At 46.7% G+C, this 71,810-nt stretch overlaps 1 protein-coding gene across 1 annotated transcript; it reads left to right on the forward strand.

The window, feature by feature from the left end:
- Positions 1-10,625: 10,625 nt before the first annotated feature.
- On the forward strand, positions 10,626-32,993 carry SPARC (secreted protein acidic and cysteine rich). Its single transcript, XM_055429543.2, has 10 exons — positions 10,626-10,776; positions 20,933-21,002; positions 21,859-21,921; positions 22,511-22,598; positions 23,975-24,096; positions 25,885-26,005; positions 27,754-27,887; positions 28,933-29,081; positions 31,177-31,325; positions 31,783-32,993. Exons 2-10 carry the CDS (start codon positions 20,946-20,948, stop codon positions 31,809-31,811), a joined length of 912 nt encoding a protein of 303 aa, XP_055285518.2. The 5' UTR covers positions 10,626-10,776; positions 20,933-20,945; the 3' UTR covers positions 31,812-32,993.
- Positions 32,994-71,810: the final 38,817 nt, after the last annotated feature.

Here is a 71,810-nt window from a genome sequence, read left to right on the forward strand (position 1 = left end):
CAATTGTGCAGTAGGTAGTTTGAGCATTCTTTGGCATTGCATTTCTTTTGGATTGGAATGAAAACTGACCTTTTCCAGTCCTGTGGCCACTGCTGGGATTTCCAAATTTGCTGGCATATTGAGTGTAACACTTTCACGGCGTGATCTTTCAGGATTTGAAATAGCTCAACAGGAATTCCATTACCTCCACTAGCTTTATTCATAGTGATGCTTCCTAAGGCCCACTTGACTTCACATTCTAGGATGTGTGGCTCTAGATGAGTGATCACACCATCTTGATTATCTGGGTCGTGAAGATCTTTTTTGTATAGTTCTTCTGTGTATCCTTGCCACCTCTTCTTAATAACTTCTGCTTCTGTTAGGTCCATACCATTTCTGTCCTTTATTGAGCCCATCTTAGCATGAAATGTTCCCTTGATATCTCTAATTTTCTTGAAGAGATCTCTAGTCTTTCCCATTCTATTGTTTTCCTCTATTTCTTTGCATTGATCACTGAGGAAGGCTTTCTTATCTCTCCTTGCTGTTCTTTGGAACTCTGCATTCCAATGGGTATATCTTTCCTTTTCTCCTTTGCTTTTCACTTCCCTTCTTTTCACAGCTATTTGTAAGGCCTCCTCAGACAGCCATTTTGCTTTTTTGCATTTCTTTTTCTTGGGGGTGGTCTTGACTCCTGTCTCCTGTACAATGTCACGAACCTCCATCCATAGTTCATCAGGCACTCTGTCTATCAGATCTAGTCCCTTAAATCTATTTCTCATTTCCACTGTATAGTCATAAGGGATTTGAAAAAGAAAGGGTTCAGATAAAAAAAAAGGAAGATGGGAAATGAGAAGATGGAGAAGAGGGAGAGATTAGCAGAGAGAAGGAAGCACAAGGCTAGGTCTCTTTAAAGTTTTCATAACCAGAAAGTAAGACATTGATCTTTCTCCCAGAAGGATACAGAAGAGGGACCTTCGGGAAGGGTGAACCAGCCCCAGCTCCCATCAAAAAAGCTGCCAGACTGGTGGCTGATAAGAGATACTTCCAGCAGATGGATTATTTTTGAAGGAGAAAACATTTAAAAAGGGGGTAAGTGATCTGAGAGCCTCTGGGTGGGGCATGTTCTCTCCACGTTGACCAAGGGCCCCCACCAGATCCAGCACATTGCCTAGAGGAACTTCTCACACCTGTCACCTGCCTGCCCCCAAAGATGATGACCCTGTCTCCCTGGTAACCCTGGTTTCTCCTCCAGGGATGTACCAGACAGGTGGATGGAGCCCTTTCCTCATGGCTGCCTACCTGGGGTGAGGAGACTTCAAGCTTCTGGGGAGTGGGTCTGACATTGTCCGGGGCTCACACTTGGCTCATGGAGCTCTTCCCTTTCCCACGGGGCCAGGTACAGCTTGTGAGTTTGTGATACTCTGTGTCTTGGGACAGATTGCTCTCTCTCTCTTTGCTCATTATTTTCTTCACTGGTAAAGCCAATGGACTAAAAATAAACTCGTGCATGTCAATTTTTTTCTTAAGTAATGAAATCTTAGGCAAAAGTCTGATATGTCAGACAGGTAAAAGTCGTTCTGCTCTAGGTAACCTATAAGGACCTGCTGTGTAGCACAGGAACTCTACTCTAATGGCCTATATGGGAAAAGAATCTAAAAAAAAAGACATATGTTTATACACAACTGATTCACTTTGCTGTACACCTAAAACTAACCCAACACTGTAAATCAGCTATACTCCAATAATTTTTTTTTTTTAATGTAGCTCTGCTCTGGTTGAAGGCAGAGATGGACTGGGAATCTGGAGATCTGCCCCTTTGGCTTTCTTTATGTCTCCTTAAGGCTGCTCTATGAAACTCCCATAGAAGCTTGTGTGAACGTCACTGGTGTGGCAAGTCTCAAAGATTCATTACAAGAAGCTGCTGTCTGAGAACTGAAGCCAGGACTGGGGAGAGATGACCTACTGGATCAGCCCCAGAAGAGAGTGAGTCTGCCAGGCAATGGTGGGGGAAAAGAGACTTGGAGACAGAGGTAAGGGGTTAATTGGTAATTGGTTAATCCAGATCTCCCTTCTGTGTCCCCGTCTCCTGAGACCCAGAAAAGAAGGATGGAGGCTCTAGGCTGTCCCCCAGGTCAGCTGAGTCACAGCACCGGTTGCCACGTCGCTGGACTGGCGGGGCTGTCATTACCCCTGGGTCCACAGCTGCTAAAACAGAAGAGAGGCTTGGTTTGCGGGCCACGTCAGGGAACACGTAAGATCTGCCACGTTGCTGGACTGGGTTATTGGGCTTTCCCCCTCCTTCAGAAAACATTTCCAGGCATGTGGGGTTTCAGGAGAAAATTGGTGCCTGCGTGTGAGTGTTCCCTGGACCCAGACCAGCAGCAGGAGTGTTACAGAGCCAGGGATAGGAGAGGCAGAACTAATCCATCCTCGAGCTCCTCCAACCCCACCCAGGGCTACGGGGAGAGAGCTCAGTCCGGAGGGAGCCTGGCATCCTCAGTCATGGATACAGGACCTCAAAGAAAGAGTAAAAGTCTATCTACTCTGTACACGAACCTTTGACATTTAGAGGGAATTTGTCTACATTTCTGGGCTTCCCTGGTGGCTCAGATGGTAAAGAATCCACCTACAATGCTGGCGGATAAAACCTAGGTTTGATCCCTGGGTCGGGAAGATCCCGTGGAGAAGGAAATGGCCACCCACTCCAGTATTTTGCCTGGAGAATCCCATGGACAGAGGAGCCTGGTGGACCATAAGGGTCACAGAGTTGGACACGACTGAGCAACTTGATGATGACCTGTCTATATCTCTAGCAGGAGGCCTTTCCTCAGCGTGCTTTGATAGAGCACTATGCCAAAGAATTCATGAGCTTGGGTCAAGTCCCGGGTCTACCATTCACTGGCCTCATGACCCAGAACAAGTTACTTCACCTTCCTGGACACAGACATTGAATCCAACAGACGTCCCTCAAAGGCATTTTCATGGAAACTGAGTTCTGTGGGACACATTCAAAAGAGGTACACATAAAGTTTTTCCCTGGTCGGGGAAATAAGATCCTGAATGCCACATGGCACAGCCCAAACAAACAGACAAAAAAAAAAAAGATTTCTTTCCTGCAGAACTTTTCAGATGCTTTAACACTGTCTTGTGCCTCAGAAATAGCCATGAGGAAGGTGGCTGATGCCACACTTCCCAAACTCACTTGAACCCAGGGTCCCCCTTTTTATCTGAGGACTAATAGTATGTGGACATGCTTTGGGAAATTTTTAATGCTCTAATGATAAGATACTCACATTTCTTGATAGGGCAGGATATGAAACAGTGAGCCAAACACATTACATATATAATTTCATTTAATCCTAATAAGATCCTCATAAAGGCAGGGCGCTGGGAAGGGGGTGGATTGTACCATTACATTTGAAAAAACTGAGGTTGGAGCTGAAATACTATGCCCCAAGTTTTATTGTTTTGTTTTTTTTTTTCCTTAATTTTTGGCTGTACCTCGCAGTCTGCAGGATCTTAAATTCCCTGACCAGGGCTTGAACCTTAGCCCCCTGCAGTAGAAATGCAGAGTCTTAACCACTAGACCACCAGAGGAGTCCCTGCCCAGAATTTTAGAGTTAAGTCACTTGCCACAGGATCCAGGCCCAGAGATCTGACTCCAAAATTGGGCCTTTCAACTTTGCTCTTGTTAACTCACTCTCTGAGACCTACTCTCTCTTGAATCTAACACTGACTTTGTACTCAGGAGGGTCAGATATATAATCATGCTTATTTAATAAGACAAGAAAATCGAGGTGCAGAGAAAAGATAGGCCACTCAAGGATAGACTACAAGCAGGACCGCCGCAGGGTCCTATTAAGGGCAGAACCTAACTGCAGCTCAAACACTGTTCATTGGTGGGGGGTGGTGGTTTGTGTCAACTCGAAGAAATGCAGCCAACACATGGTGAATGCTTTGCCACCTCAGTGGAGAAGGAGATGCCTCGGTAAGCTCTCCCTTGACCCCACGTAGAGGCAACTGGTTAGTAGAAAGAGCCTCGGGCCAGTTTGGAGTGGTCATTTCAGCTTCACCTGGGCCATCTGGGTGACCATGAGCAGAACATTCTGTCTGCTCAAGCCCTGAATGTGCTGAGTGAATCCTTACTTTTCTACCTGAGGGACTGACTGTGCTGCTCCCTAAGATATGGGAATAAAAGCCCTTTATGAGCCATAGAGAGCTGAGGGAGAATGTGAATTTGCTGGTGGGAGTGTTGAGAGCACAGTGGGTGCTGACATGGAATTCCATCCTCCTCTCCTTTTGGCCTTGCCCTGATCATCAGCCACTCTGCCCAGGGGACCAATGACCAGAAAACAATGGGCTCTTTGTGCCCTTCAGCCAATGGGAGGGCCAGCCTGGGGAAAGATACAGTAACAGGAAGACAGGCTGAGTCAGTCTCCCTGTGCCCGGGCTGTCTTAGTTCGGCAGCCTTGACCTTCAGCCAGATGCACAAATGGTGCGTGTCAGAGTTTTGATACATAATCTTAAGTCCAAAGGGATCAGGTGGCCCAGTCCCTGCCTGCAGAGACTTGGGGCAGCCATAGTTGGCCTCCGCTTGGGCCTGGAGACGAGGGCACTAAGCCTAGCTTTCTATACTGTGACCTTGGGCTCTACAATCCTCCATTTCCCCAGCCATACAAGGAGGAGTAGGCCTGGATAGAGCTGAAGGGCCCTATCAGCTTTAAACTTTGAAAGGCTAACAAAGATTCAGCCTGAGCTCAAAGGATGGGTGGGCTTGGGGCAGATGGGGGAAGGGAGGGAGCCTCACCAAGAACATGGCACAGGCAGGGTTGTGATTAGGGAAGTGTCAGAGAGCTGGGGTCTGGAGTTAAGCTACTTACGTAGATTCCTAGCTTTACAACAGTGGGACTTTGAGCAAGCTATTTAATTCTCTGAACCTTTCTTTCCTCATCTTTGGAATGGGAACGGTAATTGCACCTCCCTGCTTGCGAGCTAAGTCACTTCAGTCGTTTCTGACTCTTTGCAAGCCCATAGACTATAGTCTTCCAGGATCCTCTGTCCATGAGATTCTCCAGGTAAGAATACTGGAGTGGGTTGTATTTTCCTCCTCCAGGGGATCTTCCCAACCAGGGACTGAACCCGAGTCTTCTGCATCTTCTACATTGGCAGGTGGGTTCTTTACCGCTAATGCCACCTGGGAGGCAATTGTACCTCCCTATGGTAGACAAAATAATGCCCCCCCCCCCAGGAAGTCCATGTTCTTATTCCTGTAACTATAAATATGGCCAAAGGGACCAACTTTGCAGGTGAAGTTAGGCTTTGGAGATGGGAATATTATCCTAGATTATCTGGGTAGGCCCAATGTAATCACAAGAGTCTCTATAAGAGGGAGGTGAGAGGGTCAAAGTCAGAAAAAGGAGATGCAACACTGGAAACAGAGGTTGGAAAGATGTGCTTGGAGGACGGAGAACAGGCCACAGGCCAAGCAAGGCGGCTGGCCTCTAGAAGCTGAAAAAGGCAAGGACACAGATTCTCCCCTCAGGCCTTCAGAAGGAACACAGCGCTGCCAAGGCCCTGATTTTAGGACCTCTGATCTCCAGAAACATAAAGTCATAAATGTGTGTTTTAAGTCACCAAGTTTGTGATAATTTATTATAGCAATAATGGAAAACTAATATCCTAGCTAAGTGTGTATATTAAGTGAAGTTTAAAAGAGATAATGAACATAAGCATTTTGCCCAGTGTCTGTTGAGAAATATTAGAAATTGTCATCTCTCTTTCTAGTTTACTCATAATTGTTCCAAGGGGACCCCCAGGCCCTCAAGTTTCCACACACAAAACTTATTAATTTTTTTTTTTTTTACTTGCAAGGCCCACTCAGGATTTACGGCCTTGGAGATCTGAACCACTGAGATCCTGACACTGCTTCTGATGTGAGGCCTGAGGGGCTGTTTCTTGGCACTGCTTCTATTTACTTAACTTTCTGCTTGGTTGCCTTCCTTCTTGCTAGAAGTCAGATTGACAGAGTCTCCCCGTCTGTTTCCAGAGCTCGGGCCGCTTGCTTCCTCTCTAGGTAGTCCTGCACGTACGTGGGAACACTGGTGGCCCACCTGGCCCCAGTTCAGCTCCCAGAGATGGTCCATCATGTGGTTCAGGTGACAGAAGCTCTGCAGTTATGAGCAGAAGGACGAGCAGATTCTCAGGGAGCCTGAGATTCGGTGTCTGAGCCATGGCTCAGGAGATCTGGTTTTGAGTCCCATCTCCACTGAGTGACTGGGGCCTCAGTTTCTCTGTATCTACAAGCTAGGTTCTAATTCCCCATTTCCCTGATTCCTTCACAGGATGGCTGTGGCATTCACTGAGAAAGGAGATGAAGAACAGGGATGAAGCAGAGGAAGGGGATGGAGAGGAAGATGAGGAAGGCCGGGAGGAGAAGGGAAATCTCTGAGCTGCGATTTCAGCCACATTTTCAGTCACTTGAAGAAGTCAGGGTCTTGGCACTTATTCTCCCCTTGCCTGGAACACTCCTCCCCCAGCCGTTCTCGCTGACTCATCATTCATTTTTTCCTCCAAATTGACCTCCTGCAAAGGCCTACCCTGACCACCCTATCATTAAATAATTCTCCCATTACCTTCTCCAGTCATCCTGTTTAGTTCATTCATAGAATTGATCACAACCTGAAACTTCATTTATCACCTGCCTTTAGCTGTTAGAATGTAAAAGGCATGAAGACAGCCTTTGCCCTACTTATGGATACAGCCTCTGTGGAGTGGACTCCATGATGAGTGATGGAGTCAGCTGATGTTCTGGGAGGCATGGGAGCCTGGACACCGTGCACTTGTGGGCACTGCCCAGGACTTCTAAAGCTGTGCTGGGTGCTATGTCAAGAAGGGCAGGATCAAGGGAGCAGGGGTGGTACCAGCACAGCTGGTGAGAGGCTGGACGGGGTGATGGGCAGCTGGTAGGGACTCCAAGAAGCTGACTTCTCATTCTGCAAGCTGAAAAACTAATCCAATCTGATGTGGGGTCAGCAACACACCCGACTAGGGAGGTGGGCACCCATTGGTGGTGCAGTCCAGAGCCCACAGATGGCAGAGATGGAGGGGACCTTAGGAGGAGTAGAGTGTAGTTAAGCACTTGGGCACTGGTGCCCCTTATACCTGGATTTGAATCTCTGATTTAATCATGTACTTTGTATATGAGCTTGGGCAAATTATCGATCTGAAATTTCACTTTCCACATCTCTAAAATGGGGATAATAGTTCCTATCTCATAAAGGTTAGGTCAGAAAATATGCACCAAGCACTTAGCTCAGTGCTTGGCATATAGTAGGTGTCTAATAAATACTGGCTCTTATGACTACTATGGGGCTTCCCTGGTGGTTCAGACAGTAATGAACCTGCCTGCAATGCAGGAGACCTGGATTCAATCCCTGGGTTGGGAAGACCCCCTGGAGAAGACAATGGCTACCCACTCCAGTATTCTTGCCTGGAGAATCCCATGGACAGAGGAGCCTGGCGAACTGCAGTCCACAGGGTCGCAGAGTTGGACATGACTGGAGCGATGAGCACACTGTGCCGTCCAATATACTAACCAGTGGAGAAGGTACGGCTCAGACAGGAGCAGGGATGCGCCTGTGCCACTCAGTGCCTCGGTGTCCGAGCGGGGACTGGCACCAGGACGAGTCCCCCTGGCCCAATTGTACTTCTCTCTCTTCCCTTGGTGGTGGCCAGAGGACCAGCCTTAGTCCTAACGGTCTCCCACCCTAGGTCCAAGTCATCTCGCTTCAGAGGCTCCTGTCCCCCCAGGGTGCGAGGGAGGACCCAGACAGAAAACCTCCCAAGTTTTCCTCTGAGGAATCCAGGCTCAGGGTCTCTCCACAGAGAGCCCCCAGATGGGATCTTTGTCCCAGAGCTTTAGCCTAGCTAAATCAGCTTTCTAGCTCCTGAACTGAAGGCCTCTTGAGAATTCCAGCCAAACACTGGGAATGGTTCCATCAGCTCACTTTCATCAGAATCATTATCTTAGTTTATGAAGAAAAACACAACGTTTAAGTTAATTTTAGTCCCCATGATCCCTGGGAACTATAGCAACCAATCCTAAAAAAGCACACATCTGTCCACAGTGTAAACAGATATCTGAGGAGTCTGCCAGCACCCTGTACTAAAGAGCTGAGGCAGAGTTCTTGATTTGTGTAACTGGGAGAGGTCTTGGGAGTCAGCTGGTGCAGAGATACTTTCATGGATTTCTGACTAATCCCTTTCAAAACCTGAAGGGAGCCATGGGCCTTCTCTGATGAAAAATGCACAGACACCCAGACTTTCTCAGGTTCAAGAATCTCTCCCCTGCCTTTTTTTAACTTTGCATTTTATAGTGGAGTACAGTTGATAACAATGTGTCAGTTTCAGATGTACAGCAAAGTGATTCAGTTATACATGTACATGTATCTATTATTTTTTAAATTATTTTCCCATTTAGGTTGTTATAGAATATTGAAGAACATTCCGTGTGCTATACAGAAGGTCCTTGTTAGTTATCTGTGTTATATATAGAAGGGTGTCTATGTCAATTACAATCTCCCAATTTATGCCCCCCCCAACCCTTCCCCACTGGTAACCATAAATTCGTTCTTTAAGTCTGTGAGTATGTTTTGGTTTTATATGTAAGGTCGTTTGTATCATTCTTTTTAGATTTGCGTATAAGCAATATCGTTTGCTATTTGTCTTTTTCTACCTGACTTTACTGCACGTGAAGACCAGCATTGGGCACTATTGCAGCCTGGAACCCCAGTAAAAGACAACTTCCACTGTGACTGAGAGCCAGCTTTGTGCTGGCCACTGCTCTAGACACTTGGAGCACTGCAGCGAATAAGACACATGAAGTGCCTGTTCTCAGGCACTGTCTGTGGAGTACAGGTGACAAACGACTCCTGATCATGACAAGTGCCAGGAAGGAAACAAAGCAGGGTAAGGTGCTGAACAAAGCCTGTGAGAGCCACTTTTAGGAGATGACATTAGAACAGAGATCTGAAGGGTAAAAAAATCTCCAGGCACAAGAAAATCAGATGGGAGAAAGGTCCCAACAGAGGTAAGAGCAAGTGCAAAGCCCCTGGGGTGGCAATAACGTTTCAGTCATTGAGTAACTGAAAGGAAGCCAGTGTGGGTAGAGTGAAAAAAAGGGGAGTGTCAGGAGCGGAGGATGGCAAAGAAGGCAGAGCCCGTATTGTGCAGAAGTCCATGGGAGTGTTCTCTGCCTTCTCCCTTTTCATGTTACTAAACCCAGTTCATGCTTTGAGAGCTACCTACTGCAGGAAGCCTTCTCTGCCTGCTCTGACTCAGAAACCCTGCCACTCTAAACTCCCGGGGGTAAACCTCAGAGTCTGAACCACTCATGTGAGTGGGTGAATGCCTAAGGCATGCCCTCTCAGCAAGATCCAAGCACCTTGAGGACAAGGACTTCTCCAGATGCTAGCTGTGCACTCACAAATATTCATACACATTGATATTCTCATAAATATTCAACTAAGACCTTTTGTACCAAGAAGTTCATACACATCAAAGTGAACCAGGTTGGGACTTCCTGGTAGTCTAGAGGCTAATCTGCTTGCTAATGCAGGGGAAACAGGTTCAATCCCTCGTCTGGGAAGGACCTACATGCTGTGGAGCGGCTAAACCTGTGTGTCACAACTACTGAGCCCATGCACCTTGGATCCTGTACTCCGCAGCTAGAGAAGCCACCACAATGAGAAGCCCAAGCCCCACAATGATGAGTGCGCCTCACCCATCACTAGCCAGAGAAAGTCCGCATGCAGCAACAGAGACCCAGGGCAGCCAAAAATAAATCCCTAATTTAAAAAGGAAGTGACCCGGACTGAATGTAGAATCCGCCTGCCTACCCCACTTCTAGACAGGTGATCTTGGGCAAGTAACAGCCTCCTAGCGCCTCTGTTTCCTGATTAGTAAAATCAGCGTAGCAACAGTATCTATGTCAAGGGTTTGCCGAGAAAATTCTAAGTCCCAAGTAAACCTTGGTCATTGTTACCTCTGTGATCGTAGTCTACATTAGCAATCACCTTATCTTTTCTATACTGATGACACAGATTCCCCCAGCTAGATGGCCAACCCCTTCTGTGTCTATTGGTGACACAGCTAAGAATTTGAGCGGTTATTTTTAGACAGTATCCCAAGCCATTAATGATGATGCCATCAGTGGCAGCTTCTTCAGTCTGTACAGAGGCAAGTCCTGGCCTTGCCTTTGCCACAGATACAACCCTCTCACAGGGCTCTGCCCTCCTCAGCATTGCATGATGCCAGGGAGCTCTTGTAAAGATACAGGTCAGACACTCCAGACACTTGGGCCTGGATATTCCCCTTGGGAACCCTGGGTGGGTGATCCCTTGCCCCCTCCAGGCCTCAGTCCCCCTCTGAATGAGGAAGGGGCTGTTTTAGGTGATTCCCGCTGGCCTTTCCAGTCCCAGGGCTCTGCTCGGTCAGTCTGACTAGGCAAGAGCTGCAGAACCCATGTGGCGGGCGGGGCTGGGAGGCGGGTCAGGACAGCCCACCGTGAGGAGAGGAGGAAAGCCTTGGAAGACAGAGACAGCTTTGGCAGTGGGGAGAAGGGAGGGGAGGGGAGGGGAAGGAGGAGGCACAGGAGGAGGAGGGACCACGGGGTGGAGGGGGAGACAGACCCAGCCCAGAGCTCTGAGTGGTTTCCTGTTGCCAGGCTCTAAGCCCCTCACATTCCTGCAGACCTTCAGACTGCCCGGAGCTCGCCTGCTGCCTGCCTCCCCGCCAGAGGTATGTCCGACCCCTGCCCTGCCTGTCCCTCCTCTAGGCCTGCACCCGCTGCACCCTGGTCCACTCCTCATTTTGTGCACAAGGAAAAGAAGCTGTGTTGGGAGGTCCTGGGTGCAGAGACTCCATCCTTGCTCTCCCGAAGGGCAGGGGACACAGACTTGCTGCCTGTTAACGTCTCAGGTCAAACAGAGATCATGTGGTCTCCCTTTTGGGTTTGCAGAAAGTAATCCGACTCTCTCTGAGAGAGTATTTTCTCCCTGTCTCTCTCTGCGCCTGTCTCTCGGGTTTCAGAGGCTGCCTTTACAAACGGGGGCCACCTCTTCCTTTCCTGGGAATGTGATCTGGGCACAGCTGCAAGAGGGATGGGCCACCAGAGTCTGCCCTGCTTCCCATTCCAGGAGGAGAAACTTTCTAGACTTGGTTCTTGCACTCTGTTTTCCCAAAGGGACTTGGCGTGAGTGATGAACTGAGGGATAAGACGGGGTCTTCACCTTTCATCAGCACCTCTGTAAAGGCTCCGGTTGCCCTGGAATTTCTCCCCTCTCAACCTCCACCCCCCTCCAACACACACACACACACATACACACCCTGATTCCGGTGCCATTCAGCCTGAAATAGCACTGTCAGACAATCAGTCTTGGGTTAGGCATTGTTCTCATTCCGGGCTCCCAAGGGTGTAAACACAGGAAACTCAGCAGCAGTAGCCCTCCATGTGTCTAGATTTGAAGACCCCTGATATCCGATAGGGTCCGGAGAGGTGCAGGGTCCGATGGGAGACTGGGTGTGGTGGCAGCGTCCTGCAGAGTCGGAGGGAGAAGACAAGATGGAGAGGGTTTCAGGGCAACCTTCTCACACCTCTGCCATGAGAAGTTCAAACTCTACACTAGGCTGCTGTTAGGTCTTCTTCAGGTAAACCCCTTCCTACCTACGGCTCCATTGGCTGGTTCATGAGTGGGCTTCCTGAATCCCTAAGGGCACCAAGGGAAAAGGGCGGCCTTGGGGAAGGCATGTCTTCCAGGAAGCCCAGCCCACCCAAAAAGGAACAGAGGGGCACACGTTTTCCTCCAGAAAATGCTATTCTATGCAGAACACAAAGAGAAAGGGGTTTCTCTGTGGTTGAATTTCTGTGCACCCCAAGAGTGCTGACAGCAGGATGAGAAGCACATCAGAAGTAGGGGGGCAGACTGAAGACATACATTTTACATGTGATCTTAGGGAAATGTCTCCCCTGGACTTAGTCTCCCTGTCTGTAAAGGAAGAGGAGTGGACTCAATGGTCTTTGGGGTGCCTGATGTCCTCTGAACTTTTCAATGAAGGTCTCTTAAAGCAGAATTCATGGACTAGCTTTTGCCTAGGTTTCAAGGAAATTGCAAGCCCCTTAAAATTGTATATACAGTTGTGTGTGAGAGAGAAAGATGAGAGAGAGACAGAGGGAAATAGAGACGGAGTTAGCAGCGATATCCAAGAGGGTGTTACAGCCTCCAGTCTTACAAATATTCTCAAATGGATGCCTGCCCCTCCAGATAGCCAGAAGGCATGACGTGGGAGATGGAGAGGGGAGGGACTGGAAGCCAAGGTGTATTTGCAGGAGGATGAAAAGCTTTGAAATGGGAGTGGTTGGGGGGAAGAGAGAGTTAACTTGTAGCCATCAGCTGCCACATCGACAAAGCTGGGAGCTGGAGTGGAGGGAGGGAGGGGGAGGGAAGGGAGGGTGCCTGGGGAAGGAATCAACTTTTGAAACTTTCTCCAAGTCCCACCCACCAAAAGGCTCTTTGCTATGACTCACTCTAGGAGGAATGCGAGTTGCCACGGTAACCTTTTTTTCAGGGTCTCTGCCTGCTGGCTGGGAGGGGACACTAGAAACACTTAGAATATCAGGCTCCGTAGGTCTGGATGTCCCCCACTCCACTCCATCCCAAGAGGGCAAATTCTAGGTCCTGCCCTCCCGATCTCCCAATCTCCCGGGACCCCAGGGCAGCTGTGGGGCTGTAAGATGCTTCCTGCTTCCTGGGATAGGCTGCTTGAAGACCCGAGTTTTAAAACCACCTCTACCTCAAAGGTGCCATTTGACCTTGAACTAATGGCTTCTCCTTTCTGAGGCCTAGGTTCAAGGAGAACCAGGTCCTCCTTGGTTCCAAAAGTGGTAACACCACCACCTCAAAGGGATACTGTGTGGACAAAACAGGGATGATACACAGAGAAGCGTTTGCTACACTGTGGCCCTCTCAGCTAATGAGATGGGTTTTTAGAATGGATGAATTGATGGCATCCAAAGAATTGGTGACATCATTCCCTGCTTTTTTGCTCTGGCAGCTTCATCATCTTAGGGTCTGGATATAACTTCCCTTTACTTAAAGTGCTTACAGGCACATTTAAGCAAAATAAATATTGTCCACATTCTTTTGATTTGGGCACCTTCATATTTCCCAATAGCATCCAAGGCAAAAGCAGAGGGGGATCCTAACTCACAGTGACATTTGGAAAGACACTTCCCCTCTCCAGACTCAGTTTCCCAATCTGTTAAATGGGGAATCTAACCTAGGGTCTCCAAGTGCCCTTTCAGCTCTGAAGTCCTGTGAACCTACTGCCAGGTGCTGCTTTCATGAGAAAGAACAGTCAGGCTACTTCTTTAACAGCTCCTGGCCCCCTAATTGAAAAGGAAACAAGAGAGGAGGGGCTAGGGGAAGTTGGATTGCATAATAGTCCTGTTAAAATCTTTATCCATCTGTGGAGACTTGTCAACCAATTGCGTAGCTGGGGGTTGCTGTTCACAAGAGCAGTTTTCCTTGCTAAAAAATAAGCTATAAGTAGAAAAGGATGGTGGAGGAAAGGAAAGAGCTGGGGATGTGAGGTAAACAGGAAAATATTTGATTTTTGACGTTATTTAGACGGGTAGCTATGTGTGCACAGATAAGCAGGGACAGACACAAAACCACAAGGATGCCAAGTGTATAAAGACTGATTTCACTGACAGGCACCCACTGGCACAGCTGAAAATAAATGTCTCAGTACATGAGCAGACGCAGGGGGTCATGCACTCGCGGCTCTCTCTGAGCAATACCTTGACTCACAGACAAGTCTCGGATGTCCATCTGATGCATATGCAAACTCTGACCCTCACCTATATGGGCTGAAAGCGAAGGATGCTGAGTCAGGTAGACACGCAGAATCACAGACAAAGCTTCACACAGTGGTCCTCAAGGTCATCGGTCTCTTATGCAAATACACAGTCGCCACTTGTAGCCACACACAGACATGCACAGCCAGACCTAACTACAGGTCAGGCGGGGAGACAGACGTCTGAGTGTTAGTCGCTCAGTCATGTTTGACTCTTTGCGACCCCATGGACTGTATGTAGCCCACCAAGCTCCTCTGTCCATGGGATTCTCCCAGCAAGAATACTGGACGGGGTTGCCATTTCCTTCTCCAGGGGATCTTCCCAACCCAGAAATTGAACCCTGGTCTCCTGCACTGCAAGCAGATTCTTTACCATCTGCACGCCTGTTGTATATTATAGACAGAAATTGAGACTCAGGAAGGGAGAATAACTCAAAGTCACGCAGAAAACTGATGTCTGAGCCAAAATTTCAGACATCTGGAAACATCCAGATGTTCATTTTGGTTTCTTTTGTTGGTTTCCTTTGAGCAGTTTGGTACTCTCCTGACACTCCTCCCTGTAGTCAACAAGCCCCATAGATAAAAAGTGATAAGAGCTACCTCTCTTCCTCCTTTGCTGGCTTGCCATGGCCGGATACAGCCCACATGGCTTTGTCATTAGGGCAACAGGAGGTGGCTAAGAGGTGACTGCAACCAGTGACTTGACAGAATTATTTAGAAAGACAGCCTCCTTCTTATCCAGGAGATGTCTAGACAGGACATTAACTCTGCTTTCACTTGTCAAATTATAGAGCTTGATGTCTGTAGGGAAAGTAGGAATGGAGATACCAACTCTCACTATAGTTGGGTTCTTTCAGAAATGTGGTATTAACCCATTTCATCTGGGGATCTTTCTGGGCCCCTATGGTTAGTTATGGCCATAGGATCCTAGACTAATAAATGAAAAAATAAACAATTCCCCAAACATCTTGATATTTCTGAATATCTGGAAGTTCAGCCCAGATACCGGCTTGTCATGTATGACCCCAAATGAATTATTTTCCCTCTCTGATCCTCAGTCTTCCTATCTCTAAAATCAGAAGCATGGCAAAGAGTGTTGCTTGGCATGACACCACCAATCCATTGGTAGCAGCTGCCAAAAGAACTGTGTCCAGGATTTGAGTGCCACTCTGGACTTTACGGGAAAGGTCATATGATTGATTAGTAGTGTCTGCCACATGCACAGGAAGGGCAGATGGAGCCACATGTGCCATGGATTTGCCTGCTATCTTTAGGATGTGACATCCTGGACACTTTGATGTTATTTCTCATCCCTTCCATTTGTGGTCACCCAGATGCACCAGTGGCCCCTAGGGGGAGCCAACGGGGAGAGCCTGAAGCTCCTCCCTGGGGCTTCTAACCGCAGTAAAACGTGGCATCTTAGATATGTTTATGGAACCTCTGTCAGACTGATACCAGTCTCATGCTCTGGGGCTATTTCTGAGTTGCCTCTGAACCTCTTCAAACCTATGCTTGAGCACCCTAAAACAGGGGTCCCCAACTTCCAGGACCTAATGCCTGATGATCTGAGGTGGAGCTGATGCAGTAATAATGGCAATAATATACACAATGAATAGAACGTGCTTCAGTCACGCCCTCCACTCTGCCCTGGTCTGTGGAAAAACCGTCTTCCATGAAACTGGTCCTCGGTGCCAAAAAGGCTGGGGACCGCTGCCCTAAGTGTTTGCCTAAGCTTCTTCCCTTCCAGAAAGAATTGTTAGAAGTGGAAGCAGGGAGTCAAGGGCCAAGCTGGGAAAGGTGGTCCTCTGATAGGCTTCTGACTCAGCTGACTTGGAACGTCAGGGCTGAAAGGAACCTTAGGGACTATGGCCTCAGGGTCTTCAAACTCTCTCATGAAAGAACTTAGAGGTTCTCCCCGGCATCTCAGGGAGTGTCCCAGTGTCAGTCCCCATCTCAGCACTTTTTTGTTTAATTTCAAGATGATTCGTTGAATAGATAATAGTACATTAATATGTACAACAAAAGTGAACGGCTCTTAGTTGTTTCAAACTTGGACTTCTGCAGAAGACTTCATTGAGAGAAAGGCTCCCTGGCTTATATGACTCTGAACACCAGTGGTCTAAAGCAACCTCTGCATTGTGCAGATGAGTGGCATTAGGTGAAGTCCAAGGAGTAGAGGAGGCTGTCCTAATTTGAAGGGTGAGCTGGGAGCAACACTGCCAAGACTCAATCCTAGGGCTCCTGACTTCCACGTCACCTCTGAGTGGCTGTGTGTGCTCCCTGGGGTGTGAGTGCCCATGTGGCCACACTGGCCACAGTGGCACCTCTCTGGACCATCTCAGCCCTCCTTCTGAGTCCTGGCATTCTGGTGGGCCTGGCTCACTCACGAGTTCCTTTATTAGCCTCTAGACTTGTTTTCCTCTCTTTGGGCTTGTTTACCAGGAACATGTGTTTTGGGAACCCTTGTTTGTAAGCCAAATGGTGGAAGCAAGATGCCTGGTTTGCGTCAGCAACCCAACTGAGAGGGCAGCCTGGGGCCTGGCTTCATCACTGTGCCCTGCAGAGGAGCAATGCCTCCTTTGTTCCAGCCCAGCACCTGTTCTCCCTGGGCCATGGACAAAGAGCTGGGATTTTTGTCCTGGATTTTCAAGGGGAATGGAGATTCTGGGATCTTTGTTTTTTAACATACTCTTCTGAAGCTTATCTCTTGTAATCATCCACGAGTCTTTCAAGGTAAGTGTGTTATTTTCATTTTAAAGATGGAGAAATAAACTGAGGCCCAGAGAGGGACAGTCACCTTCTGAAAGTCACACAACTGCTGTACGGCAGAACCAGGATTTGAACCTGTATATTCTGTCTCCAGAGCCCCTGGGCTTACCTCTCTGCCATAATGCCTCTATAAAAGTTGATAACCACTCTAATATGGGTTTCCCTGGTGGCTCAGATAGTAAAGAATCCGTTGGCAATGAAGGAGACCTGAGTGTGATCCCTGGGTTTGGAAGATCCCCTGAAGAAAGGAAAGGCAACCTACTCTAGTATTCTTGCCTGGAGAATTCCATGGACAGAGGAGCCTGGTGGGCTATAGTCCACAGGGTCGCAAAGAGTTGGGCATGACTGAGGGACTAAGCAAGCTCTGTCTTAATATGGTAGCCACTAGCCACATATGGGTACGTATAATTTAATTAAAATGAAATACAATGAAAACTTCAGCCCTTCATTTGCACTAGCAACATTTCAAGTGTTCAATAACCACTGGTGGCTACTAACCACCACGTTACACAATGCAGATATAGACTATTTTCATCTTAGAAAGTTCTATTAGACTGCATTGCTTCATAAACTCTTCTGCTCAAATCAGACTTGATGACTGTAACTCAGATTCTGTGCTTCATGTCCTTAGGGATCTATGATTCCAAGATCCACAGTCTAAAATTTAATAACTCCAAGATTTTTCCCTAGTTCTGTCCGTCAGCATCTTTTCAGTGTCCAGAGAGAGCCCACAGGAGGCCCTTTATGTTTCAAGGGAGATGAACTTGGGTGGGGTGGGGGGGGCAGCAGCTGTACTTTTCCATCCCCAGACTCTTTCTAAAGAGAGGTGACCTCAGCTTCGGGTCCTGCTGGCAGCCAGGGATGGGTTTTCAGCCGTCTCCAGAGCAAATAAAGGCGAAAGGAAAGGACTGGATGTTCGGAACAGGAGGCAGGGGCGGCGGCGGGGTGGCAGTGAGCTAAGTCTGCATCTGACGACCACTGGGCCAAGGGAAACACACCTCCTGCTCCCCCACCCACCCTCCCAGTCTCATTTCCTCCAGGGCACCTTAGGCCAGTTCACAACCCAACTGGGCCCCATCAGGTGAGCACCTAGCGGAGGAGCTGCCGCCAAGGGAAACAGCACGTGAGGCAGAGGGCAGGCCAGAGGCAGAGGAGGGCAGCCTTGGTCTTCACTCAGCCCTGCCACCCGCTCCCTGGGGCTCTGGGCAGGTTTTTTCCCCTCTGGGCCTCAGCCCTCTCTCTGTACTATAAGGTAAAAAGACATGCCTTCAGCCCCCAGTGGGATGCCAGATTATGAAAACATTCTTAAAAGGATAAACACAGGCATCATTACAAACTAAAGACACACAGAATTTTTATTTAATACTGCTCATTTATACAAAGGTGTTTATATTTTCACCAGGTGGGCATGCCAGACCTAGGTTTGATTGGCAAAGGATGTGTGCACAGCTGATCATTTCTGGATACTGGGGTTTGGCCCTGTGTTCTGACCTTGCTAGGGTTACTGATGCACCCCCTGACCTTTGCAGGATGGGCACCTGGCCCTTTTGACCAGTGGTGGTTTAGAGAACCTCAGAGAGGGAGCTCGTGGGTATGCAGGGAGTATGGTCATACATTCGAGAACCATCCAATGTTGCCCTTCCCTCCCATCAAACAATCTGGATGGAGAGGATGTTGGGATTGGTGAGGGAAAACTGGGCAAAACCCCAAATTAGGAAAACAACTCCGCCTCCAAGACTGTGTGTCCTTTTCTTAACACTTACTTCCCACTTTTCTCCCTGATCCCCACCCCAGTCTCAAAGAAAAACTCTATGAGGCCCAACCCAAGTCCATGAGGAGGGATTTTGTCAGCTTGGAAGGGGCCTGAATGTTGTCTGACTTCCTCCCTCTCCATCTCAGACCCCTCATCGGAGCAACAGGACTCACAGCCATCCCATGCCATGGCGCCAGTGTGTGAGGCCTTTAGAAATTTTAATGCACCATGAGATTTAGAATGACTTTTCTCTTCTGGCTGCAGCACCAAGGATGGGGGTGGCAGAGAGTCAGTGTGCCAATGGGAAAGAGCACGGCTGGTGAGGCAGGATAGACAGAAGAGCCGAGCCACAGATCTCTCCCTGGCCACAGAGGAGGAGCGGCTCCTCTGCTCAGAGGAGGACACAAACCCTGGCGACGCCAGTTTTCCTGGCTCTCCATCCTGAAGCTTATTGCATTTCCAGCCCTAGCCGGGCTGCTTCTCGAACAGTGTGACTTGTCTGTCACTGGAGTCCAGACAAGGTGACTTAGGTGCCTTTTTTTATTCCTATCATGAGTCTCTGACCCTTCAACTTCTAATGATCTCGGACAAGCCTTTCATTCGTGCTTTCTATCCTATTCCTTTCATCCAAAGCCACATGCAGGCGTTGTTTTGCTTTTGTCTCCAAGCGGGGAAGCAAGAAAGGAGATTTTTCTACCTCTAGGCTTGAGAGAAGTGGAGCAGGGAATACAAGCATACAACTGTGTGTGGGGGGGAGGGGGAGAGGAACATTTCCAAAACGTCCTGGAAAGGGAAGGCTGCATTCAGATTGGAGTTGGGGACACCGTGAAGCAAAGCCAAGCTCCCAGGTTGATTTCTTTAAATTTCTGTTGGTTTTATTTCTTATACATGCCATGGAATACTGAGCTTTAATGTCTATATCAGCCCCAATAGAGGACCATTATGAAGTCTTCCCTTCTGCTGCCTCTTTCTGCTACAAATACCATAATTTAAGTGAGGATGGGGATATTGGAGGGGATGATGTGTGTCAAGACCAGCATGTGCTTGGGACAGTTAAAGGGCATCTCAAGGGCTCAGGCTACCACCTCAAAGCTCAGCTAGTCTAACCCTCTCAAGTAATAGAAGAGGGAAACCAAGGTCTAGAAAGGATGAAGGATTGAACCAATATACCAAGTTAATATTGAGACAGAACCAGAATCCTTGGGATTTAGCTCCAAACTAAGTGTTTCCTCCATGATGCCAGGGTACCTCCCACCAAGGTGCTTGGTCAGTTGAGAAATCTTGGAAGGAACCAGGGACAAACGAGGGAAGACATGGCCACTGCCCACACTGACTAGAAGCTGCTTAGGAGCAGGGGAGATGGCTTGCTCTGTGTGGCCACAGATGGATGATCACAGTAGACCAAGAGAAGCTTGAAGGGAGGCAAACTGAACAGCAGAAGGAGGGACTTTCTAAAGCCATTTGGAAATGGAAGTTCATTGAGTTAGAACAAGAAACAAAATATCCCCACTACAGTTCCTCGGTTAGGGATGGCATTTTGGCAGCAAATCATCAGAGACTCTGCTCTAAGATGCCCTCCAGTCATTAGATTGTTAGAGTCAAGAGCTCAGCATCTAGAGGAAGGTTTCAGCAGTGACCAGGGAGGGAGAATTTTCTAGAGAACTTTCTAGATCTCAGTTAACATCTTTTAGCTGTGAAGGGGAAACAGAAGGTAACACAAAACATATGCAAGCATTTGGGTAGTTTCCACACAGAATCTAGAGAAGTACCATCCCTCCTGGGCAGAATGGAGGAAAGCATGGCCATAAGTTCCCACTGGCCACACTCAAAAACTATTGTTCTTTGTTTTAGAATGTAGGCCTCATTGTCTCAAATTGGCAAGGGGTTGCTGCCTATTAAATTCTCTTATTAAAGAGGGGTAGGGAGAAGGACGTCAGGGGAAAGACGGGAGAGGAGGAGGAGGAGGGGAAGAGTCTGGGGTATAGGAAGAAAAGAATCCTAGAACATCAGGGATTGAAGCGCCCTTCAACAAGATCCAGTTCAGCATTGCCCAGACTTGATTAATTAACCAGGTGTCTTTGTCCAGTCACTGTTTAAAAATTTAAATAAATGTACTAAGAGACAAGATCCCTACCGTAAATGGAAAAACCTGCGTACTTTTGTCATAAATAGAAGGAAACTGTTAAACTAGACACAAAGGAGACAGAACAACTGTACTGAATTCCAGCTGGATGTCGTTTCCTGCGGAGGCTCTGAGCCAGAGGCCTGCCCTCTGTTCAAAAGGGCGAAGAGATGAGTGTTAGATGTTAAAGACTTGTTAGCACCAAACTGAGACTTTCTCATGCCATCAGGATTAAAAGAGAACCAAGTAGAAGCAACTTTCTCCCTGTTCTTCACTATCGTTTACCATGGATCGTCTGAAATTATCTTGCATATCATAGGAATTCAGTGTCAGGAGGAACTCTCCATCAAGAAACCTAGCCCTCACTGAATTCTTCATTTCTCTTCTCCCCACAGGGTTCCCAGCATCATGAAGGCCTGGATCTTCTTTCTCCTTTGCCTGGCCGGGAGGGCCTTGGCAGCCCCTGTGAGTACCTGAAGTCACATCTTCTTGGTCTTACCTCTCACCACCAGCTCAGGGGCATTGAATCTACCAGCCCTGGATGTTCAGAGACAAGCACTTCCCCATCTTGAGTTGTCTTTTTTTTTTTTTTTTAAGATTATTTTCCCTTAAATTAACAAGCTCAAAATAAAAACAATGAGGCTCATTGGGAGGAGATTCCAGGGAAGAGAGATTTCCAAGTAATGTGAAGATGTACTTGTTTAATGATCAGAGCTTCCCCGGAAAGGGACTAGGATTGTTTTAGAAGGAAGTGAGCTCTTTGTCATATGAAGACTTCCAGAAGAGAAGGGGTTGCTGATGGGAGTGATGGGAGAAGAAGCCCCAGCCAGTCAGGCACCTCAAAGTCATGTGCTATCTTGTGTCTTCTAACTCCAAATTGACTTCAAGAAGGAATTGCCAAATAATGATGATGATGATAGTATCACACTTGTGGGGAAGATACTGACATCTGTTAAAATTCACGGTTCATCCCCTATGGGTCTCAGTTTTCCCATCTGAAGGGAGCTGGTCTGCATCAGACCAGTTGGTCTCCCATCATTATGGGAATCTAAGCTGCGGAAATGCTTTTTGAATTTTGATAGACACTCCAGATGTAACTATACAAAGTGTGGTGCTCCGGAGCCCCACAGGGCCTGCATGTTTGGCGTCTCCTGTGCCCGAGTTGCCCACCCATGGCAGGCCCTGAGGCACAGCCTCGAGGGCTCTCCCATGAGCCTCTCTCCTAGCTCCCCAGCTTCAGTGGTCCAGGCTGAGGCATGTTAGTGGTGGGAAGCTGTCCCTGACCCCAACCTCTCTGAACCCCATTTTTACCTCCCAACAGCAACAGGAAGCCTTGCCTGATGAGACAGAAGTGGTGGAAGAAACCGTGGCTGAGGTGGCCGAGGTAGGTGGTGGGGCCCCAGACTTCTCTGCCAACATCCGCTCCCTGGGGAATCCAGACGAGGGCTGCCACTGTTCCCCTTCCCATGTGCATGCACAGCACAGATGTAAATCCTATGGATCCCCCAATGATGACACACCCCCGAGTGTTCCCCAAACTCTCCCTGGAACCTCATAGGTGGGAGCTATGATTCCGAATTTGTTTTTTACTTTTTGGGTTGTGTGATATATTTTCTCAGATGGTCATCCACAGTCTTCCCAAATATCAACTGATGAAAGGGAGACTACCCTGGTGCAGCTGAAAGGGGAGAAAACTTGGCACCCCTTCTTGCCCTGACACCCCTGGTGGCCTCTAGGGCATCTCCATAGAGTTCTGGGCCCTTGAGAAAGAGTGGGTCCATAGATTCAATCTCGATTTTGGACCTGACACTTGTGCCTCCTGGGATCTGAACCCAGCACCCATTTTAGCATGTCTATCCCCATCCCCTGTGGGTACCCAAGGCTTCTGGCAAGTCCCCTCCAGCCTTTGCCCCTTTCTTCCAGGTCTGGGGGTGGGGTGGGGCATTTGACTCACTCTTTTCCCTCCACCCCAGGTACCCGTGGGAGCAAACCCCGTCCAGGTGGAAGTAGGAGAATTCGATGAGGGTGCCGAGGAAGCCGAGGAGGAGGTGGTGGCTGAGAGTAGGTCCCTTCTCCTTGTCTTGTTACACCAAGCCTTTGCCCTCTGCTACCCAGGCCTTGGGTCTGGGCCAAGCCTGTGTGAGGTTCCTTCCTAAGGAAACGCAGGGTGGGGTCCTCCCTGTAGGAGAGGCTGTGAAGGACAAACTGCCTTGACTGAAAGGTTGGGAGTGTTTTCTGGAATCTGGAAAGATCTATTTATAGCCAGGCTGTGAGTGCCAGGAAGGGAAGTCTCAAGCTGGAAGTGGCCTTGTACCCTTGCAGCACTTTAATCTAGTTCCAGAGTTGGGTTTCAGGTTCCTACTGAGATCCCCAGTCCTGTCCGGTCACTTGATGGCCCCAGACGTTTTCACACTTATAAGCTTATTTAATGGTCACATGGCCATGAGGAAACAAGGTCTGGAAGCCTGACACAACTCCTATAAGGCTTGTGAGAACCATGACCTGGGGCTTCTGGCTCCTGCCCACAGTCCAGCATCCCTAACCTGCAGAATGGAGACTCACCGTACGCCAGGGGCTAAAGCCCCAACTCTGGAGGTGGACCAACCAAGGTCTGCCTCGAAACTTTCTGCAATGTCCTCTGACAGCCCTCAAACCTTCTCTGAGCCCAGCTTGCTCATGTCTTACATGGGGAAGGGTGAAGACAGTAGACCCCCACCCCAGGGTTGTCGAGGGACTACGAGACAAAAGTAGAGGCACCCTGGCCCAGGACCTGGCAGGGCAGGCATCCAACAGAGGAAGACTGGGATATCGCAGTCAAGCCCCAGGAGGAAAGGCTAGACAAGCTCTCATCCTCAGGGCCTGAGGGTCCACTGGAGCAGAGGGGCGAGTACTGCGTCCTGCTCCTTCCCCTCCACGCCCGTTATCCGGTGTTTACAAGACACAGGCAGACTCTATTGTTCATTGTGGTCCTGGGGCTCTGTTCCCTTTTCCGCTACAGACACTCAGGTCTGTTTTGCTGGGCTGCATAGCTCCCCGGCTCCGTGAAAACAGCTGACTTTCCAAGTCATTCTAGAAAGTCTATTCTAGAATTCCGAAATACCTCGTTCTCATTGATCCATGAACAGCCAAGAACACAATGGTTGCTTCAATCCTTGGGGGAGCCATATGTCATCTGGTGCTCCTGAGTCCCAGACTGAATCCCCAGCCCCCGCAGGTGTGCCTGGCCCTGATCTCAGACCAAATCTCTAGTCCCTAGACTGAGCCAGCTGCTCCCCGACAAGCTGATGTCAGCAGAAGAGAAGGGAGGGCGCAGGGCTGCTCAAAGGTCGAGCAGGGGCCAGACCGGAGGACTTCTGTCCAAGGATCCATGTGGGTTGGGTCGGGATGGATGTGCTAGCCGGGGTGAGGCTAACCACGTTGCCCTCATGCTCTACCAGACCCCTGCCAGAACCACCACTGCAAACATGGCAAGGTGTGCGAACTGGACGAGAACAACACCCCCATGTGTGTATGCCAGGACCCCACCAGCTGCCCTGCCCCCATCGGCGAGTTTGAGAAGGTGAGGCCCAAGGGACAGGGTGGGGGGTGAGAGCTGCGGCCCTCAGAGCATCTGCCCAGAACACTCCCACAGGGCAGCTCCAGGCTCAGAAGTCCCCGTGCTAGGTCTAGTCACAGCAAGAGACCTAGCCAGAGAGGGTCTCTGTTAGGGACTCTCCAGCATTCACTGGAGAGTGACTGTCCCTGGATTTTCTAGCAACTAGCGAGAATCTACTCAGCACCACCAGCTTCCAGTCCTCCTGAGACTCAGAAGGGAACACACATGAGGGACTTTCTCAAGTGGGAGGATCTTGGCAAAGCATCAGGTCCAAACATGTGGGTTCTGGGTCACAGCAGAGCTTGACATCAACCTTCGTCTCTGCCTCTTGATAGTGTGAGATCTTAGCTATGTTCCTGATCCTCTCCATGTTTTCTCACCTCTAAAGACAGACCAGAAATAGACTTTATCTCATACAGCTATTGCAGGGATTTGTCAGATAATGCCTGGTACTTGTAAGTACTCAATATGTACTATTTAAAAAAAACTTTCAAAGCTGTCCATTCGGTCTCCAATAGGACTCATCTGTCCATGCATCCATCCAAGCAGATATTTATTGAGCACTCATGCATATCAACTCAGGCATGTGCTAGTGGTCACCTAGCCCAGGACCACAAATTGAGTTCCAGCATCATTCCCACAACCTCCACCTGATCTCTGCATCTGCAACCTCTCCCCAGTACAACTTACCCTTTGAGGTCCAACTTTGAGCATCTCCGTCAGCTCTTCCCTCCCCCTCAGCCCTTCAGCCCCTATCACACTGGTCGCCAGGCCCATCCGCTCCCCCTCTGCAGTGATGTGTAAGCAGTAAGTATGTGCAGGGTGTCCATGGCGAGGCTTCTCTCCTCCTGACACAGCTCCTTACGGCCACTGCCCTTGTTCGGCCCAGAGCATCTCTGCTCCGCCGTCCTCACGCGCAGAGATTTGCAAGAAGGACCAACATAACTCACCACATATTTGCACTCACTGCTAACAGTTAAGGATACGTAGCTGGATGAAAAGGGAATTGGGTACAGGCAGAGTGTGGAGGGATCCATGCACAGTCTTGCTTATTCTCCCCCTGCCATGAAGGGTCTCTTTCCCCAGCTACAAAGATGAATTGCAGCCTCATGCGAGCAAGGCTTCTGCCCAGCAAAGCCCATTACAGACTCAGCACCCAGTGTTTAGTTGAAGCCTGGCCACGCAGGCATCCCTTGCCTGGCATATACCCAAATTCCAGACTCCGAGCAGGAAAAGAGATGTTCAACATGAACCATACTGTTTGTATGAGCAACCCAGGCAAATTGAGACACTTGCATCATTTGTGGACAGTTTTCTAACAGTGCAGGCAACTGTTCACCAGCCTCGCTCCCAGACACCAGCCAAGGGCCAACATCACAAGAAGGCCTTCCTAAGGACGACAATCCCAGGCCTGCTGTATTAACTCTTTTCTGCATACTCCACCTTGCCCTCATCCTCACCTTCAATTCATCTTTTCTGTGTCTCCCAGGTTTGTTTTCTCATATCTCAGCCCTGACTCTGTCATTCCGCTGCTCAGAGAGCAGAGTGGCTCTCAGCATGGGCTGAACATTGACTTAGGAGCCTAAAGAGTGGCTCCCTGCCAGGGCCCCACCCCTAACTCACTGTGTGGACCCCGGGCTAATCACGTTCTTTACTGGCCCTCAGTGTCCCCATCTGTGAAATGGGCTCGGATGGCGGTACCGGCGAAGGGCTTTGGGAATGAGGGTGAGGCGCGCTGTGCTTTGCCAACAGGTGTGCAGCAATGACAACAAGACCTTCGACTCTTCCTGCCACTTCTTTGCCACCAAGTGCACACTGGAGGGCACCAAGAAGGGCCACAAACTCCACCTGGACTACATCGGCCCTTGCAAATGTGAGTCTCTCCTCGGGCCCCGCCAAGCTTCCCGTCCTGGGGAGGAGGCACCAAACTGGCACTGTTGCTGGCTCTGCCACCTCTGGGCTGTGGGATCTTAGGAACCTCTCTTCCCCTGTCTGAGCTTCAGGGATCCCAGTTATAAAATGAGATGATTGTTTATGAGCTGGTATCTATACTCAGGACCCCTCCAGGGAAGGACTGAGTGGTGGAGGGAATATAAGATCAGGGCAGATTTCTGGAGCCTCTCATTAGCATCTGAGACAGCTCACTTCTTTTCTGTAATGATGAGGAAGGTCTTCTATAGGTCTAACCACAATCTTTCCTGCTTCAATGTTGTGAAGCAAAAATGATGTTCTTCCTGGGCCTAAAAAATGTTTTAAAAATACTCGAATTTGAATGCTTTAAAATCAAGGCAATCCTGTCAGTTCCCCTGAGGCCCTGTTACTCAATATTGTCATATCCTAGGCTCTTTTACTCTGTTACTCCCATACTCCCAGATGTTATTCCCATCTGCCTGCATAAAACATATGATTAAGCACCTGCTTCTAGACACCTGGGAGCCAGGTGTTGGGGGCAGGGATGCCAGGGTTTGCCTGGCCTTTGGGGAGTGATCCCAGGTGCAGACTCAGCTGGCCGAGGCTCCTGCTCCAGCGTGTCTGCCTCCCTGTCATCCAAGACAGGCAAGGCCCCCTCTGCTCCCCTCCAAGACAACATCCACATGGTGTGTCTGGTACATTCTGGCACCAGATGACACCGGGGAGGGCCACTCTCCTGCCTCAGGTGTGCAGAGTGCAGACAGGTGGAGGAGGGGGAGCCAGGTTCTCCTGTGGTCAGTACCGCTCTTCCAGTTACAGGGCCATGGATGTGAAAAGAGAAGGCTCAGGCCTGGAGAAGGAGGGTGCGGGGAGGAACGCTGGTAGGAATCCTTGGGCAGTGAAACTGACGCTTGTGCCAAGTGTCTCTTCTGTTCTCTGGGGCGTATCGCTTGTTCTGACTCCTAGCGTTTTCCTCTCAGATGTTCTCTTCCACTCCCCAGCTGCTGGTGAAGAAGGTTGTGGTCCTAACCACAGAGGGGACTTTCCATAGGTCCAAGGATGGGGGAAACAATGGACCCCTAGGTCCCCTGGCACCCACATGCCCTGGTGCTGAATGAGGCTCTGATAATGTGGCTTTAAGCAAGCCCCTTCTCTCCACACTGATCTCTAATAATTTCAAGAGGGTGGATTTGGATGAAATCTCCAGGACCGACATTTTGTCACCTTGAGTTCCAAAGACCAGGATGCAATCCTATCGCTGAGAATGTTCTGGTGATTAAGCATACCTGAAACCCCACCCCAGCTAAGCTGGGCCTATGAGTGAATGCTGTTCCTCAGTCTCCCACTTCAAACACCTCTCAACATCATCATGGTGGGTCCTGGCCTCTGTTTTCAGGGCCCAACACCCAGAAAAGCAGGAGTCTCTGGAGGAAACCATTTCCCTCCCCAGATCAGATCAAAGTCAAGAGAACAGGGGATTTGCCTTTGCACTTGTCCATTTGCGGAGTATTCTACCCCCACCCCACCAGTCTCCTTTGTTCACAAGGCATGAAGAAACTGTGGCCCAGAGAGGCTGAGCCCTGTGCCAAGGCCACAGATTGAAGCGGTAGCGGGAGAAGGGCGGGAGTGGGGAGAGCGACCTGGCCAGCACATCAGCCCTCGGGCAGGGAGTCAGGGTCTGTGCTGACCACCCCTGTGTGTTGACCCTAGACATCCCCCCCTGCCTGGACTCCGAGCTCACTGAATTCCCCCTGCGCATGCGAGACTGGCTCAAGAACGTCCTGGTCACGCTGTATGAGAGGGACGAGGACAACAACCTCCTGACCGAGAAGCAGAAGCTGCGAGTAAGGGTCTTTTTTCACTCTGTCTCAGGGCACTTGCTCGACCCTGAGCTGGCCCTGACCTCGGGCCCCAGGCTGGCTGAGATCCCCAGTCCCATTTCCAGACCTAGGCCCCCAAATGTAAGCCGACATCCGTGCTCCAATGAGCACCTCTGTCCTGGGCTCTAGGACACAGACTCCTCCGTGCGGCCTTTGAAGGCTCCTAGAGCACATTCAGGGGCTTCCCCGGTGGCGTAGTGGTAAAGAACCCACCTGCCAATGCAGGAGATGTAAGAGACACGGGTTCAACCCCTGGGCTGGGAAGATCCCCTGGAGGAAGGTATGGCAACCCACTCCAGTATTCTTGCCTGGAGAATCCCACGGACAGAGGAGCCTGGTGAGCTATATAGTCCGTAGGGTTGAAAAGTCAAACATGACTGAAGTGACTTAGCAGACAGGCAGAGCACATTCACATCTTAAAGGCTCTGAGGAGTCCCGTAATGAAAGGACCTGCTCACTTTGTTTAGCTCCATGTTAAGTACGAGACATAAACAATTCTATTCTTTTTTCCTTCTGAGTCTGTGGACTTTAAGGGACATATCAAACACTAGGAATACTGATAAAATACAGCTCGCTGGGCCCCACCTCAGGCACAATGAACCAGTGTCCCTGTGAAGGAAGGCCCAGGAAGCTGCATTTTGACATATTCCCCAGTCATTCTGATTGAGATGGCCCCAGGCCTCCACTTCTGTGGACGAGATAATGCTGGTACTCATCTAACCACTTCCTTCCCTCATTTGGTCTTTTTTTTTCCCTGGCCACACTGCTCAGCATGTGGGATCTTAGATCCCCAATAGGGATCGAACCTGTGCCCCCTGCAGTAGAAGCCCAGAGTCTTAACCCGTGGACCACCTTCCCTCATTCTGAACCCTGGAGTCCCCCGCTGCTCATTTTGAACCCTGCTTTGGCTGGTCTCTGCCTACTCTGGCCTCCTGTTGGGGGAAGGGACCTTGACTGACCCTGACAGCCTCCCTAGACCCTTTGTCACACAGCATCTCTGCTCCCACAGGTGAAAAAGATCCACGAGAATGAGAAGCGCCTGGAGGCTGGCGACCATCCTGTGGAACTGCTGGCCCGGGACTTCGAGAAGAACTACAACATGTACATCTTCCCTGTGCACTGGCAGTTCGGGCAGCTGGATCAGCACCCCATTGACGGGTAAGACCCCAGAACCCCAGGATCACAGAGGGGAGCTGCCTCTAGCTTGGCCCTGGAGTGGGCAGTCACCAGTCAGGGCTGCTTAGGTGCACTGGATGTGTCAGAAAGCTTCTCAGTGGCCTCTGCTGCTCCCAGCCCTGGAGGCCCATAGTTGTCTGAGGGCTGTGGCAGGAGAGGATGGGTGCAGGAGGAAGGATGTGGAAAGGGTTTAGTGCCATGAGACACTCCCTCCTTACTGCCTAAGAGGCAGACGCCATCAGAACTGAAAACCCCTCCTTAACCCCGTGAGTGCCAGCCTTGGGACCCATTCAGCAAGGCAGAAGGAGCTGGGAAGGAGCGCCAGACTCCGTTGGGTGACAAGGCTGAGGTGGGGCAGCAAGGCCCTGGGACCCAGCCCCAATGGGACAAACTGGCTCTGGAAGTTCTTAAGACCATCACAGTGCCCTTCCCATCTCCACGGCAAGCCCTTGGTTTGATCACTCCTGCCCCATGTTGAAATGAGTTAGGAAGTGCCATGTAAGTTCCCTGTGGGATAGGCCGGAAGTTGGTCAATGAACCAACATGTATTGAGTGTCTATTACATGTCCAGCACGATTCCAGGCAGGGGATTTAACTGTAGTCAGAACTGACACGTAGGCCCTGGCCCCCGTGGAGCTCACCCTCTGGATGGTGATCTGTTTCTCACAATGGAAGGAAAAAGGAAGGAAGGTGCCCGGAAGTTGCAGGTGGTGGCTGACCATCTGCAGCGAGGAGGACCAGCCCCGCTCCTGGAGCAGCTCAAGAAGAGGGCCGCTCTGTTTGCACAGGATGCCCAGGGCTGCTCCCCTCTGGGAGGCTCAACCCTCCCTCCTGGTCCAACCCACCCTGTGGGTGATCCTAGGGGGCTGGGGTCTCCTGAGTGCTGGGAAACTGCCTGTAGCTTCTCTCCCAGGCTCTTTCCGTGGCTGGGATCCATCTGAGTCATACCGTGAAGGGGAGGGGAGAAGTAAGGAACATCTGGACTCAGGCTGAGCAAGGAAGGGGCCTGGAGGGAGGCTTCCAGATGGGGCTGCAAGGACCCTGCATCTGGGAAAGCAGCCTGGGTCAGAGGATCCGTCCTCCTCCCTCCTTGTCCCAGAGCTGCCCGGTGACCTTGCCTGAGTCCCTGCTCCTCTCTGGGGCTCGCTTTCCTCAGTGATATACAAAAGGGAAGGAGCTTCAGTTCAATGGATCCCTTCCATGAGTTGGGCCAGACAGGAGGGCCTGGGGGGTCCTTGGGGAAGAGTGTTTTGAGGACAACTAATGGAGGGCTCTGGGGAACAAGGGAAACAAATCCAACATGTGCTCTGGAGTCCAGGCCAGCTGGGAGGACAGGAACAGGAGATGGGGAGAGAAATCAGAGGGCCTCGCTCTCACACGGGACACAGTACAGAAAAGATAAAGTGCTACTCACCCTCGCCTGTTCCCACGCTCCCGCCCCACTTCCTTTTTTTTTTTTTCCAGCCACACATCTTATGGGATCATAGTTTCCTGACCAGGGATCAAACTGGGCCCTTAGCAGTGAAAGGGCAGAGTCTTAACCACTGGACTGCCAGGGAAACCCCACCCCTCCTCTCCAACTTTTTCAGCACTCGCTTCATTTTGACGCATCTCTTTTTCATCTCTTTTCTGAGCATTTGCAGATGTATAAATGTGTGTCTGCAGAAAACATGCATTGTTGTTTCATACCAGATTTTGATCTACCAATAGCAGAAATGCTGAATATCTTAAGCGCCTGTGTCCTCAAGTCTTAGCCAATTAGGAAACAATGAAATGCACCAAGAGACCTGTGTTATGAACCCACAGACCTCAGACCTGGAAGGGCCCTTTAGACGTTATGATCAGCTCCTCCCCCTTTGACGGAGGAGGAAACTGAGGCTCAGAGTGGGGCAGTGCTGTATGCTCAGAACCACAGTAGGTCAGTGGCAGAGCCGGGGTGGACCTAGGATCCTGGCTTCCCATTCTGCATTGAACGTCCTCTCCTTCAGCCCCAAGGGGCAGGCTCCCTCCCTCTGTCTCCCCAAGCAGGGCTGTGGGGCTCGCTCAGCCTCAGCCTCTCTCCACCTCACCCCTGCAGGTACCTGTCTCACACCGAGCTGGCCCCACTGCGTGCCCCCCTTATCCCCATGGAACACTGCACCACCCGCTTTTTCGAGACCTGTGACCTGGACAACGACAAGTACATCGCCCTGGACGAGTGGGCCGGCTGCTTCGGCATCAAGGAGAGTGAGTATTTGCGCCAAGGGCCCACTACCCTCTCCCTCCCTCCTTGCTGCTCTCTCTGTGTCCTTCCTGTGCATCTCTGCTCTGTGCCTGGTTAACTCCTGTCTGCTCTCCCTGCCTGGCTGGGCCTCACTCTTTAGGCAACTTCCTGGTCCTTCTCTATCCATCCAGCTGTCCCTTTCTCCCTTTTCAAGCATCAGTACTCACCCTGTGTCTAGCACTGCTTGGGGAACTGACAGGCACCTACAGGAAACAGCACTTGTAATTTGGCAGTGCAAGTGACAAGGACCAGCCAGGGGTGGGGGAGACCGAAGTTCTCAGTCATAGACTCCCTTGGTGACCTTGGACTGGTTACCTGGCCCCCGGCCTCCGGGATGGGTGGGATCCGCCAACTCCTTGGGAAGCATTTCCTCATTGACCCCGGCCCCCAAGTCTAATTCTGCTCCTTCTTGCCTTGCAGAGGACATCGACAAGGACCTCGTGATCTAAAGCCACGCCTCCTCCCGCAGAACCAGATTCTCTCTCTTTGACCTTCCCCCTCCTGTTTTCCCCAATGTTTAAAATGTTTGGATGGTTTGTTGTTCTGCCTGGGGTCAAGGTGCTAATATAGACTTAAACGAATACATTAACGGTGCTAAACATAGACGTTTTAACCCAAGTCACGACATTCTTAGCTGTAACTCAGCTATCACGGCCTCTTGCTCACCCACTAATGGTCCCATTCTCCTCTTGCGTGTGCATCTCTGCCCATGGTCTTGGTGGCACATGGGTGGGACACTTGATCTGCTCGAGTCTGCCTTCAACACACGTTGCATTTTAAGATTTTCTACTTTTCTGTTTGAAACTAATATTCACCAAGTCAGACTTTGTGTTAATTTTATTTCAGGGTATTGGCTGCCGGGGGTCATCCCTAAGTGGCCTGAAGATGGACAAGGGAAGTAACAGGCACATGATGTTGGCAAGGATGCTTCTAGGGCTAGAGGATCAGTGGTGGGAGGGACCTGCAGAATCCACCAGCCAGAACCACAGATAACAAATCTTGTGGTCAGGGGCTATGACTAAGAGAAGGAAACTGAGGCTGTGTTCTGGAAGTACATAATCTCTCACATAAACCCAGTTCTTCACCATTTCCCCTCCTCACTTTGCAGTGCCATTTCTTTTTGCATTAGGCAATTTGCTCAGACTTTCCAGAGCCGTAGCCCATCCGTTCTCTGGAATCCCCCACACCTCTGAGAGGTGGATCACCACATCCTGCAGGGCTGCTCCTCTCCAAACTACCTTTAGGAGATGCAGGACAGGGAGGCTGTTTCAGCCAGAAAGACAAAAATCAAGAGCGAGGTGCAGAACGTGGTAAAACAGAAAATGGGCAGGTGGCAAATTGGTTTTCTTTTGGGTTTTCTGTTTTCTTTTTTCACATCTGGATGGCTGTCACCAGAGATCTTTTCTTTAGTCGCTAGCGTGTTCCTCCTCTTCTCCCCTCCCTACTTTTTCTTTCTATTAATCAAAAGAAACTTCAAAATCAATGGGATGGTCGGATCTCACAGGCTGAGAACTCGTTCACCTCCAAGCATTTCATGAAAAAGCTGCTTCTTATTAATCATGCAAACTCTTGCCACGATGTGAAGAGTTTGACAAATCTTTCAAAATAAAAAGTACTGATTTAGAAACTGCCTCCCTGAGTGACTTTGCATGTGTCTTAGTGACCTCATTTCCCTGACATGGAGATACGTGGACATACATGTCCACACATGAATGCACAGATGCAAAGCTTTGCAAATACATTATGACCCTTTTACACATACAAGCTTACTTATACACAGGGACTGTATGGTGCCTATAAGCATGGATTTAGCTTTTAATTTTATGACCTGGGGGGCTGACCTTTTTCATGACTGCACTTCATCATCAGAGCACCAGGCTAAGCGACTAGGGAAAGCACCAATGAAAGCAAAGGCTTCACTAAGAATTAATCACTCATTCATTCACCCATCCATGAGGAAATGTTTATCATGTACTTACTGTGGACTGATCCCATTCCAGGTACTACAGACACAGCTGTGGCAAAGCAGATAAAGCATTTGTTCTTCTGGAACTTACAGTCTAACAAGGAACAGGTTTTAAAAATGCCCAACTAAATACAAATGACAGTATGTGATAGGTGCACTGCAGGGCTCCCCTGGTGGTTCAGACAGTAAAGAATCCAACTGCAGTGAGGGACACACAGGTTCGATCCCTGGGTTGGGAAGATCACCTGGAGAAGGGAACGGCTACCCACTCCAGTGTTTTTGCCTGGAGAATTCCATGGACAAAGGAGCCTGGTGGGCTCAGGCTATGGGGTCACGAAGAGTAGGACTGAGTGACTAACACTTTCACTTTTCACACTGAAGGGAGAGTATAAGAAACCAGCAGATTGTCACAGAAGGAATCAGGATTACCCTTGTTCCGCAGTAATCACTCCCCATCCCTGGCTATTTAGATTTAAATTTAACTTAAAATTTAAAATTCAGTCCCTCAGTCACTCCAGAAACATTTCAAGTGCTCAACAGCAAAATGTGGTTAGCGGTTACCCTACTGAACAGGGCAGCTCCAGAACATTTTCATCATCAGAGCATTTCTATTGCACAGGGCTGTTCTAGGGCTTCCTTGAAAACACCTGAGTCACAAAGGAAAAGAATGAAGTGTTGGGAGGGGCAGAGGTGAGAGAGGAGAAGGGTCGGGGAAAGGGCATTCCAAGCCGGGGGAACAGCACAGGCAAAGGTCTTGAGTGGGTGGGGAACATGACGAGTCTCCCAGCACGGCCGGTGTCCAGGTTGAGGGCTGTCTGGTACTGGATGAAGCTGAACAGGTGGGCAGAGGCCAGACCCTGAAGTCTGGAAGGCCACGTGAGGAGTTTGGATTTTATTTTTTTGTTTGCAGTGGAAGTTGTTGGAGGATTTTAAACCAGAGAAACAGAGACAAGATTAGACTGGCTTTAAAAAGAACGCTCTGGTTCTGGAAAGGCCTACCGTTAAGTCCACTGAGTGTTTTTCAAGGCTCATGCATGCCCATCACGCTGGGGTGATATTTCAGGCTGGTGGCCTGAGGCTCCCCTTTGAGACAGAGAGATAGTTCCAGAAGTGTGCTCCATTGCAATGGACCACACACAGAGCAAGGTCTTCAGATGCCAAGTCTAGAGTTGGTTTATTCCTCTCTTATTTTACATTATTTTCAAACTACTAACAATACAAAGTCAGTAAAAAAAAATCATAAAACTCATAAACTTGTATTATGGTGTTCTTTGTTCACACAATGGGAGGCAAGAACTGGGCAGTTTGATCCTGGCCATTTGAGGAAGGCAAGTCCAGCCTAGTGTCATCAAGTAGAGGGATCCAGGCAGAGACTGATAGGGTACATTTCGGAACTGGCTCATTCCTTCACTCCATGATGTTTACCAGATGCCCTCAATAATGTTTTATGTTCTCCCGAGTAAGCGCAGGCATGGCCTCTGCTGCCCTGGAGCTTTCATTCTGGCTAAGCAGACGGTGCACAAGTCAGACCATCTGAGGCAGAAACACGTGCTGCAAAGGCCATAAAGCAGAGAGCTCTGACTGAACGTGGCTTGAATGGGTTGTTCCTTCGGGTAGGGATGGAGCTGTGACATTTCCCTGAGACTGTAGGATGCAGTGCTTGTGCCTTGGTCAACCTGGGGGAGATCACCTGTATAATACCCAGCGCTCACTCTCAGAACAGCTCTGCTCCCCATACTCGCAGATGAGGAAACTGAGGTTTAGGGAGGCTGAGTGACTTGTTCATTTTTCATAAAATGGGGGAAATTGGAAACCAGAGCTTCTCCTACCCCCCCCATATCTAGAATTTTCCCTCTAGGGATTTTTGCTGAGTTTTCAAGGGAAAGACAGCATTAAAGAGAGGCCAAGAGCAGGAATCAGCCCGGAGCCCTAGGAGGACAAGGCGGGGCGGGCAGCAACACGGAGGAGCTGAGCTGAGGGGCCTCAGAATCTTACAGGCAATGTTTTCATATTCTCCTCCCATCAGTGCTTCGCTCCCTGTAAGTCAAATCTCTTGAAAAAATTGACAATTATCGGGGTCCAGCCTCGATATGACCCAGGGTATCCTCGGGATGAACGGCGTCGGCGTTAGAGAGAGAGAGAGAGAGAGACAGGGGCTGATGATTCCTTGGTTTACGCTGGAAACCAATAAAACCCCAGCACGGGGCTTGCTCTGTTTATGTAGGCCGCAGGCGCCCTCTCGAATCACTTGAGGTACCCCACCAGGGCACCCCCTCGAGTGGGTCTTAGAAGCCCAGGCAGATAAGTAAACTCAGAGGGCCCAGCGCTCCAAGGATCTCAACCAGAAAAAGGAGAATAGAGAAAAGGACGGAAAAAGAGAAAGAACGCCACGGGGAGACCAAGCTTCAGTGAGCAAGGCCCAAAACTTTATTTTCCAGTGCTGCTTTTATACCCTAAGTTATGCGCATAAGAAACAAAGAAAGGGAGGTATAGATTCACACCAAAATCACGTGGGGTCAGCAGTCTTGACCCTTATCAGGATCAGGGCTTATTTTTGTATATCTCGTGATAAAAGTTTTTAGGTGGTTTACATCATCTTCTGGCCAGGGGGCCTGCTAACAGTTTATGGCCCTCTCTCCTAACAATAGGTTAGTTAGCAAGTAAAAGGCTTTTCTTTAAGGTGACTTTCCTAAAGTTAGGTGCTAGACACATAACAAAGTTACATTCCTATAAGGCACCGGTGTAGTGAGCTGCAAGAAAGGAACTTATTAACTTAAGATCTGATGTGGTTAAGTCAAAGGATTAATATATTTCCAAGGATACAATAGATAGAGGAAACTGCAGCAAGCATTGATTCAACAATGAAATCTTTTCTAGTACTATTCTAGTGATTTTAACTTCTTCAACAGATTCCTGCATTTTAGGAGCCCGGACAAACTTGTCATGCAAGTTAGAAAGCTATCAGAGGGGCTTGGATTGGAATACTCCTATTAAGCCGAGGAGAACTTTTAAACTACAGCTCTGAATTAATGTTTTCAGAGAAAGGTGGTTGGGGGAAGCCCCTGTAAGTATTAGAGGACTTGGTAAGAGGCGTAAGATAGTAAAGCAGTCAGACTCCAGTTTTCTTTGGGGTAGATGCTCAGGTAAGTCCAGGGGGTTCCTCGAGCCCTGATTAGCCTTTGCCCGTCAGGCCTCTTCCCCAGTTGACCTTTGCCACGGGTAGGATTTCCCTCGCTGGCTCCCGGCAGACAATTAAAGGAAATTATCTCATTACCCTGAGAGAAAAATCAGTATTATTTACTGTTGACATAAATAAAATAAAATACAGTGGAAAAAAATGTAATGCAACTACAAATATTCCCTGTGCCTGAAGGATGCTGCTTCTTGTCAAAGGAAGAAAAGACTTTCTCTTTGATAAACAAATGGTCCAGAAAAAAACTGAATTACACTTAATTCAATGCCAAATTGGTAAGTCTCCTAAAATCATTTCCAGTCCTGAAGTGGTGGGTATCTCTCCCTTTGAGCAATTCCTCTTTTTCTTGAAGGGGGTGGGGGTCCTTTAGAGATCTTCTAGGCCTTCTCTCCCAACAGCTACAGAACTGGTTTGAGCCCCATTTAGCCAATGACCAAACACTGAGCTTGTTTCCTCATCTGTAAAATCCTGATGATAATGGCCCGTGCCTCACAGGTCATTGTATCTGGCAGAGAGGAAGATGATGTTGATGACAACAGTCCCGACTTAAATGAGAGGGGCCTGCACTTTCCCCACTGCCTAGATGAGTCCTTTATCCCTGGTGCTCTCTCATTTACAAAGTTTCAAGGCCCCACCCTCTTGGTGAAGACGCTCAGGCGTGTCACAGCGGTTAGGCTATGCTGGGCTGGCTGCCTGGTCTCTACACTGGTTTTAGTTTCAGAACTGCAAGGGTTAAAATATGTCCAGCAGGAAACAGAAATAAAGGAACCCTCATGAGGTAAAGGGGCCCTGGAGAGGGAGTTAAAACCTAGCTTCCAGGACAGTGGTCTTTGCCTGGATTAGGGCCTTCCCCTCAGGGGTCCAGCCTCCCCTTCTAAACAATGGTAGAGGGGCAGCTGGATAAGGTGGCACCATCCTATGAGCTCTCCCCGTCTCTCCTTCTGAACCAGCGGTCCCAGGGGTGAGTAAAGACCTGGGGCTATTGAAGCCTCACAACCCGGTTTCCAGATGACCCCCCAGAGCCAGACGGACCCAGCAGTCTGTTCCCTGAACCGTAATTCCCGAGCCCGCTGAGGAGAGTCAGGGCGCCCTCTGGTGGAACCAGGGAGAAGGGCTCCCAGAACTGTGGGATGCCTCTGAATTGACCGCTACAGCATCCAGCTCTTAAGAACCTACAGAAGCCACCTCGCCGAGGCCCCCTCATCTTCCAAACATGGAAACTGAGGTTTGCAGGAGCAGAAGATACTGCCTAAAGCAAGATTTCAGATAAAACACAGAACTTTCAGTTAAACTTGAATTTTATATAAACTTTTCTCTTTTTTTAGTGTATGTCCTGTGGAATATTTAGAACACACTTCTATTAGAAAATTATTCATTACATACTTAAAACTTTGCTAAATCTGGTGACTCAACCTTCAGTCCACTCACTGAGTTAATATCTGAGCTGGGAATGCAGCCCAGACATAGGTCAGGGCTCTTGCAAGCAGCTCTGCCCAGCACAAAGAGGCATAGGAAATGCTTGCTGACATTATTCTGGGGGAAAGCAAGTGTAAGGATATCAGAAGCTGACTTAGATGATGCCAGGAATGTTTCAAACAGAACAAGGGAGATGGGTCTTCCCCACTCCACACCCCTTCTTCCCCCAGTCCCCAGCAACCATCCAAAATCCACCTTTTCAAGGTTTTGGTCATAGAGTTTGCTGACATCCCTGCCCCAATCCGATTTACAAGGTTAGGGAGGAGCCTGGGATCTGTATTTCTGAAAGTTCCTGCAGGTGCCTCTGACACATAGCAAAGATTAAAACCCTCGGAGCTGGCTGTAAGGAAGAACAGACAACTGCTTGATGGAGCAGATTTTAACCAGGATATGTCAGTGATTGTCAAACTTCACTATGCATAGGAATCGTGGTGGGTGAAGTAGGAAGAGGGAGAACGGATTGTTAAAAATGCACAGCTCTCTTTCCAGAGATTCTGAATGAGTAGACCCAGGCTAGGGCCTTGGAATCTGCACTTCTGACAAGCACTCAGGCTTCACCTGTACTTGTGATGTGTTTTGTCTCTTAAGAAACAAAAACAGAACTGAAGCAAGCATGGACGAATGGTTACGTTCTTAAAAGCAGATGGTGAGCATAGAAAGAGACATTGTTCTACTTGCTAAAACTTAAATATTTCACTAAGAACACTTTTAAAAATAGGAACATTTTAGGGGAACTGTGATGCAAGTGGTCTGAAGACCACACCTTGAGAAACACTGGCTTAGGAGGCAAGAGAGTGAACAGAGCTTCCTGCCTCATCATATACTGGGTGCCAATCTCCCCACCCCCACCCTGCCCATGTCTAAGAGCTGGGAGTGTCAAAGAGGCTTCTGGGAGGAGATGGACAGAGGCCGGTCTTGAAAGGTGGATAAGACTCAGAGGAGTATTAATAGAAGGAAGTATCATGGGCAGGAAGAAGCAGTCTGAGCAGATGGGAAAGTAAGTTCCAGGAGACAGGGTTGTGTCTTGTTTACAGATGGTGTCTAATAAATGATCCCTCTAGCCATGTCCCCTTTCACTGATCACTGCCTCGTCGTACTGAAGGGGTTTGTGTAACTCATTGAAGCTATGAGCCATGCAAGATAGGGCCACCCCAGATGGACGGGTCATAGTGGAAAGTTCTGACAAAACATGATCCACTGGAGGAGGGAATGGCAAACCAGTATACTTGCTGTAACAACCTCTGAATTCTGCCAAGAGAATGTATGGCCAATACTGAAATCAAACTGATTATATTCTTTGTAGCTGAAGATGGAGAAGTTGTATACAATCAGCAAAAACAAGACCTGGATCTGACTGTGGCTCAGATCATCAGCTTCTCATAGCAAAATTCAGGCTTAAACCAAAGAAAGTGGGGAAAACCACTAGGCAAGCCAGGTATGACTTAAATCAAATCCTCTATGAATATGCAGTGGAGGTAACGAATAGATTCAAGGGATTAGAGCTTATAAGCAGCATGCCTGAAGAACTATGGATGGAGGTCTGTAATAATGTATGGGAGACAGCAAACAAAACCATCTTGAATAAAAAGACAAATGAGAAGGCAAAGTGGTTATCTGAGGAGGTCTTACAAATAGCTGAAGAAAGGAGAGAAATGAAAAACAAGGGAGAAAGGAAAAGGTACATCCAACCAAATGCAGATTTCCAGAGAATAGCACAGAGAGACAAGAAGACCTTTATCAATGAACAGTGTATCAAACTAGAAGAAAAAAGCAAAAGAGGAAAGACTAGAGATCTCGTCAGGAAAATTGGAGATATCAAGAGGACATTTTGCCCAAAGATGGGCACAATAAAGGACATAGATGGTTGAGACCTAGTAGACACTAAAGGAATCAAGAAGAGATGGAAAGAATACACGGAGGAACTGTACAGAAAGGGTCCAGATGAACTGGATTGCTACGATGGTATGGTCAGCCACCCAGAGCCAGACATTCTGGAGAGTGAAGTCAGGTGGGCCTTAGGAAGCACTGCTGTGTTGGATATGATGGAATAAAGCTAATAAAGCCAGTGGATGGGATGGAATTCCAGTAAAACTATTCAAAACCCTAAAGGATGATGCCATCAAGGTGTTGCATTCAATATGTCAGCAAATCTGTAAGACCCAGCAGTGGCCACAGGACTGAAAAAGATCAATCCTCATCCCGATTCCCAAGAAGCGTAGTACTAAAGAATGTGCTGACCACCAGACAATTGCATTCATCTCCCATGCTAGTAAGGTCACACTTAAAATCTTGCATGCTAGGCTTCAGCATGATAAGAACCAAGAACGTCCAGATGTCCTAGCTGGGTTTAGAAAAAGAAGAGGAACCAGAGATCAAATTGCCAACATTTGCTGGATCACAGAGAAACCTAGGAATTCCAGAAAAACATCTACTGCTGTTTTATCAACTACACCAAAGCCTTTTGAATGTGTAAAGTCATAACAAACTGTGGAAAGTTCTTAAAGAGATGGGAATACTAGACCATCTTACCTGTCTCCTGAGAAACCTATATGCAAGTCAAGAAGCAACAGCTACAACCCTGTAGGGAGCAGCTGATTGGTTCAAGATTGAGAAAGAAGTATGGCAGGGCTGTCTGCTGTCACCCTGTTTGTTTGACCTTATGCTTAGCACATCATGAGAAATGCTGGGCTGGATGAGTTAGAAGCTGGAATCAAGATAGGTAGGGGAAACATCAACAGTCTCAGACATGCAGAAACTCTAATGGCAGAAAGCAAAGAGTAACTAAAGACCTTCTTGATGAGGGTGAAGGAGGTGAGTGAAAGAGTGGCTTAAAACTGAATATTAAAAAACTAAGATCATGGCATCCGGCCCCATTACTTCATGGCAAATAGAGGGGGAAAGGTGGAATTAGTGACAGATTTCCTCTTCTTGGGCTCTAAAATCACTGCGGATGGTGACATCAGCCATGAAATCAGAAGACATTTGCTTCTTGGCAGAAAAACTATGGTAAACCTAGACAGCATGTTGAAAAGCAGAGACATTACTCTGCCGACAAAGGTCCGTATAGTCAAGGATATGGTCTTCCCGGTGGTGATGTATGGGTGTGAGAGCTGGACGGTAAAGAAGGCAGAGTGCCGAAGAATCGATGCCTTCAAACTGTGGTGCTGGAGAAGACTCCTGAGGGTCCCTTGGACAGCAAGGAGATCACACCAGTCAATCTTAAGGAAAATTAACCCTGAATACTCTTGCAAGGACTGATGCTGAAGCTAAAGCTCCAGCAATTTGGTCACCTGATGCAAACAGCTGACTCATTGGAAAAATCCCTGATGCTGGGAAAGACGGAGGGCGGAAAGAGAAGACGGCATCAGACAACGAGATGGTTGGATGGCATCACCGATGCAATGGACACGATCTTGGGCAAACTTTGGGAGATGGTGAGGAACAGGGAGGCCTGGCGTGCTGTAGTCCATGGGGTCGCAAAGAGCTGGACACGACTGGGGGACTGGACAACAACAACAACTAGCCATATCCCCCAGCACATCCTCGTCAGTCACTCTACTAGAGCCATAATGGCCTCCTTTGTATTCCTGAAATGGCCAAGGTCTGCCCTGCCTCGGGGCCTTTGCACTTGCTGTCCCAGTTGTTGAAACTACTCTCTTCCCCCAGCTTTCCACATTAAAGCACTTTTCTTACTAGCTTTTCATTAGTAACAAAAACGTTGTCTCTTTGCCACTATCGGAACTCAGTTCAAATGTCACATCCTCAGAGAGACTTTTCAGGTCTACCCCTCTTTCCTCTCCTTCAGATACGCAGATGACACCACCTTAAAGGCAGAAAGCAAAGAGGAACCTAAGAGCCTCTTGATGAAGGTGAAAGAGGAGAGTGGAAAAGCTGGCTGAAAACTCAACATTCAAAAAACTAAGACCATGGCATCCAGTCCCATCACTTCATGGCAAATAGATGGGGAAAAAATGGAAACAGTGACAGACTTTATTTTCTTGTGCTCCAAATCACAGAGGATGTGACTGCAGCCATGAAATTAAAAGACACTTGCTCCTTGGAAGAAAATCTATGACAAACCTAGATAGCACATTGAAAAGCAGAGACATCACCTTGCCAACAAAGGTCTGTATAGTCAAAGCTATAGTTTTTCTAGTAGTCATGTGCAGAGTTGGATCATAAAGAAGGCTAAGAGCTGAAGAATTGGTGCTTTTTAACTGTGGTGCTAGAGAAGACCCTTAAGAGTCCCTTGGACAGGAAAGAGATCAAATCAGTCTATCCTAAAGGAGATCAACCCTGAATATTCATTGGAAAGACTGATGCTGAACCTGAAGCTCTGATACTTTGGCCACCTGATGTGAATAGCGGACTCATTGGAAAAGACCCTGATACTTGGAAAGATTGAGGGCAGGAGGAGAAGGGGGAAACAGAGGATGAGATGGTTGGATGGCATCATTGATTCAATGAACATGAGTTTGAGCAAACTCTGGGAGATAGAGAAGGACAGGGAAGTCTGGCATGCTGCAGTTCATGGGGTCACAAAGAGTCAGACACAACTGAGCAACTGAAGACCAACCTGACACTCCTCCCTGCAAGGAAAATGTAAGGTCCATGAAAACAGGGACCTGATCTCTTTTGTTCACTGCTGTGCACCTCACCCTGAGAACATTTCTTGAAACATATTAAGATTTCATTAATATTTGTTAAGAGAAAATAAGTTAACGAGAGAGAGGGGGGACAAAGTCAGCATAAGAAAAGTCTTGGGACCAAGAAAAAGGGCAGGTGGATATTGGAGTCTGACAGGGAAAAACTCCTTTGACATTGGTCTTGGCAAAGTTTTTAGCTATGACACTAAAAGTGCAAACAACCAAAACAAAAATAAAAAGTGAGATTCATCAAACTCAAAAGATTCCTCACAGCAAAAGAAACAATCAGTAAAATAAAAAGGCAGCTTACAGAGTGGGCGAACATGTTTGCAAGTCATCTATCTGATAAAAGGTTAATACCTAAAATATGGTAGGGACTCAAACAGCTCAGCAGCAAAAAAGCCAACAATCTGATTCAAATATGGGCAGAGAACTTGAATAGATGTCCCCCCCAAAAGATATTCAAATGACCAACATGTACATGAAAAGATGCTCAACATCACTAATCATCTGGGAAACGCAAGTCAAAGCCACACGAGATATCACTTCACATCTATTAGAATGGCTGTCAGCAAAAACACAAGGATGGTGAGTATATGTGAGGCTGTAGGAAAAGGGAACCCTCACACACTGTTGGTGGGAATGTGAAGTGGTACAGCTATGGAGAACTGTATGCAGGTTCCTCAAAAAACTGAAAATAGAGCTACCATGTGATCCAGCATTCCCTCTTCCAGGTATGTATCTGAAGGAAATAAACTGTTTTAAGGAGGTATTGCCACCTCTGTGCTCCTGGCAGCATTAGTAACAATAGTCATGGAAACAACTTAAATGAATGAATGGAAAAGAAAATGTACAAATTTATGGTTACCAAAGGGGGTTAGAGGAGGGAGAATTAGGAGTATGAGAATTAGGAGGGGGAATTAGAATTAGGAGTACGAGATTAACAGATACAAACTACTATATATAAAAATAGAGAGGCAACATGGATTTACTACATAGTACAGGGAACTATATTCAATATCTTATAATAATAACCTATAATGGAAAATAATCTGAAAAATATAACTGAATCACTTTGCTGTACACCTGGAACTAACACAAGTATAAGTCAACTATACTTCAACAAAGAGAAAAAAATGTACACACACAGAGGAATGTTATTCAGCCACAAAGGAAGGAAATCCCGCCCTTTGCGGCAGTATGGATGGACCTTGAGGGCATTAAGCTAAGTGAAATAAATCTAACAGAGATAAACACTGCGTGTTCTCACTTCCATCTGGAATCTAAAGAAGCTGAACTTACAGAGAGTAGCCTGGTGACTGCCAGAGGCTGGGGAGGGGGGTGTGGGGAACATGGGGAAATATTGGTCAAAGGGCGCATACTCCCAGCTTTAAAATGAATAAATTCTGGGGATTAATCTACAACCTGGTGACTATAATCCACAAAAATGTGCTATATTCCTGAAAATTGTTAACAGAGGTCTTAAATGCTATCATCACACACACAAAAAGAGGTAATTTTATGAGGGGATGGAGGTGTTAACTATGGCTTCCCTGTTGACTCAGTGGTAAAGAATCTCCCTGCCAATGCAGGAGACGCAGGTTTGATCCCTAAGTTGGGAAGATCCCTTGGAGAAGCAAATGGCAGCCCACTCTAGTATTCTTGCCTGGGAAATCCCATGGACAGAGGAGCCTGACTGGCTACAGTTAATGAGGTCACAAAGGAGTCAGACATGACTTAGTGACTAAACAACAACAACAGGTGTTGTGGTAAGCATTTTGCAATACACCCATGCATCAAATCACATTTCATCTAATATCTCAAAGCTAGAAAAAATAAAAAAAAATAAACAAAACCTCTGCATTTCATATACAACTGCAAATTTAGTAATATTTAGTTTTCCATCTGTTAGAAGAAGTCTAAGATTTCTTAGGCTACATATTTGCCACCTGCAATGCAGGAGATGTGGGTTCAGTCTCTGGGTCAGGAAGATACCCCGGAGAAGGGAATAGCCACCCATTCCGGTATTCCTGCCTGGAGAATTCCATGGATAGAAGAGCCTGGTGGGATACAGTCCACAGGGTCACAAAGAGTTGGACACAACTGAGCAACTAACACCGACATGGCTGCAAATGCAGGTGGATACGAGTGGGCGGAAGTGGTGGCATGGTTATATGAGATGGTGAACAACTCTTGATAAAGCTCTAGACAAAGCAAAGCGCGAGCATCCATTGATCTACAGGATAGCTGCAGTTCAGTAGGTCCTAAAACAGTGCCAACCAGAACAACAGACAAACAAAAACTCAAGTGATTTGGTTAATGCTTGTAAAGGAGAGTGAGATTCCAGGCTCAGATAATAATGAACGGGATTTCTTTATTGGCTCATTCAAAAGTCACGCAGGTTGTAGTTCTTCATTGTGTAGGACTGTCTCCTGCACTGGAGGATGTCCAGGCTCTCTCAGCCCCGCCCATTAAACACCACTGTCCCCAGAGCCCCAGACAATCCCACACATCTCCAAAGGACCATCACGGAGTGTACAGCCACCCTTGAGAATCTCTCTCGCAGCAGCTTCCTGAAGAAACCAGCAGGGGGAAACCTGGTGCAAGAAATGAGAACTCCCAAGGTGTGTGTGTGTGTGTGTGTGTGTGTGTGTGTGTGTCTTAGGGGTTTGTGTGTGTACTCCTAGGTGTGTGTGGGGGGGGGGGCGCGTGCCCCAACTCCAGGGGGGTTGCCCGCAGAAGGACACTGAGGGACCACCTGTTCTACCACACTTCCTGCCCCCCAACACACACCATGTTTTACAGATAGGGAAACTGAGTCTTGGAGAGGAAAAGGGATTTGCCATTTGCTCCATATTTTAGAGACACAGCCAACAAAGGAATTCAAGAAGCAGAAGCCCAAAGCCATCATTGCTGTGCCCTGTGACAAAGTAACACAAACCTGATAAAAACCTGCCCAACATTAAACTCCAGACTTTGCAGAAGGGAATAAAATGAAACTAAAATGTCTTCTCTTCAGTTCCCATTTCATTTCCTAAACTGTTGATATGCTTTAGATATCTTTCTGAAAATATGCTAATAATATATAAAAATACAGGTGTGTACATTTATTTTATTTCTAAAAATTTTGTTGGAGGCTAGTTAATTTACAACATTGTGTTACTTTCTGCTGTATCGTAAAGTTATACATATACATATATCCACTCTTTTTTGGATTTTTTTTTCCCATATAGGTCATTATAGAGCATTGAGTTGCGTTTCCAGTGCTATACAACAGATTCTTATTAATTATCCACCAGGATAGTAAGGAGCCACCAGGGAAGCCCAAGAATACTGGAGTGGGTAGCCGAATCCCTTCTCCAGTGGATCTTCCCAACCCAGGAATCAAACTGAAGTCTCTTACATTGCAGGAAGATTCTTTACCAGCTGAGGTACTGGGAAAGAGCTCTTATTAATTACCTATTTTATATTCAGTAGTGTGTATACGTCTATCCCAGTCTCTCAGTTACTCCCTCCCCTGCTTCCCCCACTGGTAACCATAAGATTGCTTTCCATGTCTGTGACTCTATTTCTGTTTTGTGAATAAGTTCATTTGTCTCATGCTTTTAGATTCCACATATAAGCGATATCATATGCTATTTGTTCTTCTCGGTCTGACATGTGTGTCATTTAAAAGTACATATGCTTTTTGTTCCTATACCATATGTTTTATGTGATTTATTTTTCATTTAAAATATCACTAGTAATCTTCCCATAGCGATGATGCATATTTGCCTCCTTCTTCCCAGTGTCTGCAAAGTATTCCATAAAACAAAGTTCCCACAGTTTAATCTGTGGGAACTGTGGTGCTGGAGAAGACTCCCGAGAGTTCCTTTAATAGCAAGGAGATCAAACCAGTTAATCTTAAGGAAAATCAACCCTGAATACTCTTGCAAGGATTGATGCTGAAGCTGAAACTCCTGTATTTTGGTCATCTGATGCGAACAGCTGACTCATTGGAAAAGTCCCTGATGCTGGGAAAGATTGAGGGCAGAAGGAGAAGAGGATGTCAGAGGTTGAGATGGCTGGATGGCATCACCGATGCAATGGACATGAACTCGGGCAAACTTTGGGAGATGGTGAGGGACAGGGAGGCCTGGCGTGCTGCCGTCCAGGATTCGCAGAGTCGGACACGAATGGGGGACTCAACAACAACAACCAGCACCATGCCCTGTGCTGTTTCTTGAGGTCTCTTGCACTGACAAGGTGCGTGCTACAGGGCACCTCGTACATTCAGCTCTGCACGTGTGCAAGACTTCTGTAGGATGAATTCACGGAAGTGGAATTGCTGGGTCCAAGAACATATGTGTGTTTAAAACATTGACAGATGTTGCCAAAGTGACCTCCAAAATGGATACATTCCAATTTCTCCTCTGGCAGAGAAGGCCACCTCCCCTGCTAGCCAGCAAGGGGAAGCACTCACCTTTGGGGTCTCGATCTTTTCATCCAAGGAATAAGGTTGGACTGGATGATACTGGGGTCCCTTGCAGCCCTAACTTTCTAAAGCTGACTTTTTTTCCCCTCCGAGATGTCCGGCTTGGGGAGTGGCACTGAGCCTCAGCTTCAGCAGATCTCTGCTCCACTCCACTCCCCTCCCATCCCTCCCTCCAAGTCCCAGGGGAGTGGAAAATGCAGTTCAGTTCAGTTCAGTCAGTCAGCCTAGTAAGCATCTCCCCATCCATCTGTCCATTTCCCCACCCGGTTTAGCAACTTCTGCCTTCCCTCCCAGGGCTCCCATGCAGGTCTCTTGAGATAACATCTTATGAAGTCCTTTGCCAAAAGCATGCCTTTTTCTGCCCCTGGAAGAAATTATTTTCACTTGTTCTGAAGAAGAGTCTCTGCATGTACTTGTAACTCCTGCCAAGAAACCGGAGAGGCCCCGAATTCCTTAGTGCCTGGATCCCAGAATCGCTTAATCTGCTGGTTGCTCCCTTCCAAGGGGCGCTGAGATGATGGAGTTACAAGCTGCTTAAAGGCTTAGAGAGTGTCAGTTTGAAGGGAGGAGAGAGTGAAGGAGCGTCTGCCGCCACGCTCAACCTCTCAGATGAAAGGGAGAAGGGAGTGTTTATGGGGATCAGTGCAGACACCCTGGAGGGGCCAGAGTTCCCCTTGGGCTTCTCAAAGATGACAGAGGACTGACATCATCAAAGCCCCAAGGAAGACTTTCTATCCCAAAGTCACTTAGCTTCAGGATCCTCCAATGCTCGTGGGGAAGGAGGAGGACAGACAGGGCTGCTTCACTTTGCACAACTCCAGGGGGCTCTGCTACACTGACCACAAAGTGAATGGTGCCCTGGAGAAGTTCACAGTGGTGCTAATGACAACAATACAGCAGCCAGGATGACTTTTTAAAAAGAAAATCTGTTTAGTTATTAATATCTGGCTGCACTGGGTCTTAGTTGCAGTATGTGGAATCTCGTTCCCTAACCAAGGATTGAACCTAGGCCACGTATTGGGAGTGTGGAGTCTTAGCCATTGGACCACCAGAGAAGTCCCAGCATGACTTTTTAATGTTGAAAGAACTCTAATGATTTTTTGTTATACTCAAAATCCAACCCAATTTTCCTGTTCAATTTCATGTCTTGTCATCACGCTGGCTTCCTAAGTTCCAGACACACTTTCTGATCCCCAGTGCCTCAAGTGCTTATTTAGTTTCTACTTCAGGGCCTTTGCACAAGCTGCCTCTAGACCTTCCCAAGGTTGGCTATGTCGAAATGCTCATTTTGCTTTCAGACATGGGCTCTCTCTATTCAGTCCCACCTTACATTCAAAATTCCCTTCACAAGGAACGATGCTCCTTCTCAATCCACACTTCCTTTTCCCTACCATATTATTTCCAAACACCTCATCTCAATCATGATCTTAGTTTTCTGAATGTTGAGCTTTAAGCCAACTTTTTCACTCTCCTCTTTCACTTTCATCAAGAGGCTCTTTAGTTCTTCTTCACTTTCTGCTGTAAGGGTGGTGTCATCTGCATATCTGAGGTTATTGATATTTCTCCCAGCAATCTTGATTCCAGCTTCATCCAACCCAGAGTTCCTCATGATGTACTCTGCATATAAGTTAAAGAAGCAGGGTGATAATATACAGCCTTGACATACTCCTTTTCCTATTTGGAACCAGTCTGTTGTTCCATGTACAGTTCTAACTGTTGCTTCCTGACCTGCATACAGGTTTCTCAAGAGGCAGGTCAGGTGGTCTGGTATTCCCATCTCTTTCAGAATGTTCCACAGTTTATTGTGATCCACACAGTCAAAGGCTTTGGCATAGTCAATGAAGCAGAAATAGATGTTTTACTGGAACTCTCTTGCTTTCTCCATGATCCAGCAGATGTTGGCAATTTGATCTCTGGTTCCTCTGCCTTTTCTAAAACCAGCTTGAACATCTGGAAGTTCACGTTTCACTTATTGCTGAAACCTGGCTTGGAGAATCTCAAGAATCACTTTACTAGTGTGTGAGATGAGTGTAATTGTGCGGTAGGTTAAGCATTTTGGGCATTGCCTTTCTTTGGGATTGGAATGAAAACTGACCTTTTCCAGTCCTGTGGCCACTGCTGGGTTTTCCAAATTTGCTGGCATATTGAGTGCAGCACTTCCATAGCATCATCTTTCAGGATTCGAAATAGCTCAACTGGAATTCCATCACCTCCACTAGCTTTGTTCATAGTGATGCTTTCTAAGGCCCACTTGACTTCCCATTCCAGGATGTCTGTCTCTAGGTGAATGATCACACCATCGTGATTATCTGGGTCGTGAAGATCTTTTTTGTATAGTTCTGTGTATTCTTGCCACCTCTTCTTAATATCTTCTGCTTCGGTTAGGTCCTTACCATTTCTGTCCTTTATTGAGCCCATCTTTGCATGAAATGTTTCCTTGGTATCTCTAATTTTCTTGAAGAGATCTCTAGTCTTTCCCATTCTGTTGTTTTCCTCTATTTCTTTGCATTGATCACTGAGGAAGGCTTTCTTATCTCTCCTTGCTGTTCTTTGGAACTCTGCATTCCAGTGGGTATATCTTTCCTTTTCTCCTTTGCTTTTCACTTCCCTTCTTTTCACAGCTATTTGTAAGACCTCCTCAGACAGCCATTTTGCTTTTTTGCATTTCTTTTTCTTGGGGATGGTCTTGACTCCTGTCTCCTGTACAATGTCACGAACCTCCATCTATAGTTCTTCAGGCACTCTGTCTATCACTTCATGGCAAATAGATGGGGAAACAGTAGAAACAGTGGCTGACTTTTTTTCTGGGCTCCAAAATCACTACAGATGGTGATTGCACTCATGAAATTAAAAGACGCTTACTCCTTGGAAAGAAAGTTATGACCAACCTAGACAGCATATTAAAAAGCAGAGACATTACTTTGCCAACAAAGGTCTGTCTAGTCAAGGCTATGGTTTTTCCAGTGGTCATGTATGGATGTGAGAGTTGGACTATAAAGGAAGCTGTGCACAGAATTGATGCTTTTGAACTGTGGTGTTGGAGAAGACTCTTCCTTGGACTGCAAGGAGATCCAATGGAGATCAGTCCTGAGTGTTCATTGGAAGGACTGATGTTGAAGCTGAAACTCCAATACTTTGGCCACCTGATGTCAAGAGCTGACTCCTTTGAAAAGACCCGGATGCTAGGAAAGATTGAGGGCAGGAGGAGAAGGGGATGACAGAGGATGAGATGGTTTGATGGCATTACCAACTCAATGGACATGGGTTTGGGTGGACTCCGCGAGTTGGTGATGGACAGGGAGGCCTGGCGTGTTGCGGTTCATGGGGTCGCAAAGAGTCGGACACGACTGAGCGATTGAACTGAACATCTCATTCATACTTGTATCTGTAGAGCCGAGACAATCACTGACACCTTACAGTTGCTCAAAATTATTCATTGAACTGTTGACCTAAAACAGACTGCTGGATATTTCTCCAGCAAAAATGAGTTTATTTGGGATCAGCAAAGAATTGCAGTTTGGGATCGGTGACTCTGGCAAGCCACATGCAAGTCCCAGCATGGCAAAGGAAGGAAAACTCTTTTATAGAGGAAAAAGGGAGGTGGGAGGGCTGTAGTTAGCAAAGAGTCTGTGGCTCTTCACTGGCTGAGTCCTTGTGGGGAGTCTTTCATCTTCCTGTTAGGCTCTGTTATCATTGCATGGCGTGAGAGCTCCTCCTTCAGGTCTCTCAAGTTTATTTAATTGAGGTTTCTATTTATTAATTTTTTTTTTTACAGAACAAGCATTGCATTGAATCAGGGCAGTGGCAGCACCATGGAAGCTGTGAAGCGTTATGTTGTCATTGCTGTTTAGTCACTCAGTCATGTCCGACTCTTTTGCGACCCCATGGATCATAGTCGGCCAGGCTCCTCTATCCTTGGAATTTCCCAGGCAAGAATACTAGACTGGGTTGTTCATATCCTTCTCCAGGGAATCCTCCCAACCCAGGGACTGAACCTGAGTCTTCTGCACTGCAGGCAGATTCTTTACCACTGAGTCAATAGGGAAGTCCGTAAAGCGCTATGGCTTGGGGAAAACCATCCCAAATAGCAGAAAAGCCATGTGTGTTAGAATTACAGAAATCTTACTGTCTCCTAGTTTCATGAGCAGTTCTTAAAAAGCAGAGAACTTTTTTTTGGGGGGGGTTGGTCAGCACATCAGTTTCTCCCTCTCACTTACACAGGCTTGTAAATGGTGAGGCCGGGGGTAATCGTTCCATCCAACCCCTTTACTGTAATGATGGGGAAACTGACGCTCTTCCAAAGGGGTAGAAGAAATCGATATTAATGGCTGTACACTCATGGCGGATTCAAGTCAATGTATGGCAAAACCAATACAATATTGCAAAGTAAAATAAATAAATCAATTTAAAAAAATAAAAAGGAAAAAAATGGCTGAACTCAGGCTAGGAGCTCAGGCCCCCTTTTTGCTGGGCCAGCATACCCTGGTGTTCTTTGCTTAGACAAAGAACAGAGGGGGGACTGTATTTGAGGGGCAGCCTGATCTGCCGTGAGAAACCTGTCACAATGCCTAGGTATTTTGTCTCCTGAAGATTCCTATTAAAACAGAGACACTTTATCAAAATTTCATCCCTTCGAAGAGATTCATTTCTGAGATAAGCCATATGAAACAGCAAAGAATGAGACCCTGAGGGAGGAGGAAATTCCAAAGGTGGTGGTGTGGTGTTATTAATATAAAGGGGAGCTGGGGGGGTCTAGACTTGGGGGCAGGAGGGTGGAAAACAGGTGTGGCACCCATGCCCACCTTTGCCAATCTCATTTTGTCTCATGCTGGCCTCAAACTTGAACCACAGAGAACTGTTCAAATGCCAACAAACAAACACAAAGCAGCAAACAAAGAGGCGTTTGTGCTGCGGATAACCAGTCCTGTGGGTGGCTTGGGTGTAGCGGAAAGCAAGCTTAGGTTTGGGAACAGATGGCGTTTAGAAAGCTGAGGAGCTGCCCTGTGCCACCCTGCCCAGCGCCCCCTGTGGTGGAGGAACAAGACTGTTCCCTCCCAGTTCCCTCCCATCAGAGGCACCTCCTGGGGGCCTGAACCGCACGCTCGAAGCCCCTCCTCATTCCTGCCCTCCTGGAGGGTGGGGTGGGGAGGACACAGGGGGCTGTCTGTGGCTGCTTGGACAGCTGGAATGGGCAGAAAACAAGCAAGTTCAGCAAGACTTTGATATTCTAGCTAGAGAGCTCAGAATGGTCCACACCCTGCTCCCTGCAGTCAACAACTAGAAACACCTACAAGAAACTGAACGGAACAAATCATGTCACCAGTAGAAGTGGACCTGAGCATCCCCTGGTTGGTTCCATTCATCCTCGGCTGCTCCAGGGAGGGAAATGAAGCCAGGACCTGCTGCCAGAGCTTAGTCTGAGGGCTAAGCAGCTCCTGAAGTGCATAAAGTTTTTCCTTCTCTCCCTATTCAAAGCCTTTCTGTTGTTAAAGGCTCAGCTAAAGTCCTTTCCAGTCCATAGCAACTCTCGTCTCTCTGAGCACCCGTAGCTATTTTCCTCACCCGGCATTTTGCACAGGCAGCTCCGAGTCACCACCGCTTACCAACGCCTGATGTCTCTCCGCAGTTCTTCCCCAAGCTCCTTGCAGGCATGGAGCTGAGCACACAGTTCGAGACCCTGATAAAAAAAAACCCGGAGCTAGATGAAACCTGAATCACCGTGGTTGTTCACTCTCCCCACCCCCATGTCACAGATGGAGAAACTGAGGCCCAGAGAAGGCAAGGGGCTTGCATGAATGACAGCTGGGGAGGGCTGGGGTGTTCGCTGAACTAAGAAACAAGGATAAGGGTCGTCCCTGTGGTGTGTCCGCACTGGCAGGCATGGAAGGCAGCATTTCAACTGATGAATCTGAGATGTCCTTCAGCTTCAGCATAATTGCATTTTAAGAAATCAAATTCTATTTTAGCTCTCTGGGGGCTTTTTTTTTTCCCCAAACTTTAAACTTTTTATTTTGTATTGGGATACAGCTGATTAACAATGTTGTGGTAGTTTCCGGTGAACAGTGAAGGGATTTAGCCATACATACACATGTATCAATACTCCCCAAACCCCCCGGGGGCTTTGTGATTAAAGAAATTATATAGGATATTGTTCCTTAAAAGTCAGTGATCAAGGACTTCCTGGTAGTCCTGTGGCTGACTCTGTGTTCCCAATGTAGGGGGGTCTGGGTTCAATCCCTGGTCAGGAAACATGCTGCAACTAGAGATCCCATGTTCTACAACTAAGACCCAGAACAGACAAATAAATAAAATTTTTTTTAAGTCAATGATCAGTCAAGATTTTCTAGTTGTGAACAACAGAAGCTGATGCCAGCAAATACAGCAGAACAGAAATTTACAAAAGGATGGGGGGACACTTGCAGAACAGAAGGAAAACTGAGTCACCAGGATAGGAAAGGGCTGGGAACCAGGGGCTTTGGGAATTCTGGTAGGAGGAACCAGCCACAGTCACCACCACCAGAGACCACAGGTTTGATTAGTTTCAACATCTTGTCTTTGCTTCAAGATGGGTAGACCAGATAGAAAGGTCCAGTTTGGGCCATGTGCCCACCTTTTGACCCCAGCTGAGTAGGTTACCTTAACTGAATCACAAAGATCATACACTGGCAACTGGAAGTTCAGGGTCCGGTGCTACACCGGCTTGCTGCATTTTAGCATAATGCTTTAGAACAGGAGTCAGCACACTGTAGGCCACTGCCTGTTTTTGTAAATAAAGCTTTACTGGCATACCATCACGTCTGAATGAGCTGTCTGTGGCTGCTTCCCTGATACAGAAGCAGCACTGAGTTGAGACAGAGATCACGTGGCCCAGAATCTAAAGTATTTACTATCTGTCTTTTCACAGCAAATGTTTTCTGACCCCTGGTTTAGAACCCTGCACCATCACACCGCAAGGCATGATTTGGAGCAAGACCTTTACGCAGCAGCCTCAGTTTACTCATTTGCTAGTGATGAATTTTGAGTTGTCCTTTCCTTTGTGTGTCTTTCCAGCTGACTTAATTTAGCACAGGTGTCCTATAATTAGGCTGGTACAAGTATTTTTTAAAAAACAGTCTTTGCTTCATACCCATTAGGGTAGCAATTACTGAAAACAAAACAAAACAGAAAATAAGAAGTGTTGGTGAGGATCCAGAGAAATTGGAACACTTGTGCACTGTTTGTAGAAATGTAGAATAGTGCATACACTGTGGAAAACAATGTGGTTCTTCAAAAAATTAGAATTACTATACAAACCAGAAATTCCACTTCTGGGTATATATCCCAAAGAATTGAAAGCAAGGTCTTAGAGAGATATTTGTGTTACACTCACTGGCGACCCACTCCAGTACTCTTGCCTGGAAAATCCCATGGATGGAGGAGTCTGGTGGGCTGCAGTCCATGGGGTCGCGAAGAGTCGGACATGACTGAGCAACTTCATTTTCACTTTTCACTTTCGTGCACTGGAGAAGGAAATGGCAACCCACTCCAGTGTTCTTGCCTGGAGAATCCCAGGGACGGGGGAGCCTGGTGGGCTGCTGTCTATGGGGCTGCACAGAGTCGGACACGACTGAAGCGACTTAGCAGCAGCAGCATAGTCATAATAGCATTATTCATAACAGTCAAAAGGTGGAAGCAACACAAAAGCCCACCTGTGGATGAATGGATGAAGGAAATGTATACACTGCAGTGGAATATTCAGCCTTAAAAAGGAAGAGGTTTCTGATATATACTACAACATGCACAACCTTGAAGACATTATGCTAAGTGAAACAGGCAAGCCACAAAAAGACAAATGCATGTGGTTCCATTTATACAATGTACTTAGAGAAGTTAAATTGAGAGATAAAATAGAATGCCAGGGGCCTGGGGTCGGGGTGGACAAAGGGGAGCTGTTGGTTAGTGGGTATACAATGTCTGTTCTGCAAAATGAAAAAGTTCTGGAGATTAGCTGCACAATAACGTAAATTAACACTACCGAACTCTACACTCAAATCATTGTAACACTGGTTAAAATGACAAATTTAATTTTTTTTTCTTTTTTTTTGGTTACCCCATGCAGCACGTGGGATCGAAACTGCACCCCCTGCATCTCTGCGCTGGGAGCACGGAGCTCCCGCTGGACTAACAGGGAAGTCCCACATTTAATGTTATTTTCAATGTCTGAAAAAGTCTTGAAAGCTCGTAGGTGAGTGAGTCATGGAAGCTCCCCAAGGGCAGGGATTTTGGTCTGTTCTGTGCACTGCTGTAACCCTCACTCCAGGACTGAGCCTGGCGTGGAGCAGAGGTTGGGTACACATGTTTAGAGAGAGAGGGAACCCCAGCCACTTTGTCATGGTGTTTTATTCACAACCCCTTTAAGTGTGAGGGCAACGTGGCAGTTGCTGCTTGAAGGTCAAGCCAAACCCCAGAGGGTCCCTGTGAGACTTGTCCTTCTACCTACTTCCTGCCACCAGCTGAACGGGTGAGGTTGGCACTGTGGCAAAGGCAGAAACCGAGCGTGGGCTGTGACAACCCAGTATCTACCCTGTGCCAGCCCTTGCTAGCGTTCTCGTGGGTAACTTAAATAAACAGCTGTGTCCCGGAGCACCCTTCAGTAATTTGCTCTATCACACATAAATATGTTAAACAGTATCTGAAGCCAGGGTGAAACAAAACAAATAACTCAGTCCAAGAGGCACAGTACACCTCGTATCTGTCAGAGTAACCTTGTTTTGGCCATGTCAGGTTGAGGAGGCTTTCTCTTCTCTGAATCTGGAAGGGGGAAGTTGTGACCTGCCTTTCTTCTTACACAATAGTGAGAGCTCCTCAAATGAAAGTGTTTTAGAAAAAGTATAATTCTTATTATAATATCCACTATGGAAAATTTTAAACATATATAAAAATATACAAGATGTCATAATGAACCCCCAAAACTCATCCCTTGACTTCAGCAATGATCAGTTCACATTCAATTTTATTTCATCTCTATTCACATCCATTCACTCTCCTATCTTTTTTTTTAGTTTATGTAAGCTTCTTTTTAACTTATTTATTTGGCTGCAGCAGGTCTTTATTGTAGCATGTGGGATCTAGTTCCCTGACCAGGTATGAACGCAGACACCCTGCATTGAGAGCATGGAGTCTTCTCCACTGGACCACCAGGGAAGTCCCAGTTTATAAAAACTTTTATCGAAGCAAAATATACATCCAGAAAAGTGCACACATTATAAATGTACAACTCAATGAATTTTCACAAATTATACACATCTGTGTAACCAATGCCTAGTTCAAGAAAAAGAGCATCACCAGTTTGCCAGAAGACCCCCTGTGTTGCATGGAAAGACAAGGAAGTCTAGTCCAATGTCTTCATTTTGCAGAGGTGAAAGAAAACTAAGGCCCAACACGGAAAATGGCTGTCCCAGAGTGACAAAGTCCAAGGCACTGCTATAGCTTTATAATCTTGGAGGTGTGATGCCTCTCACACAGAACCCACTCCTCTGCACTGCAGGCAAAGGCATGTATGGAGCAGAACACATGGGGAACCAAATGCCCTCTGCCTAAGCATGCTGAAGTCAGGGCACGGTCCACACTTGCTCTTTGCAGGAATGATTTCTACATCCTGGCCATTCCCAGGGTTTCACATGGACCTCTCCCTTGACCACATACTCCCAAGAAGCTTAACAAGGGACCTGCAAAGATCCAATCATCATATGGTTTGCTCAGAAAAGAAAAATAAAAAACTCATTAAACTTAATTTCAAAAAATTCCCTAAATTACTCGGTGGCTATTATTTTAAAAATTCTAAAAATAGAGAAATACACCATGCCAACATAAAGCATTCCCTTGCCTGAACTGTAAATTGGACAGGAGTACAGGTAGCTGCATGGCCTATGGGGTTTATATGTGTGATTTTTTTTAACAGCTAGAGGAGAGAGTTGCCTCTTTCCTTCCCTCTTCCTTGGCTTTGTCTCAAAGTCACTGTATTGCTGCCAAAAGTTGGATGAGGAGGAGATCGGAGGGGGTAAAGTGGTTGCCCCTGACTATGTACTACGAAAGCCCAGCTCCTCTTTCACTTCCAATGTGGTGCCTTTGTGTGTGTGATGGAAACACAGAGCAAGAAGGGTATTCTCAGCACCGAGGTCTCTGCAAACAGAACTGTGTGCTGGAAAACACAGCTGGTTGGAGTGGGATGCAGTCTTAGTGTCAACCACGTGGCCCTTTGTATGGATGATGGTTGGGAGACCACATCAGCTGTGCCATCATCTCCTGGGCTATCTCACCAGAGCTCGAATTAATTCCCAGTTTCCCAGCCACCAGTGCAGGGGTCTTTGAACTATCACACTTGAGTTCCCAGGATAATCCCAATTTTTCTATTATGTTTTATTTGCTCCCCAAACATACATGTGTACTTGTGGTACTATGGGTGTCAATTCTGGGTTTGTGAAACAAGCAGGAACTCAGGAAGCCTGCCTTGGAAGAGCTGAGTTGGCTGGGAAAGACAGGTAAGCATGTGTAGCCATCAGTACGGTGGTTAAGCTATGAAGTCTGGAACCCTTATCTCAGCTCTGCTACTTACTGACTGAGCAACCTCACACAAACTTCTTTATCTCTCCTAAGACACAGACTCATCTATGAAATGTGGACAATAGTCTTCCCTCCCTTGCGGGACCATGAGGAGTGAGTGAGATCAGGCATGTAACTCGCTCAGCGGAACATCCAGCCACGGTAAACTCCACATTAACAGTACCTGTTATTATTATTTTAATTAAGGAGACACACTTTCCACAAATGAAAGATTTTCAGAGGACAACATGCTTTGTGTGGTTCTGGAGGGCAGAACTAGGGCCAAAGGATGGGAGCCAAAGGTGAATACAAAGAACTTCGTCTGGAGTCTTGGAAGAAGGCCAGGCTCCTGGAGGGGTGATGAGCAACCATCAGTGAATACTCAGGTAGAGCAGAGGACTGCTTGGAGGGGATGCCACGGAGGGGAGTCCTTTAAGTAGGAGGTTGTGTGGTCACCTTTTAAGGGCTCCTCTTGCTCCAAGAGCCAGCGGTTCTCATCCCTGAGGAGAGCCTTCCCCATGTGAGTTGGACCTCTGTGGTTTCAGAAACTTTCCAGGATCCATTAAGCCCATATGCATTTGGTTCAGACACACCCAGGCTTTGGGATTTCTTCCAGGCTTGACCCTTACAGCCATAGAACTTGACTCCATTTCCAGCTTGTTCAGCTGTAGCTTACAGATCAGAGGAATTCATTTTGTGCTGAGTAAAGATCCTGTGTGAAAGGCTTGGGAAAGCAACTTCTGTCTTGGTGAGAAGATTCCAGCACCCTGCTCTCCCGACCCCACCTGGGAGAGCTGAAAATAACAGCATTAACAGTCTCTGACCACCTCCTAAGTTCCTGGCACTGTATAAACTTTGGAATCAACTAGAATTAGGTTTTCCTGCATAGCAAAGAAGGCAAATCACTGTAGTTTATATATAAAAGCTTTGTTTTTCTTAGGTATAGAAGTTTGGACACAAGCAATTCTGAATTGATGTGACAGTGCCCAGTAATTATCAGGGACCCAGGATCCTTCTATCTTTTTCTCTTTAGAGCAGCATTTTGCCAAAAGGTCTTCGGTTTGATAAACTTGGGACACACCACACACTGTAACCCTTCTTTAGAAATTCACAAATCAGTCCCAGCATGCTCAGGACCTGTACTGCTTCCTGGTGCTTTTTATGAATATATATTTTTAAAGTATTTGCTTTTTATAACTAAACAGTTCATATTTTTAAAATATTTGCTTTTTTAAACTAAACAGTTTATATTTTTATGAAAACAAAAAACACCCTTCCTAAACAGTAACAAAACAGGGGGAATAAAAAGAAGTTGTTCTCTTCACTCAGAGAGACCCCTTATTAGGAAGTTGGTATGTTACCCGGATTCAGTTCAGTTCAGTTCATTTCAGTCGCCCAGTCGTGTCTGACTCTTTGCGACCCCATGAATCACAGCACACCAGGCCTCCCTGTCCATCACCAACTCCCGGAGTTCACTCAAACTCATGTCCATCGAGTCGGTGATGCCATCCAGCCATCTCATTCTCTGTCATCCCCTTCTCCTCCTGCCCCTAATCCCTCCCAGCATCAGAGTCTTTTCCAGTGAGTCAACTCGTCGCATGAGGTGCCAAAGTATTGGAGTTTCAGCTTTAGCATCAGTTCTTCCAATGAACACCCAGGATTGATCTCCTTTAGAATGGACTGGTTGGATCTCCTTGCAGTCCAAGGGACTCTCAAGAGTCTTCTCCAGCACCACAGTTCAAAAGCATCAATTCTTCGGCGCTCAGCTTTCTTCACAGTCCAACTCTCACATCCATACATGACCACGGGAAAAACCATAGCCTTCACTAGATGGACCTTCGTTGGCAAAGTAATGTCTCTGCTTTTTAATAAACTATCTAGGTTGGTCATAACTTTCCTTCCAAGGAGCAAGCGTCTTTTAATTTCCTGGCTGCAATCAGCATCTGCAGTGATTTTGGAGCCCAAAAAGATAAAGTCTGACACTGTTTCCACTGTTTCCCCATCTATTTCCCATGAAGTGATGAGACCAGATGCCATGATCTTTGTTTCTGAATGTTGAGCTTCAAGCCAACCTTTTCACTCTCCTCTTTCACTTTCATCAAGAGGCTTTTGAGTTCCTCTTCACTTTCTGCCATAAGGGTGGTGTCATCTGCATATCTGAGGTTATTGATATTTCTCCCAGCAATCTTGATTCCAGCTTGTGCTTCTTCCAGCCCAGCATTCCTCATGATGTACTCTGCATATAAGTTAAATAAGCAGGGTGACAATATACAACCTTGACATACTCCTTTTCCTATTTGGAACCAGTCTGTTGTTCCATGTACAGTTCTGACTGTTGCTTCCTGACCTGCATACAGGTTTCTCAAGAGGCAGGTCAGGTGGTCTGGGATTCCCATCTCTTTCAGAATTTTCCACAGTTTATTGTGATCCACACAGTCAAAGGCTTTGGCATAGTCAATGAAGCAGAAATAGATGTTTTTCTGGAACTCTCTTGCTTTCTCCATGATCCAGTGGATGTTGGCAATTTGATCCCTGGTGCCTCTGCCTTTTCTAAAACCTGCTTGAACATTTGGGAGTTCACAGTTCACATATTGCTGAAGCCTGGCTTGGAGAATTTTGAGCATGATTTTACCAGCGTGTGAGATGAGTGCAATTGTGTGGTAGTTTGAGCATTCTTTGGCATTGCCTTTCTTAGGAACTGGAATGAAAACTGACCTTTTCCAGTCCTGTGGCCACTGCTGAGTTTTCCAAATTTGCTGGCATATTGAGTGCAGCACTTTCACAGCATCATCTTTCAAGATTTGAACTAGCTCAACTGGAATTCCATCACCTCCACTAGCTTTGTTCATAGTGATGCTTTCTAAGGCCCACTTGATTTCACATTCCAAGATGTCTGGCTCTAGGTCAGTGATCACACCTTCGTGATTATCTTGGTAGTGAAGAGCTTTTTTGTACAGTTCTTCTGTGTATTCTTGCCACCTCTTCTTAATATCTTCTGCTTCTGTTAGGTCCATACCATTTCTGTTCTTTATCGAGCCCATCTTTGCATGAAATGTTCTCTTGGAATCTCTAATTTTCATGAAGAGATCTCTTGTTTTTCCTATTCTGTTGTTTCCCTCTATTTCTTTGCATTGATCACTGAGGAAGGCTTTCTTATCTCTCCTTGCTATTCTTTGGAACTCTGCATTCAGATGCTTATCTTTCCTTCTCTCCTTTGCTTTTTGCTTCTCTTCTTTTCACAGCTATTTGTAAGGCCTCCTCAGACAGCCATTTTGCTATTTTACATTTCTTTTCCATGGGGATGATCTTGGTCCCTGTCTCCTGTACAATGTTACGAACCTCTGTCCATAGTTCATCAGGCACTCTATCTATCAGATCTAGTCCCTTAAATCTATTTCTCACTTCCACTGTATAATCATAAGGGATTTGATTTAGGTCATACCTGAATAGTCATGTATGGATGTGAGAGTTGGACTGTGAAGAAGGCTGATCGCCGAAGAATTGATGCTTTTGAACTGTGGTGTTGGAGAAGACTCTTGCGAGTCCCTTGGAGTGCAAGGAGATCCAACCAGTCCATTCTAAAGGAGATCAATCCTGGGTGTTCATTGGAAGGACTGATGCTAAAGCTGAAACTGCAATACTTTGGCCACCTCATGTGACGAGTTGACTCACTGGAAAAGACTCTGATGCTGGCAAGGGTTGGGGGCGGGAGGAGAAGGGGACGACCAAGAATGAGATGGCTGGATGGCATCACCGACTCTGTGGACATGAGTTTGAATGAACTCCGGGAGTCGGTGATGGACAGGGAGGCCTGGCATGCTGTGATTCATGGGGTCGCAAAGAGTCGGACACGACTGAGCGACTGAACTGAACTGAACTGAACTGAACGGTCTAGTGGTTTTCCCTACTTTCTTCAATTTAAGTCTGAATTTCGCAATAAGGAGTTCATGATCTGAGCCACAGTCAGCTCCTGGTCTTGTTTTCGCTAACTGTATACAGCTTCTCCATCTTTGGCTTCAAAGAATATAATCAATCTGATTTCAGTGTTAACCATCTGGTGATGTCCATGTGTAGAGTCTTCTCTTGTGTTGTTGGAAGAGGGTGTTTGTTATGACCAGTGCATACTCTTGGCAAAACTCTATTAGCCTTTGCCCTGCTTCATTTCATGCTCCAAGGTCAAATTTGCCTGTTACTCCAGGTGTTTCTTGACTTCCTACTTTTGCATTCCAGTCCCCTATAATGAAAAGAACATCTTTTTTGGGTGTTAGTTCTAAAAGGTCTTGTATCCATTCAACTTCGGCTTCTTCAGCGTTATTGATTGGGGCATAGGCCTGGATTACTGTAATATTGAATGGTTTGCCTTGGAAATGAACAGAAATCATTTTGTCGTTTTTTAAGATTGCATCCAAGTACTGCATTTCAGACTCTTTTTTTGACCATGAATCTCCTAAGGGATTCCTGCCCACAGTAGTAGATATAATGGTCATCTGAGTTAAATTCACCCATGCCAGTCCATTTTAGTTCACTGATTCCTAGAATGTCTATGTTCACTCTTGCCATCTCCTGTTTGACCACTTCCAATTTGCCTTGATTAATGGACCTAACATTGCAGGTTCCTATGCAATATTGCTCTTAACAGCATTGGACCTTGCTTCTATCACCAGTCACATCCACAACTGGGTACTGGTTTTGCTTTGGCTCCATCCCTTCATTCCTTCTAGAGTTATTTCTCCACTGATCTCCAGTAGCATACAGGGCACCTACCGACCTGGGGAATTCCTCATTCAGTATCCTATCATTTTGCTTTTTGATACTGTTCATGGGGTTCTCAAGGCAAGTATACTGAAGTGGTTTGCCATTCCCTTCTCCAGTGGACCACATTCGGCTGTGGTCCATGTGATCAGATCGACTAGTTTTCTGCGATTATGATTTCAGTGTGTCTGCCCCCTGATCCCCCATCACAATACCTACCGTCTTATTTGGATTTCTCTTATCTTGGTTGTGGGATATCTCTTCACAGCTGCTCCAGCAAAGCACAGCTGCTGCACCTTACCTTGGATGAGGGGTATCTCCTCAAGACCACCCCTCCTGACCTTAAACGTGGAGTAGCTCCTCTCGGGCCCCTGCGCCCGCACAGCCACCGCCTCTTGGATGTGGGGTAGCTCCTCTCAGCCACGCTTCTTTATGTTACCCAGATTAGATATCAAAAATATACAAACATAAATATAAAAATGGGAGCATTCTTGCTTACTATTCTATAATCTGCTTATCCCATTTAGCAAGATATCATGTCCATTTTGGATTTCCCAGGTGACTCAGTGGTAAAGAATCCACCTGCCAATGCAGGAGATAAAGGGAACGAAGTTTTGATCCCTGAGTTGGGAAGATCCCCCGGAGTATGGAATGGCAACCCACTTCAATATTCTTTCCTGGAAAATTTCATGGACAGAGGAGACTGGCAGGCTATAGTCCATGGGGTCACAAAGAGTTGGACATGATTGAGCAACTGAGCACACACTCACGTCCATTCTTCTACACTGAGAAATATAGTCATGGCATCAAGTTAATTCATTTGCTTGTTCAACAGTTTATTCAGTGTCTAGAAAGTGATGGCACAAGCTATTCCAGGTGGGCTGGACAAAACCAGAAGCTGTCGCTTCCTCTTGGAGTTCACAGAATTGCTCCCCAGCATACACACACATTTATACAGATATGATTATTTACTGACATGGACATAGAGTGAGGGGTCGACACCTCAGGAGCACAGATCGATGAACTTCTCCACATGCATGCACCCCTGTAACCACCACTCACAAACAGAACATGTCCGGAACCCCAGAAAGTTCCTATCCCACTCACAGAGCCCTCTTGACTGAAGCCCATTCTGGGGTATATGGATTTTTCATGGGAGTGGGTTTTATCCTTAGAACTAGATAGAATTTGAGCTTCTCAGTGGAGCCCCTCCTGGGCTGGGCCCCTCTTGCCCTTTGGGACAGGCAAGCCAGTGGGCACCACTGAAGATTGGGGGTGCACCTCCCTAAGACTTCCAGACACCTACCCTCCCTGGGCATGCTAAAGACAGAGGCTCAGGTGTCCTGTGCTCCCAGGTCAAAGGTGAGGAGAGCCTTCCTGCTCCTCACAGCAGCACTTCCTGTTCTGTCTGGTCTGGGCAGGCCTCAGCAAAGGGGGCAGGGGAAAGGGGCCCAGAGCCAGGAGGTAGTAGGCGGGAAAGAAAGGATTAAAGGCCTGATTCATGTTGCCTGGGTGAAAGGGCAGGGTGCCTGGGCACAGGGTAATGGATAAAAATAATTGCCAGTTCTGAAGTGGGGGTGGGGGGATGGCAGAGGACATTTGAATATGGACTGTATATTAAATAATGGCATTACAGCAAAGTTAAATTATACTGTGGTTTTGAAAGGGAAATACTAGCACACTGAGGGATGCTGTATTTGACTTAATTTCAAATGGTTCAGATAAAAATCAGTATGAGCACTTCCCTGGTGGTCCAGTGGTTAAGACTGTGCTTCTGAAACTATAGCAAAGATCAATAAAACTAAAAGCTGGTTCTTTGAGAAGATAAACAAAATTGACAAACTGTTAGCCAGACTCTTCAAAGAAAAAAGGTAGAAGACTCAAATCAATAAAATTAGAAATGAAAAAGGAGAAGTTACAACACAGACAACACAGAAATACAAAGGATCATAAGAGTCTACTAGGCATGACTATATGCCAATAAAATGGGTAACCTGGAAGAAATGGACAAAGTTTTAGAAAAGCATAACCTTTCAAAACAGAACCAGAAAGAAATAGAAAATATAAACAGATCAATCACAAACATGGAAATCAAATCTGTAATCAAAAATCTTTCAGCAAACAAAAGCCTAGGGCCAGATGTCTTAACAGGCAAATTCTACCAAAAATTGAGAGAACAGCTAACACCTCTGACCTATCCTATTCAAACTCTTCCAGAAAATAGCAGAGGAAGGAAAACTCCCAAACTCATTCTATGATGCCACCAGCACCCTGATACCAAAATCACTCTTGCCACTATTATTCAATATAGTGTTGGAAGTCCTAGCCACAGCAATCAGAGAAGAAAAAGAAATAAAAGGAATCCAGGTTGGAAAAGAAGTAAAACTCTCACTGCAGATGACATGATTCTTTACATAGAAAACCCTAAAGATGCCACCAGAAAATTACTAGTGCTAATCAATGAATATGAGGATGAGATGGTTGGATGGCATCACTGACTCAATGGACATGAGTTTGGGTAAACTTCAGGAGTTAGTGATAGATAGGGAGGCCTGGCATGCTGCAGTCCATGGGGTTTCAAAGAGTCAGACACAACTGAGTGACTGAACTGAACTGAATCATTTAATATAGTAAAATCACAGGATACAAAATTAGTACACAGAAATCCCTTGCGCTCTATACACTGCTGCTGCTGCTGCTGCTAAGTCACTTCAGTCGTGTCCGATCTGTGCAACCCTGTAGACTGAAGCCCACCAGGCTCCTCCTTCCCTGGGATTCTCCAGGCAAGAACACTGGAGTGGGTTGCTATTTCCTTCTCCAATGTGTGAAAGTGAAAAGTGAAAGTGAAGTCACTCAGTCATGTCCAACCATTAGCGACCCCACGGACTGCAGCCCACCAGGCTCCTCCATCCATGGGATTTTCTAGGCAATAGCACTGGAGTGGCTTGCCATTGCCTTCTCCAGCACTCTATACACTAATAATGAAAAATCAGAAAGAGAAGTTAAAGGGACAAACCCATTCACCACTGCAACAAAAAGAATAAAATACTTAGGAATAAAAATTAACCTAAAGAGAAAAAAGACCTGTATGCAGAAAACAAGACAGTGATGAAAGAAATTAAAGACTACACAAACAGATGAAGAGATATACTATGTTCTTGGATTGGAGAATAAGTATTGTAAAATTGACTTACTACCCAAAGGAATCTATAGATTTAATGCAATCTCTGTCAAACTACCAATGATATTTTTCACAGAACTAGAACAAATAATTTCACAATTTGTATGGAAACACAACAGATCTTGAATAGCCAAAGTAATCTTGAGAAAAAAGAATGGAGCTGGAAGGATCAACCATTCTGACTTCAGACTATACTACAAAGCTACAGTCATCAAGACAGTATGGCACTGGCACAAAAATAGAAACACAGACCAATGGAATAAGATAGAAAGCCCAGAGGTAAATCCACACACTTATGGGCACCTTATCTTTGACAAAGGAGGCAAAAATATACAATGGAGAAAAGACAATCTCTTCAGTAAGTGGTGCTGGGAAAACGGGACAGCTATGTGTGTGTAAAAGAATGAAATGAGAACACTTCCTAACAGCACACCCAAAAGTAAACTCAAAATGGATTAAAGACCTAAATGTAAGACCAGAAACTATAAAATTCTTAAAGGAAAACATAGGCAGAACACTCTTTGACATAAATCACAGCAAGATCCTCTATGACTCATCTCCTAGAGTAATGGAAATAAAAATAAGCAAGTGGGATCTAACTAAACTTAAAAGCTTTTCGCAAAGTATAATCAAGGTAAGACAACCCTCAGAATGGAAGAAAATAACAGCAAGCCAAACAACTAGACAAAGGATTAATCTCCAAAATATACAAGCAGCTCATTCAGCTCAATACCAGAAAAATAAACAACCCAATCAAAAGGTGAGCAGAAGACCTCCAGTTCAGTTCAGTTCAGTCGCTCAGTTATGTCCGACTCTTTGTGATCCCATGAATCACAGCACGCCAGGCCTCCCTGTCCATCACCAACTTGGAGTTCACTCAGACTCATGTCCATTGAATCGGTGATGCCATCCAGCCATCTCATTCTCTGTCGTCCCCTCCTCCTCCCGCCCCCAATCCCTCCCAGCATCAGAGTCTTTTTCAGTGAGTCAACTTGTCTTATGAGGTGGCCAAAGTACTGGAGCTTCAGTTTCAGCATCAGTCCTTCCAATGAACACCCAGGACTGATCTCCTCTAGAAAGGACTGGTTGGATCTCCTTGCAGTCCAAGGGACTCTCAAGAGTCTTCTCCATGGCATTGAAACACGTATGTTGTCATATGTGAAACGAATCACTAGTTCAGGGTCAATGCATGTTATAGGATGCTCGGGGCTGGCATGCGGGGATGACCCAGAGGGAGGATAAAGGGAGGAGGGAGGTAGGAGGGGGGTTCAGGAGGGGGAACTTATGTAAACCCGGGGCAAATTCATATCAATGTATGGCAAAACCAACCAATATAATATTGTAAAATAATTCGCCTCCAATAAAAAATAAATTAATTACCTAAAAAAAAAAAAAAAAAAAGAGAGTCCCTTGGCCTGCAAGGAGATCCAACCAGTTAATCCTAAAGGAAATCAGTTCTGAATATTCATTGAAAGGACTGATGCTAAAGCTAAAGCTCCACCCGATGTGAAAAACTGACTCATTTGAAAAGCTCCTGATGTTAGGAAAGATTTTGAAGGCAGGAGGAGAAGGGGATGACAGAGGATGAGATGGTTGGATGGCATCACTAACTCAATGGACATGAGTCTGAACAACCTCCAGGAGTTGGTGATGGACAGGGAAGCCTGGCGTGCTGCAGTCAATGGAATCACAAAGAGTTGGACACAACCGAGCAACTGAACTGAACTGAACTGAACCATCACCCACAATCCGGACCCATTTTCTTTTGCCCAACAATGATTACTGTGATCAATTTGATGTATATCCTTCCAGTTTTTATCTAATGTCTCTCTATATAAATATACATCTCTGGGACTTCCCTGGTGGTCCAGTGAATAAGATTTTACCTTCCAATGCAGGGGATGTGGGTTCAATCCCTGGTTGGAGAAATAAGATTCCATATGCCTTGCAACCAAAAAACCAAAACGTAAAACAGAAGTGATATTGCAACAAATTGAATAAAAACTTAAACAAATAAATATATGTCCCTATAAAAAGCAAAAAAAAAAATTATGGTTGCGATAAATTATCTAATTTTCCTATTGGATTTGTAAATAGTCCAATATCACTCAAAATTACCTTCTTGAGTAATAACTACAAAACCATATTATTATTAGAGTGTGGGGGCTTCAAATTTCTGTCAGTATATTGTTCATTAAAAAATATTTAACACCTTCAAGAGGCACGCCGACAGATGAGTAAAATTTGTTGAATATTTCAAAATATACTTTTTTTATTTGATAAAAAAAAAAAAAAGAGTCTTCTCCAGCACCACAGTTCAAAAGCATCAATTCTTTGGCAATCAGCTTTCTTCACAGTCCAACTCTCACATCCATACATGCTGCTGCTGCTAAGTCACTTCAGTCGTCTCCGACTCTGTGTGACCCCATAGACGGCAGCCCACCAGGCTCCCCCGTCCCTGGGGTTCTCCAGGCAAGAACACTGGAGTGGGTTGCCATTTCCTTCTCCAATGTGTGAAAGTGAAAAGTGAAAGTGAAGTCGCTCAGTCGTGTCTGACTCGTAGCGACCCCATGGACTGCAGCCTACCAGGCTCCTCCGTCCATGGGATTTTCTAGGCAAGAGTACTGGAGTGGCTTGCCATTGCCTTCTCCGATCCATACATGACCACGGGAAAAACCATAACCTTGACTAGACGGACCTTGGTTGGCAAAGTAATGTCTCTGCTTTTTAATATACTATCTAGGTTGGTCATAACTTTCCTTCCAAGGAGTAAGCGTCTTTTAATTTCCTGGTTGCAATCAGCATCTGCAGTGATTTTGGAGACCTAAACAGACATTTCTCCAAAGAGGACATGCAGATGGACAATAAACACATGAAAAGATGCTGAACATCACTTATCATCAGAGAAATGCAAATCAAGACTACAATGAGGGGACATCTCACACTGGTCAGAATAGCCATCATCAAAAAGTCTACAAACAATATATGCTGGAGAGGGTGTGGAGAAAAAGGAATTCTCTTGCACTATTGGTGGGAACGAGAATTGATACAGCCACTACGGAGAACAGTGTGGAGTTTTCTTAAAAAACTAGAAATAGGACTTCCCTGGTGGTCCGGTGACTAAGAATCTGCCTGCCAATGCAGGGGATAGGGTTCAATCCCTGGTCCAGGAAGATCCCACATGCTTCAGGGCAACTAAGCCTGTGTGCCACAACTACTGAGCCCATGCTCCACAACAAGAGCGGTCATTGCAGTGAGACAGTAGCTGCCACTCTCCACAACTAGAGAAAGCCCTCAGGCAGCAAAGAGTGCAACCAAAAATAAAAATATATAAATAATTTCTAAAAAAACTAGGAATAAAACTACCATTTGACCCAACAATACCATTACTGGGCATATATCCTGAGGAAACCATAATTCAAAAAGACACATGTACTCCAGCGTTCATCACATCACTATTTACAATAGCTAGGACGTGGAAGCAACCTAGATGTCCACAAACAGATGAATGGATAAAGAAATTGTGGTACATATACACAGCAGAATATTACTCAGCTATTAAAAAAAATGCATTTGAGTCCGTTCTAATGAGATGGATGAACCTAGAATCTATTATGCAGAGTGAAGTAAGTCAGAAAGAGAAAGACAAATACCATATGTTAACACACATATATATATGGAATCTAGAAAGATGGCACTGATGATCCTGTTTGTGGGGCAGCAAAGGAGACACAGACATAAAGGCCAGATTTATGGTCACAGTGGAGGAGAGGGTGGTATGATATGAGAGAGCAGTATTGAAATTATACATTACATTGAACTATATATGTAACGTAGATAGCCAGTGGGAATTTGCTGTATGATGCAGGGAACCCAGTCAGTGTTCTGTGATAACCTAGGGGGGTTGGACGGAGAAGGCAATGGCAAGCCACTCCAGTACTCTTGCCTAGAAAATCCCATGGATGGAGGAGCCTGGTAGGCTGCAGTCCGTGGGGTCGCTAAGGGTCGGACACGACTGAGCGACTTCACTTTCACTTTTCACTTTCACACATTGGAGAAGGAAATGGCAACCCACTCCAGTGTTCTTGCCTGGAGAATCCCAGGGACGGGGGAGCCTGGTGGGCTTCCATCTATGGGGTCACACAGAGTCGGACACGACTGAAGTGACTTAGCAGCAGCAGCAGCAGCAGGGGGGTTGGATGGCGAGAGAGCTGGGAGGGAGGTTTAAGAAGGAGGAGACATAGGTATACCTATGGCGGAGTCATGTTGATGTATGGCAGAAGCCATCACAATATTGTAAAGTAATTATCTCTCAATTTAAAAATTAAATTAATAAAAAAAAGACTTTGTGCTTCCACTACAGGGGGCATAGATTTGATCCCTGATCAGGGAATAAGATCCTGCAGGCCACAGGATTCTTAAAAAAAAAAAGGTGTGTGTGTGTATGAGTTTGTGTATTTGTGGAGGAAGAGAATGGTAAAGAAAATGAAGCAAGATATAAACCAAAGGTGAATCTGGATAAAGGTTTTCTGGAATGTTCTTGTACTATTCTTTCAACTTTCATCAAGTAAGTTTAAAATTATAACAAGATACAAAGTCATAGAGAATAATGGTATCTGAGACCTGCCTGAATTCGCATATTTCCACTCTGAGGCCAGGGGACAGTGTGATCTTGGGCCGCTTCCTGTCCCTCTTTGGTCCTAGGGCTTTACTTTGTAGGGGTGAAACTGGACACCAGATGTCTTTGTGAGACAGATCAGCTTTGAATTTCAGGTAACTTAAGGCTCTGGGTTTGTGGAATCACAGGATTACTCAGGAGACCCACTGGGTGACTGATGGGTGTTGGGTCCCTCTATTTTAACCTTCTCAAAGTGCCTGGGGCATGGAATTTGCTTCCTGCTGGGGAGGCAGAGAGGAGAGGTGGTGATTTTGCAATGGTTGCCATTCTCCAAAATTTAAAGGAACAGAAAACTTTTAAATATGGAAAACAGGGAAATGAAAAGCAAGTAGCCAGGCCTCTACAATCTCATTCACCTAATGTTGGAAACTATTTGACAGGGATAGGCTGTCTGAACAGAAGGGAATCCCCACTTTCTGTACTACTGGGGAAATTGAGACTCGGAGATGGGGTGTGACTTACTCAACATTTCATAGATGCTCCTGAGTGGCAGGGTCAGGATTAGAAATTATGTGTTGTGAATTTCAGACTAACCCAATATTGGTGTTTATTTTTATTTGTTTTTGGCCTTAGTTCCCCCACTAGGGATTGAACCTTCTCCCTTAGCAGTGAAAGCGCAGCATCCTAATCACTGAATCACCAGGGAATTCCCCCAATATTGGTGTTTAATATATGTCATTTTTTTCTAATTATGAAAGAAATATAAAATACTTGACAATATGGAAATGACTGAGGAGCCATAGCTAATGGATTTGCTTGCTGGATTTCCGACTCTAAGAATCTCCAGATTACAGGTGGGGCGTTGCTCTCTGCTTTTGGGCCCCACACCTGGATGTTCCTTCATCCAGTAGCCTGGGCAGGGCAGAGCTGGACTCCATTCCTCTACAGGGTGTTAATGGCTTCCAGCTGACAGCCAGTAAAACACTCAGGCCCTGAACCTTCCCTTATGGTTCCTTCTCATCTTCCCATGCAATGCTGGCTGGAGCTAGCCCACTGACTGGGTGCTGTATATGCCACTCACAGAGCCAGGCTTTGGGGGGTTCAGGAAGATCAACCATCTGTGCAATGTTCTACCTGAAACTTCACAGTTCATGCTTCATTCCTTTAATTTCAGCTTTGGCCAAATTGCTTGGGTAGCCAGGCCTGCCTCCAGAGTTCATCAGAAGAGGGGTGTCATTCTGTTCGTGGGGAGAGGAGGTACCCTGCTTTTCTTTTTTCTCACTCCCAGAACCCTGTTTATGCACATCTCCAGTGGACCTCTGAGTTCTGTTCTGGAGTCATCCCCGGATGAGGCTCACTGGGACCTAGATGGTCAAAGTGAGAATGTTTGAGGGCAGATCCTTTTGTTTCACAAAACAAAACAAAGATAGTGATGAACCTAATGTTTGTCAAGCTGTTTTGTTGCACTAGGCACATCTGTTAGGTGCTTGAAAGGCACCACTTCTTTTAATGCTCACAAAGGTGCTATGAGGTATACAGTTTCTTTTCTCTGGTTTATTCT

The sequence above is a fragment of the Moschus berezovskii genome, chromosome 8 (genome assembly GCF_049115385.1).
Source record: "Moschus berezovskii isolate FMDL1 chromosome 8, NW_MosBer_1.0, whole genome shotgun sequence".
Classification (NCBI taxonomy): domain Eukaryota; kingdom Metazoa; phylum Chordata; class Mammalia; order Artiodactyla; family Moschidae; genus Moschus; species Moschus berezovskii.

Excerpts from the sequence above, each read along its gene's own strand:
- SPARC (XM_055429543.2), top strand. The coding sequence starts at position 20,946 with ATGAAGGCCTGGATCTTCTTTCTCCTTTGCCTGGCCGGGAGGGCCTTG. Across the intron at positions 24,097-25,884 it reads CCATCGGCGAGTTTGAGAAG|GTGTGCAGCAATGACAACAA; the intron begins GTGAGGCCCAAG and ends CTTTGCCAACAG. Across the intron at positions 31,326-31,782 it reads CTGCTTCGGCATCAAGGAGA|AGGACATCGACAAGGACCTC; the intron begins GTGAGTATTTGC and ends CTTGCCTTGCAG.